The following is a 72089-nucleotide window of genomic DNA, read 5'->3' on the forward strand; positions in this document are numbered from 1 at the left end:
GGTAAGGCGACTTATATGCGGATGATAATTCCTTCAAAGTCCTCTGATAACCGGTTACACCAGAGCCATTAACAAAAATAGCTTACATTATTCTTTCTATAGGTCTTGTCTTTACTTGAGTCTTGAGTCTTGAAGAAGAATCAACTTTGGACTGGGCCTACTAATGAATAATGCGAGTCAATGCCGTTCTAAATTGGGCTTTCTCCACTTCTATATCTCATATAACGTACAATAACAAAATTACCATAAATAACAAAAGTGACAAATTTATTTTGACTAGTGCACTTCATAATTTAATCATGGCAAGGGATCCTCCCACACCACCCTGGATCTTCATACACCATTTTTCGTCCTATACGGCTCGTATAGGGCTATACGGTCGTATAGGACCTGAATCGTGTCAGAGGTTGTCTGCCATCGTTTATTGTGCATCGTATAGGCCTATACGGCCGTATAGACACTTTTTTTTTAAAATAGAAATTATGACCATATATACAACATATGTGATTTATACGGGTCGTATTTGGCTCGTTTATAGACATTTTTTTAAAAAAAATGATGACCATATATACAATATATGTTATTTATACGGGTCGTATTTGGTTCATTTATCTTAACGGGTTTAAATGTTGAGCTCAAGCTTAGCTCGTCCAAAGCTCAAGACTGTCTAGGCATATTTGTTGCTTATATATAATATTTGAGTTTTTTTTAACATCTAGTTAACATACATTAAAATAAAAATGCACCCAAAATTTGAGGTTTTTTTAAATCGTTTTCCGGCAGCGATTAAGGCAGTCTGAATGTTTCTGTAAATGTTTTCTATATGGTCGTATAGCCCTATACGACCGTATAGCTTTTATGGTTTTGTCTGAATGCAATACGAGACATTTAATGCCTATGCGGTCGTATAGGCCTATACGGTCGTATAGGCTTATAGGCTGCAAAAAGCTGTTTTTTTTGTCCCCTTGTCAGGCATGTATACCCTATACGACCGTATGGGCCTATACGAGCCGTATAGGCATGTGGGGTGGTGTGGGAGGATCACATCCCTTTAATCATATTAGCACAAATTCTTTCTCTAATGAGCCAAGAGTATTTGAGAAACAAAAGGTCAAATATATGGAAATTACTTAGTAAGTCATCAAGTTTGGTCGATTTAGAATATATACAGTCCGGTTTACGGTTTGGTTTAGACAGTGTAAACCAAACCAGTTGTTTAACATTTATTATTATATAATGTATGTTCCTCTTTCGTAGCTTAAATGTACATTGTTTGGTTTAAAACTTTCAATACTTGTGAATGTTATTGGAATGCAACAGATATTAAATGATACATTTGAAAATTTAGAGGCGAGTCTTTTGCGGGCCCACCCGAAAAGACCGAAGAACAGGCCCGACCCTGACCAAGACCAGCCGATAGTATTCTGGGCCGTTCGGTCCTCAGGCTTCTAATTTCGAGCCGGTTAGGTCCCAACCTGACAGGCAGAGCTTGATAACTGGCTGACACGTATAACAATTAAAATTAAAAAAAAAAACATAGTTTTTTAGGTTGTGTTATGAACAGTTGGTTGGGTTCACCGTTCATCATCGACATCTTGTGTTCATCATCTTTGATCGTGCATCAACGGCATCTTCGGTTCACCTTAAATATAGACTATATGTTTTTTAAGATGATGTTACTTGTTAGTCCTTAACAGAATGTATGTATTGATAGTTTATTATGATTAAGTTTACTTGGACATAATGATTAACCCGGACCAACCCACATCATGTTTGATTTTTCACTATTTTCGGCTTCGGTTTGGAGTGGTTCGGGTCTGGCCTATGTATGAGAAAAAAATAGTTAGGCGTAAACGAATAAGCCGCACGTCAGCTACTTGAAACCGGCATGCTAAAATCTTGAATCAAGCCGAGTTTATATAAGTCCGAGCCTAAAATAAGTCCGTTTAATAAACGAGACTGAGCCTAAAAGTAAGCTGGGTTTAACAAGTGGGCCTGCATCCGATCTTCAATTATCGACCTTCACTAGGCTAGCGAGCCTATTATTTATATCATTTTTATTTAATACGTTTAATATACACTTACATAATATGATTATATACAAGCTGAACCTAAGGCAAGCTCGAGTTCAAAAACTATTCCGAAAACAAGCTCAAGCTTAGGCAAAGCAACTCGACTCGGCTTATATACACCACTGCTTATTTATAAATCTTTGGTTTGAGTCCCTCTGGTTCAGTTTGTACCACTTAAACATAGACTGTATGATCCCGACTTCCCAAGAACACAAAAGAGGACTTTATGAGTCATGTCTACATACAAATAACAAAAACAGAACAAGTATACATCTTCATAATCTCAATCTCTAACTCAGACATACATAGATATAAATAATTAAATATACACCCAAAATACATATTAATACATACATACTCAAAAAAAAAAAAAAAAGGTTACAAATCAAGAAAATTTTTAAGACTTTGACCACCAACTAATTACCTTTTTTTCCTCTGCTTATGCTTCTGGTTAGCAAACATGGTGCAAATGGCACCACACCCTGAGACCTTTGGTGAAGGTGGGTCAATAGTGGGTGCAACCTCCATGGTTCTATAGCCTTTTGGCTCTAGTTTATGTGGCTCTTTATCACCTTCTTTTGGTTCAAGTTTCCTTGATAACACCTTATCATCCCATACAAGCCCTGATGACCCTGACCTTCTAAATGACACTTCTGACCTTGGTAAACCAGCCATAGAATTTGGAGAGAATATGACCAGCAAAGAATATATTAATGGAAGTTAAAGGGAGTAAAGGTCAGAAGATGGCATCTGCAAAAGTTATCCTTGGGTTCTCACAATGTAACAAGAATATATTAAATAAAGTTTGAATTTTTCTATGATTCTTGCTAACAAATATTACAAAGTCAAACAAGAATGACTAAGAAACCATAACATATGGCATTTGGTTGAGGAAACTGCAAGGGATCCATAAGTTTTCATAGAATTATATATTATTATTATTATTGTTATTATTATTTTTATTATTATTATTATTATTATTATTTTTGTTATTGTTATTATTATTTGTCAATTTCATGTGTTTTTAAAAATAGTTTATAATGAGATATTCATTACTCAAAAAACAGTTGTCAAAACTAATGTTCTAACATGATCAAACAGGTTATTAATCACTCTATAAATCGAATCCGCTTGTTGATGAGATCGATCTCGTGCTATAAAAACATGAAACTCGTTATTAATTTCGATCCAACTACATCCCGCTTCTTTAACCGCCCCGTTACATTCCATCATTTCTCTCACCTTCTTCACCTCACTCCACATACCCTTACTTGCATAAATATTTGAAAGCAAAATATACGACCCACTATCTTTTTCGTCACTCAAAATCGCCATTTTTGCAGCATATTCACCTATTTCAAGATTCCCAACAACCCTACATGCACTTAACAAACTCCTCCAGATAATGCCAGCTGGCGGTATAGGTAGTTTCTCTATGAAATCTTTAGCTTCATGCAACTTCCCGGCTCGGCACAGAAGTGAAACCATACACGCATAATGTTCTATCCCTGGTTCGACTCCAAAATTAGCCATTGACTCAAAGTGGTCAAACCCATCTTTGACCAGACCCATATGGTCACAAGCCGAGAGGACGGCTACAAACGTGACATAATTGGGTCGGATTCCCTCGTTTAACATTTTCTCAAACAATTTCAAAGACTCTTTAGCGTCTCCATGTTGCGCGTGTGTTAATATCATCGTGTTCCAACACACAATGTCTTTATAAATTGTCAAGTCGAATAGATTTTGAGCATCGTTTTTGCTTCCACATTTTGCATACATGTCTAGTAACGCGTTTGTGACAAACGAGTCGAGGTTGAAACCTATTTTCAAGAGCTGTGTATGGAACTGGTGACCGATTTGAAGACTAGCAAGGTTGCTAGCTGCTGTAACTAGTGCTACATACGTGTACTCGTTTGGTTTTTGAGATGATATTTGCAGGTCTTTATAAAGTTTAAGAGCGGTTTCGTTTTCTGATATCTGAGTATACCCGAAAAGCATAGCGTTCCATATGACAATATCTTTTTCAGACATGTCATTAAAAACTTGGCGTGCGTCTGATAACGAAGAACACTTTGAGTATACGTCTATCAGAGCACTGCCTGCGAACAAGTCCAACGAGACATTAAGTTTGATCATAAATCCATGAATTTGTTTGCTTAGATCTAAAGTGAGTAACGAAGCCGAAGCCCCAAGAAGACTGACAAAAGTCAACAGGCTCGGGTCAACGTTTTTAACCCTCATTTCACGGAAAAGATCCAACGCTTCATGAAGATCTCCATGCCTCGAGTAACCTTCAATCATTGCATTGTAACCAATCACATTACGATTCCGGATGCTATCAAAAACTTTTCTTGCATCACCGACGGAATCACATTTCGAATACATGTCGATTAAACCGTTGTTCACAAACTCATCTTTATCGAGATTCATCTTGACAGTATACGCATGCGTTTGTCTACCCGGCTCTAATGCTTCAAGTGAAGCACACGAAGTTAAAACACTAGTACACGCAAAACCATCCGGTTTCCAACCGTTTATCGTCATTTTAACGAACAAATCCATTGCCTCGTCATCAAATGAATTCTGCATGTATCCCGAGATCATGGTCGTCCACGAAATAACATTCTTGATTATCATTTGATCAAAAATCTTCCTTCCGGTTCTCACTTTACCGCTTTTCACATAAAAATCCACAAGCGCATTGCTCACCGACACATCCATCGATGCACCTCTTCTCAACACGAAACCATGAATTTGCTTCCCGCCTTCAAAGAATCCGACACTCGAACACGCGGTCAAAACACTCGAAAGAACATATCGATCAGGGACAACGTTACTTTCTTTCATCTGACTCAACAATTGTAACGAAACTTCACCTTTACCTACTCTTGCATAACCGGATATTATCATAGTCCATGAAACCGCGGTTTTAACCGGCAAACCATCAAAAACTAATCTCGCATCTTCCAATTTACCACTTTTAGAATAAAAATCAACAACCGAAGTACTGACATAAACATCTCGATCAAGACCAGTTTTGAAAACCAAACTATGCAACTGACAACCCCTGATCAAGCACCCTAACCGTGCAGCCGACTGAACAACACTAGCTAACACATACTCATTTAAACTCTCTTTAACCTCTCTTTGAAACACAACAAACATCATCCATGCTTGGTCACTATACCCATGTTGCGAGTAAGCCGAAATCATCGAAGACCACGTACTTACATTTCTCTCAGGCATTTCATCAAACACTTGGCGTGCATAGTCCATATGATCACATTTTTAATAATTGCTAATCAATATGTTTCCAACAAAGGTATCTGATTGAAACCCATATGTTATAATCTGTCCATGAATCAACTTATAATAGCCACTTGGATTATTAACAGCTAACTTTGACTGCAAAAGATTAGCAAGTTTATGCCTTTGGCTTCTAGGGTTGATATTAATATTAATGAAGGTGGAGAATTGGGGATTTGAAGCTTTGTTATAACAAGATTTAGCATTCAAATTAGCTGCATATAATGCTCTTACATGCTTTCTCATTTCATACAGATACAGTTACCAAACCAAAACAAACATAATAACGGGATACCGATTCCGGACCCGACCCGGAAAAAACCCGATTCCGGACCAGACTCAGAACCAGTTTCTATCTGACCAGACTTGGGTTTTGATTCCTCAGAAAAATCGTATCTGGAATAGAACCCGACCGGGTTCGGTTATTAAATTTATTAATTGTGAAGTAATTTTATTAACGTTTAGGACAACAATGTAAATTAGAATAATGTTTAGGTGTGCTGTTATAACAGTTTTATTATTTTTTTTCCTTAAAACTTCAAAATCTCCCGCGTTCTACTATCCTAGGGATGGGTTTGGCATCGAATCATCAGTACTAAAAGTACCAATTCTGATAATCACTATAAATAATACCTCTATCGATTCTGAAAACTAAAAAATTGGTACTGGAAATATCTAGTCCCATTTGTTCATCCCTACCACGTACCATGTGTTGCCGCACAACATACCCTCCCACCACACAACTTGCGTTTGTTGATCTAAGTCCCTTTGTCGTGTCTATATATATATATATATATATTGAAACAAACACTAGAAAATTTAGTGAATGTCACGTAACATTCATTGGTTGGATCACAACCAGAGATGTAACATTTGTTAGTTGTTTTATATAGTTTGTAATCTAGTATTATAATAAAACAAAGTTTTATGGACAGGTTTCCTCTTCACAATAGCCCTTCCCTTTAATTTTCATTTGATGTTAATCAGACACGTGGACAATTAAGAATTTTGCAGTTGCATTTACGGTTTCATCCAACTCCCACGTCTTCCTTCCTAAATCTAGGGCCATCGGCCACATGACTCCAACCAGATTTGTATATATCAATGGTTTGTATATGGAGCGACTTGATGGACGGAGCCACAAGTCTCGCTTTTATCACTAGCTATTGCAGGTGATTTAGGGTTTTTGTTTACAAAGATTTGAAATTGAATAGGTTATGGTTGATTTGGGTATACGTATATTACTATTTTGTTGATTTATCTTTCTGATTCAAGATGATTATTGTTTTGGTGAAGTTACCGGTTGTATAATTATTGTGGCCATGGAAGTTAAAAGTTTCGAGGGGCAATTTAAGTAATTATGAATGATTTTTTGATTTTGATTTTGATTTCTTCCATACATAATTATACCAGTAATGTCACTTTCAGTTTTGATCATACTCTTTTGATGAATTTTTAATTTGTTTTGTGTCCGGATCATTATCAAAAGCCTTTTGTTGAACAATCTTTCGGGTTATAACTAGATGCATATGTGAGTACCATCTAAGTCATCATTAATTTGGATAAAAAAATTGTCCACCTTCATTTCTTTCAGAATTTGAACTGTGTTGTTTAGTTAGCATCTCATCTCACTTCAATTTGTTTGATTAGGTACATTTGGGATGCATCGTCTCCACTTCTGACTTCAATTGTATCATTTTAATTAAGCAGGTGGCTTCTGATTACAACTACATTTTAATAGAATGTATGTTAGAATCATCTTTAATCAGTTAGTTGTTCTTATCCTTTTTTTGCTTCAAATAATGCAGAGTGAAAACGGCCAATCTTTTAGTGATGTATCCCTGAATGCATTATGTTATGATGTGGAAGCCCAACACCTCATATCTGGTGATCAAAGTGGAACATTAAGTATATATACCATGTTACATTTTAATTTTAGTTGGATGATTTAATGTATATAAATATTGTGTTACAAGTTAGAATTTGCAATTTTTAGCTCGAACCATATGCTTTAGAGAGCAATTTTTTTGTCCTTACAAGGTACTAACTTGCATATTGTTTACTAAAAAATCAACTATAGATGATTACATAATATGATATGTATTACTTAATCCTTCGCTTTTCATCGCTTCCACAGTTTGGTACCTTTAATTCGGTTTCAGTGATTTTACCTTTAATTCGTCTTCATTGAGTATGATTCAGTATTATTGTATTTTCTTAATTAGTAAATGTTTTTTTGACAAAACAAGAATTACAATTAAATTGACTATAATAGCTCGAGTCTCATAGACGTGTTGCTATAGCAACTTCTTCTAGGAAGTTATCATCCTGTTCATAGAAAGATGCACACACATATAATAAGTTTGTAAATATATGAGTTAATAATTGATCTATATTTGACCTTTGACTTTGAAAAGTAGTTCGGTTGACTTTTGAATGCACACATAATATGTAAATATGCGAGTTACATTAGACATTAGTAATAGGATATCTATTTTGCATTACTATTCATAACTTAACTAATAGGATATCTATTTTGCAGTTTTTACATTCTGAGAGGGACAAAATTCATGAATTGAATCTTGCTCTTCTTTTAATTTACTTTTAAATTGTGATGTTTTTTTACCAGCTGCTGGTGTGCAGTAATCTACTTTATTTTCTTATAGCTATATATATTTTTTAATTTTCCTTTTACAATTTGCTGATGTTTATTCTCAGTAAACGGGTAATTTTGGAATTTGATTTTGACTATCAAGAAATCAAAGTTGCAGTTTGTTTTGCATCCAGGGTATTTTGTCATTTCAGTAGTGCAACTGATTTGATAAACTGCAGGTTTGTTGTTGCTTTGGTCGGTTATATTGGACAAAATTATGCAGCAAAATTGAAAATCTGAGTTCATATAAGGTTCAAGGTTGTTTTCAGGATTGATGAACCTACGAGTTTGACAATTGCAGCCAAAGATGCAAGGTATCACTCAATTCTCCTTATATATCTTGCAATGGTTGGTTAGAATTGTTGTTAGTGTTTTGCTCTTTAGTTAGGAATAAATTATAACCCAAATGGTGGTCAATGTAATTGCAGCCTTATATGTTGGTGGTGGATGTCGAGGAATTCGCCTCACCCGAACAAGGTATGGCATGTTTTTTTACCGGAAGTTTATAAATTATAATGTAATTTGCTTTTTATCCTTGTGTTATATAAACCTAATTGTTTTTATTTTCTTTGTTGTAATTTAGAAGTTTGGGGTATTCAAGATAAAGATGTGATTTGATGGTAATATGCAAACATAATATCATCATAAGTCATAATTGCAGCAACCCATGGTGTATAGATTGTTACATGTTGGATCAGTTATCTGCTTGTTACACTATTGTAATACGCGGTAGCTGGAATCTTTTCATTTGGAGTGGATCGCAGTCAAGTTTATTCGTTTATACAACTGTGTAGTATAACTCAACACTCCATCATTACTTGTCATGTATATAGTATTTGGTTTTGTAATAGTAAATGTAACGTTGGTACGTAAATTGCAAATGTAAAATATTCAAATATAGTATGTATGTATTTATTTATTATTAAATTTTCTGAACTTTAATTTTTTTTTGTACCCAATACCGTGTAATACACGGGTTTATAACCTAGTTACTATATATACAAAGAACTTTGGTGTCGCAAGTGGCCTATTGGGCCACTTGACGACACCGTATTGGTTGCCAATTTTTTTTTCAATTACCATAATAAATGTAATGGAAACTGAACAACTGTTAATTTTGTTGTTGTTTTAATTCATGTATCATAACTATTCTGAGAGAAACTGGCCGAGTACTGTTAATTTTGTTGTTTTAATTCATGTATCATAACTATTCTGAGAGAAACTGGCCGAGTTCGCGCCGGCTCCCTGCTTTATTTAAAGCTCATGACCGACAACAACGCAGAGTTTTAACAATGCGCAAGTTTTCCGACCCCCCCCCAAACAAAAACAAAACACAAATTGGTTGTTGGTCCACCTCAATTTTTTATATTTTTTTCGTTTTTTAGTTCTGGTACTATAACACATGTAATCAAAACCGACTGAATTCGTGTCAAGTTACCGCCTCAATGTTCGGGACCGACAACGCTTGGGTTTAACCACCGTCTAGGTTTGCCAACCAGATAAACATCGCCTTTAATATTTTGTTTTCCTATATGTTAATTTGACGAATTAATTTTTTGGGTTTTAACGTACAAATTTTACCAATGGTGGCTATATCATGACCAACGCAGCTGATACTGACCGAATTCGTGTCGACTCATTGTCGTAACGCTCGGGTTTTACCACCGCCCGTGTTTCAACGACTGGGTTTTGCCAACTGAGCGCCGGGTAGAAAAACCAATTGTATTATATATATGTCCTTTTATTTGAAATAAATTTTTAAATGTCGTCAGTTCAGTCTAAACTTGTGTTTCATTCGAACAATTCATGTTTGAACCTTTTGAGCAGTTTGCACTTTGCACCTAATTCCAATCACACACACACCCCAAAAACATAAGTATAAAGCTTCACTTGTTTCAACATGTTTTTCATATCTGGGCCTTGATCTTGGGTCAAGACTCAAGAATACCTGAAAAGCGGTCCACTAGTGGGAGTCCTAAAACAAATCTCATATTGTTCTAATATGTTGATACAAGTGACATCTTGCTACAAGAAATATGTTAAGTATCAAATATCACTAACGTGTTTTGAACGCAATGACCGCGGACAAGAGTAGAACTTTAATTCAAAGATGAGTGACCTCTTAGGAACGTTCCACTTTCCACTCATACAACAAAAGACAAACTTGTGAGTTTTTAGTAGCTTTTAATGAGCAAAACAAACGGTATTATTTGGTTGGTGTGAGATCGTTATTATAACCAGAACACTTTACATCATTAACAAGGTGTCATGCGTGAAACCGACTCCAACTTGACACATTAGCAACAAGATTCAAATTCTTATATCATTTTTTACGTGGTTCTCCAAACAAGTATATTTTAAATTTGATGTTTTCGATATTGAAATATTTATCTTGTTATCCTCTAACGTCCACAACAAAGATTTGTCTACAACTTGAGAGAATACCCCTTTTACCCTTTTATAGAAAGAAAGAAAAAACGAATTTGATCATAGTGTCTATAATGGTTTCTAGCATCACTTTTGATCTAATGAAGAATATTAATCTTCGTGTTCGATCATCTATCAAAACCACACCTTTTTCTTGAATTATTAAAGGGACCGGTTTTGAAACCTAGAAAGGTATAACACATCAAGAATCTTTGATAATGACAATACCTCACTCAACTTACCAATCTCGCGTTGTGGGCATGCACCTGTTATCTTATACATCAATGTGTGGGAGAACATACGATTCCTATACTTCAGAAGCACATATACTCACATCATGGTCATCTAAACCTAGAAACGGTTTACATTCTTACCACTTGCTTGGACTCAGGTCACATATGTCAAGTTGGTAGTAAGTAGATATACGAGTTTATTTAAGGAGGCATGGTTTTATACATACGTGTATACGTCAATAAATATATGAAATAATATGCAATATGCATTGTGTCTGAGCATGAGCATGAGCATGAGCATAAGCAAGCACGTGCAAATGAATTTTCAAGTGGGGTTATGAATTATTGCGGGGAAAAGAATATAATAAAGATGCATATTCATATACAAAGAAAGTGATAACATATTCTTTATGCACATAGATGGTCACGAATATGGTCAATGTGTCAATCTTGTGTATGTTCACTCAATGTGGCATATAAGGTATTGCATACACTTAATGAAAAAGAAAAATGAAGGTAACATGTTATAAGGTCTTTGTAAACCATTAAACTCGAGGAAAAATGAAACTTATATATAACTTTGGAGATTTACGTAGTCAAATGAAATTAAATAATGCACCGTTGTAAAACTGGGTATTTGTGACTGTAGTTTCGGTTGAAAATCGTTTTTGCTTTTGAAGATGACTAGTTAATTTTATATGTATTTAAATTTGTTTAATCAAGTAATAGTGTGACGGCTGACTTACAAAAAGAGGAATTTAACAATTTGTTGCATTATGAGGAACTTATTCCTATATGGAAGACACAATAAAATTCTTTATGTTTTGATACCCGCTTAATGGTGCATATATGAATCTAATAAGTTTGCATATAAATAAGGTCTGCTTACGTGGAGTCCATGTCATCCACAAGTGGGGCCATTTCATGTGATCATACAGAAATGGATAGAAGCCTTTTAGTCAAATAATGCATGAAGGAATCATGTACATACGGGCACTAACGAAGCTTGGATGAAGATTTCGAGGAGGCCGGACGAAAATACATGTTAAAAAATCTATAAGCGGAGGGGACGTGATCAAATTTACGATTGGAAACGGGTAAAGTTACATTACGTATAAAAAATATCGGACGAAAACATGTAAACTTACATTACTGCGCGAAAAAACAGAGGGGGCCGGGGGCACCCCTGGCCCCAACTATCCTTCGTCATTGCATAGGGGCTCTTTTGGAAGTTTTACCCTAGAATCATATGAACTTTTTGTAATTGTGCGGGTCTAGAAGATTAAGAAGTATTTCAAAAATCCTATTTTACCTATGAATATCCTAATATTTGCTCAAGGATATACGATATATTAAAAGAAAAAAAAATTGCACTAATTTTGCATTTCTATGCAATGTTGTTAAAACCGGACCGGACCGGCCGGTTCGACTGGGAATCGGTCCACCGACCGGTCCGGTTGTATGCTGCTCGCTCGGTATCCTGAAAACCGGCCGGCCCGAACCGGTTCACCGGTTCGACAGGAAAACCGGACCGGTTGAACCGGTTTTCCTATTAAAAAACTATATTTTTTTGTAAATTTTGTTTTTCTAGCATTTTTAAAGCCGAATTCATTGGACCGGTCTGACCGGTTCGACCAGTTAAACCGGTGAACCAGTTGCCCGACCGGTTCGCTATCCGATCCGGTTATGAAAACATTGTTTCTATGTGAAAGTAAGTATCTCGTGCGTACCGTGGGCCCTCTATCCCACACACCTTACAAATATTCATTAAAAGATAATATAAAAATAAATTTCAAAGTTGTAACACATTTTTCATGAGTAAAGGTTGCATGTTGGGTAGGTATATCTAACATGATATTGAAACCTTTTGGAATCCAATTCCAAGCAATCGATATATATATAATACACATCATGTTGATGATCATGTGTTAATAAGTCTTTAATATAAAATACATATTATAAATTATGTGTACTTGTTACGTTATGAGATCAAATGAAACAAAGAAACATGAAAGATAACAAACTCATAAGACTCAAGAACATTATTACCAGACACTATCGTAAACACACGCACTACAAATTCTATGTTGCATTGCATAACCACCAAACCCCCCCCCCCCAGTTTTCTTTTGAACAACGAATATTTTATAAATCACCGACTTGCAAGAAACTAGCCGGACAAAAGAAAGTTAAATGAATAAAACATAGTTCTTCAACTACTCTAACAAGTTTAACCTATTTTTTAATAGATGCTTTCAGCTTAACCTTACGAAAAGTGGCACCGTTTTGCATATTGGTACCACCAAGCTAGATGTTCTCATGTCTTTCCTACCTACATAAATTTTTATACCATTTCACTTTAACCGAATAATAATGCGAAAACATGACGATAATAATGAATATCATAAAGATAGCTGATCTTCAACTTGAAATTCTTAAAAAAAATTATAAATATTGTTATTATCTATATAAGTAATGTCCTAAACAATATTAATTGAAAAATTATATAATATTACCTTTTTTTACCTATATGTTTTCCATTATTTTTTTTTCTAAATAGTTTTTGGAGAAAGAAGAATATTTAATATTTCTTTTTGGTAGAGGGGGTTACTTTACATGTCTCATAACTTGTTAGAATCTTTTTCAAGTATATAAACCATTGCAGATCATTCATTTATTGATCACATGCAAAAACATACATAACTTCCTAATCCAAGGTTGGTAATTATTAAACTTTCAACATATAGACAGTGCTTGTTTACATAACAAAAAGTACATAAAGATCTATAGCATGTAACACACATATTTTATATCATTTTCTTAACACACAAATTCATATCAATGATATAATTTTTACATATCTATTATGATGTTTTCAGTAAGAAATCAAGCAGGGAAACAATGAGTAGCGGAGATTGGATATGTGGTGCATGCCAACATTCGAACTTCAAGAAACGTGACGTGTGTCAAAGATGTCAGTGCCCTAAATTCGCAACACCAGCCGAGATTTCAACTCATGCAAACAAGACTAGGGTATTGGCGGGCGACTGGTATTGTTGTTGTGAGGCACACAACTTTGCCAACAGAACTGAGTGTTACAAATGTGGTTTACACGTGATGATGGCATTCACGTCGCAGTCTAGTGGTTATCCTTCTTATGATGCTAGCATTCTTCCGGGAGGGAAAGTTGGCGATTGGATGTGTGGCAGGTAATTAATCATTAATCAACTACTCCATCCGTCCCATTATAAGTGTCCAGGTTTGAAAAACACAAAGTTTAAGGTGGATTGAATGATTACTTTTTTTTCTTATCAAATGACAATATATAATGCCCTTGAAAAGCGGGTCCATCAATATTGTTTATTAATGTTAGTTGTGTGTGTTTAAGGGTAAACTTGGAAATTGACTAATAAATTTTTAAAGTTGACACTTGTAATGAGACAAATAAAAAGGAAATGTGGACACTTATAATGAGACGGATGAAGTATATAAGATCAATCGGGATTAATAACCTGTCTATTTTTTATAGTATTTATCTGGATTTTTCAATTTTTATAGTATTTATCTAGATTTTTAATGAGGTAATGATTAATTTCATGGGTTAATTTGCATAGGTGTGGAGGACATAACTTTGCAAGTAAGATTCAATGCTATAGATGCACATCACCAAGGGAGTAGGAGCATAAGAACTTATGTGGACTTTCCTTTGTGCTACAAGAATGCTATGTCTTTACTTGTTTTGTTTTTCTTAATATTTGAAGAAATTAATGCAATATAATTAATTATCTTTAGCAAAAATCAACATGTTTCGGCTTAAAGTGCCAGATGATATTCTTTAATAACTTGGTCACCTTCAAATTATGCTCGTATATGTACAACTAGTTTTTATCCCCCATAATACGCCCCGGGGGGTAGTTTTACATTATTCGTTTATTATATTTATATATTTTTTGGATTTTAATTTTATTTATTGTATAAAAGTTAATAATATACTTAGTATTTGATGATGAAATGATTTCACAATTAAATGAGATGTTATAACTCGATTTAAAAGCTATTTGGATTTGGTGAGACCCATGACCCGCTGATTTTTTTCTACAATTTTTTTAATTATAAATAATATATATCCTTTTGTAAAGAAATTATATATTAATTTTTTAGAATTTCCCTATTTTATAGGATTTTCATATCAAATATTTTGTGAGATTAATTTTTAATTTAATGAGATGTTATAATTCGTTTAAGAAATATCTGGGTTTTGTGAGACCCATACCCGTGAATTCGGGCCAAATGCATGAAAATCCTTCATTTACAAATAATATAATCTGGTGGCTTGAGAGAATGTAGGAAGCAACCAGAGAGCTTTTAAATCTTTCGTTTATATATCATAGATTAGATCGAACATATGACGCTTTAAACAAATTTCATATAGATAATTAACATGAGAGATGGTAGGAATAAAAAATAGATGTCACAAATATCACCAACGTTTTCTGAATGCATTGCTCATGGATGAGAGAAAAACTTCACATTTAAGCATGAGCTCCAACATCAATAATTAACATGTGAGATGGTAGGAATAAAAAATAGATGTCTCAAATATCACCAACGTTTTCTAAATGCATTGCCCTCGGATGGGAGAAAAACTTCTCATTTAAGCATTAGCTCCTGAGGTGACCTTGATGATGTGGGATCGATACTAGAGAACGTTTCTAGTTAACTGATATGAATCTTTTTTAAGAGAGTAAGTTTTAACTAGGCAATATGTAAATTTGATAAAAATTACTTAACTTTTTATACCATTTTGATAAAAGATTAAAAAATAACTCTGATTAATAGGTGTAGTTTTATTGTTTTAAACGCAGTAAAAAAACATGAAAAATATTGATACACAAATTATAACAAGTGAATGAATGAATCAATTTTTATACACACAACACAAGATAAATAAAAAGGAAAAAAAAATCCATCTTAAAAAAACAACGGCTATTTGCCGCATAGCATGAGTTGATATAGATTCCTGAATAATAATAATAATTGAGGGACCATTATTCTTTGGAACTCCTCTACTTCTTCATGTGTTGGAATATTCATCTTGTCCAAAGGATGCTGACTAGGATTCTTCCTTATCCAATCCGAGGTTGACAGCAAGCCATCTATGTTTAATTTCCCGCGTGAAAATAATGTTGACCTTCACATGTCAGCAAAATATTGACCAATTGATATGCCTCAAGTGGGAACCTTTTAGTATGGTCCTCCATATCAGTATATTCTGATTTTCAGAATTTTACAACACTACTCTTGTACCCACAAGGGAGGTATGGAATACGCGTTCGATAGTCATTTATTAATCCTTTGTATCGTCTTATGAAATACGATTTTAATTACGTGTAAAGTTACGCGCATTTCACACGCATAAAATATTTCATAGAGTTAAATAATTACTGATTGTTGAAATCAGTGGCGGAATCACAACTTTTCAACTGGAGAGTCACAATAAAATTTATTATTCCTTTGCTTTGTCCGACCTATCATATGAAATCTCTTAACATGGCAAAAAGATGTTGTGTAGTTATATAAATAACCATATTAATAGTAAAGAAGGTTGATAAATTTTGAAATAAATGAAGTAAATAATATATTGTATTAAAATCAAATTTAAAAAATAAATATATCAAAATCAAAACTACCTAATATAAATACATAAAAACAACAAAACTTATGCAAATTACCTTTCAATATAAGATTTATTATTTAACTTTTTTATTTAACTTTAATACCCTCCTCCATCTAATAATAAAAATAATACTTTCTTTTTACCTATATGACCCACCTACTCCGTGCATTTTATCTTATTCTTCTACAAACCAAAAGCTCAAACGCCTCCATCGTTGCATCAATTTTGCCTTGAATATGGTCTGATCAATTTGTTTTTACCCTTCTTTTTGGTGCAAGTACTCTAACAACATCATTTCAAGGGGTCAAACTATGTCACTACATCTGACCCCTCTATAGTTTCGTCTCTGGTTGAAATGATAAAATATTATTAAAATTGGTTAGTACGGGACCCTAATCAATCAATACACGGGTAAAACTAGTTTTAACTTTTTTTCTAGCCGTTCGATTAATCAATCTCACTTGAAGTCCATAACCGATGATAAATGGAAAAGGTCCAATTTCATAAGATGGTAAAAGGACGTTTAATTGACTATTGAAAGCGTATTCAACACGTCACTTGTGGAATACACATAAAGTTATGAAATTTGTCAATAATTTCAAAAGTCGATAAAATGTCATTTTACCATTTCATGGAATATGTTTTCAATAATCATTTTTAATCCTTTGTATTATTTTTATGAAATATGCTTTCATTAGTCATTTATAATATATAATTATGTATAAAGTTGAATAATCACCACAATAACTATACTTATAGTTGAATACTTTTGTTTTCGAAAAATATGTTGGGACCAATGAGTATGTAGCCGTAATTGTGTTGGCACTTATATATGTATATTTTATTATCCATGACTTCTAATATAACTCTTTCACTGTATTCTAGAGTTTTATTTAAGAAGTGAAAATAAAGGGAGGAGAATTGAAAGAGAAAAGAAAGAAAGAGAAAGAAAAATATGTCACTTCATTTCATATTTCCGAGTTTAATGAAAATGAAAGGAAAGGAAAGAAAATTTATGAGTTAATAGGTAGTTAATGTTATACTTGCACATTTTCTCTCACAATCTTTCCAATTTGAAAGGATGAGTATAGACTAAAATTTTCTAGCCTTTTTCTCTCCCCTTCCCTCACATCTCCTCCTTAAAAAATATCTGGAACATGATTCCTTTCGATTTTCTTATTATTTCCTTCCCCTCCCCTCTTTAAATGAGACTCGGGAATCGTACGACTAATTTACGTGATTGATTCAAATATATAAGTGAAATTCATTATCTAGCTAACTTTCAAAGTATTTGTGATTGTATCAATGATTTTACACGTGAAACTCACTACCATCTCCATAGAGGTTACAATTCACCGAAAATAAGGTATACGTTGGCACTTATGTATGCATATTGTATTATCCACAACTTATGATATAACTATTCGAAGTATCATACGACTAATTCTAGTATCTGATTCAAAGATATATACGTGAAATTCATTATTTAGCTAACGTTCAAAGTATTTATGATTAATTGTGCCTTATCAACGATTTCATATGTGAAACTCACTACCTATCTTCGATAGTGGTTCTATAGTGTTCCAATTCAACTAAAACAATGTGTGGGTGCGCGCGCACACGTATACACATTTATACTAGCGTAAAAAATCCTAGTTTGAAAAAATACAAATTTAATCTAAAGATATTGATGTGAAATAATTTTATCTTGTAAAGTGAGCACTGAATCTTTAAGTGGGGATTTGAATTATTGCCATAAAAATAATCGTAAGCGAAGAAGAATATAATTTTGTATTGGTGCATTGTTCCATATATTAGGAACTTATTCTCATGGCATGGAAACCATGAAACTTATTATAATCAAATAACCAACACCAAAATAGTTGTTATTTTGTATCTTAGTACAATGTATATGAAGATGTGTGTATGTCCATGCCATCTAATGAGTGGGGCCATCATGTGAGAAACCAATGAAGGGATGTATCATGTTATTTCTTTTTGTTAACGAACAAGTGTAACGGGTTGTTTGAGACTTTAAAAGACTTACTGTTTGCATATAACTCGTCTAATCTGAATTTAAATCTCCCTTAAAGTGGCGATGACCATATTTTAAAGTGTGCACATGAGCTAAAAATCGAACTAGGGACCTCCTAGACAGGAACCCCACATTAGTGGGTAAACCTTCCCACCTCTGATCAGTTGGACCAAACATCATTAGCAAATGTATCATGATTTATGTTTACCTTTTTTATTATTGTTAAAAAAAATTAAAAAAAAAACAAATTACAATTTCTAACCATAATCTTAAATTATTTAGTTTTTCTTACAACTACAGGATTTAAATCCTCACCATTTAACAAAACATTATTTAATACATTAATATCATTAGGTCAAAGACCCGTTGATTGTCGCCTTCTTATTTAAGATTAATAGTGCACATAATATATTAACTAAAAGTCGAAATAGTAAGAAAGAATAGCATGAAAGACTTTTATTTAAATAATGCAAGAAAAATCATGTAAAGAGGGGCATATATGGCATTTGAATCTTGTAAAAAATGTTCTTTTGCTACATAACCACCTGTTGTTCACATTTTAGCAGTTTAATGTAGGAATTAAGATAGCATGGATTAGGGATTTATGACCCTTGTACTAATATAATGCCAAATTTCGTCAAGAATTTTTATAAAATTTACACTCGTCTCCCCAAATCAAACAAAGAACTTTAATTTGAAACCCAAACAAACTTTTACTAAAAACTTGAAATCAAACTATGGATTTAGGATTTATTGTTGTTAATAGTTCCAACAATTTGAAGCGGATGTGAAAATTTGAAACCCGAAATCTTTTGGCTCAACTACTCAAATATATTATTAGTTCTAAAACTTTAGGGGTGTTGGACGGTTTGATATTACTCTAATTAATTTACCCGCATTCAATTCGAATATATTAATATATCACGTAATCTTGAAATTTATTACGAATAGTCTATTTTTCTAGAGATTTGAAATTATTAAAAGTGCATAATTATATTGAAATTTATAGTTAAAATCAGGTTTGTAGATGAATTTAAGATCAAGTTTTGGACAGAGCATCAAACTCTATGAATAACGTATAATAATTACCCGACGGTTATGAAATATGGTTTTATGGTTACTAACCTATCCCATATATGATCCGTTTACACGTGTGCAAGATCGACAATCATAGTCCACCCAAAAACCCGTTTACATTCTAAGATGTATTTAAATTCTAAGACATTTGTTAACTTATGAATATAAGTTAAATAGAAACTCAAACATCATAAAATAACTTAATTATAGATACCCTCTCTTAAAAGCTAGATTTTATCATCTTTAACTAATTAATACTCATGTTTAGATTGTGTTTGCATGGATAATTTTTTCTACACAATGGGAAGGTTTATCTGAACCAATGTGACACTTGTTAGAAAGGTTTACCTGAACCAATGCAACTTTTCTACTTTTGGAATCTCATTCCAAGGAGAGACCATATGAAAATACACTACTAAAAATGTCTAAAAAACTTTAAAAGATTACTACTTTCATATTTTACATGGGTCCCATATTTAGAATCTTTTGGCAAGTATATAAACCCTAAGTTTCAATCAAGAAAAATCACCAACTCAAACACAATCATATATCACTCTTTTGTTTGTCCTGTTTTACTTCACTCCACCATTACAAGATCAACATATTCTCAAGGTTAGTACTAATTTCTTAATTAATAGATTGGTATTTTTAGTATTTTTAAAAGGAAATGAAATGTGATTTATTGTTCTTTTGTTAATATTTTTTCAGATTCTAAAACTTATAACAACAAAGAATGAGCAGTGGAGATTGGATGTGTGCTGCATGTCAGCATTTGAACTTTAAGAAACGTGATGCGTGCCAAAGATGTCAGTGTCCCAAATTCGCGACACCTGACGAGGTTTCATCTTATGGGATGAATAGAACAGAAGTCTTGGCCGGTGATTGGTATTGTGCTACATTCAACTGTGGGAGCCACAATTATGCGAGTAGGACCGCTTGTTATAGATGTGGGACGATAAGAGATTATAGCGCTATGATGGCTGCTTCAACCGCAACATGTTATGGCTATGATGCTAGTGTTGTTCCAGGGTGGAAAACCGGAGATTGGATTTGCAATAGGTATAAATAATAATGATTTTCAACTGACACAAGTTATATAGTTAGTTATATGTGTAATGTTACTAAATCTAATTTGTTCATTTTTTTATTTGAAGTAGATTAGGTTGTGGGGTGCACAATTATGCTAGCAGGATGGAATGCTATAAATGCAAAGCATCAAGGAGTAATTGAGGTAATTAAGCTACTTCTCATTTCTCTAAGTTATGCGTGTGTTTGTTTTGGTAGTTTTTTACTTTTTTTCTTTCCTGATTAATGTATAAAGATTTATTTATTTACTTTTTGTTTTTTCTTTTCAGGATGCAGATGAATTTGAGGAAGGCAATCTTGTGCTTCAAAGACCAACTTAATTTCTTTTTTCTCTTTGTTTTTTTTTCATGTCTTCTTAAGTAGTGCTCTTGTTTTTGCTTTAAAGATCGCTAGTTTATGACTTTATGTTCGGTGTAACCTCTTGTTACATGAAGTTTATGGAACCGTTCATATCTTTTGATTGTTCGTATATTCATACATATTTCAACCCCCCCCCCCCTTCTCTGTCTCTCTCTCTAACACACACACACACATTGTTTATTAATCTTTTTTTTTAATCTCGAGAACTTGTTACATAAAAACTTATGATAAACATCAATACTTTACTAACCAACATATCAAGTAAATCGTGGTGTAGTCAAAACTTTTCTTGCAAGAAACTTATAAATCCGGCCTATTAGCTATCTTCTTTTGTTTCAGTTGAAGATTTTTTTGGTTTCTAATATGAAGTATAAACTAAGTAATTATTATTATTATTATTATTATTATTATTATTATTATTATTATTATTATTATTATTCCACATAGAAGTTATGATGCCCCAAAACACTTTTGCATGTTATCACTCCGCTTTCAATCAATTAAGCAATCTTTTTTTAGCTTTATACATGCATGGTGTAAGATCATCTTTACATGAAGCTAATGAAATCCACCCTATAAACTTTTTGTCTTATCTTGAATGCTCATTAAATCATTCTCACACAAACACACCAAGAACACACACACACACGTTTTCGAGCATCAATAATTTTGTGACCTCTTCGGTCCATACTGGAATATGAATCATAACTGACAAGAAAACCATTGATATATGCTCAAGATTGGATAGAACTTCAAAGGGACCGATTATGGACCACCATTTATTTCCTGCCAAGTTTTAATCCATAAAAATACTAAAAATAAAATTTAAATTATCCATTAATAGATCTATTGCATCGAAACATCTTGCAAGTTGCAAGTTACTTGAGATTGAATCAAACTTAAGCTTAAATCATGATGCTCGTTTGATATCAGGCTCAAGCACAAGCCCTAGCTAGCTACAAACATCGAGTTTGATATGGTGTCGAGCCTAAACAAACCTATTATATGTTTCTGTATTAAAATACTCCTATAATTACATAATAAGAGTTACTCCATGTGTGAGATTAAAAAATTTAATAAAAATATATTATGCTATAGTATAATTATAATATAACTATACATAAATAACATAATTATAACTTTAACTTATTATAACTATACATAGTTAGTTATAATGTTATATTAATATTGTTATTTTATATTATAATTAAAACGGTACATTATTTTAACTAATAGATATGTAAATTAGAAACGAATCAAGTTTAAACAATAGACATAGAACCTGAAGATATTAATTGTGCTAAAACTTTCTTAAATACTGTAAACAAGTCGAGTTTAAGCTTAATCCGGTTAATTTCCACTAGCAATAACAATTTATTCCACAAGAATAAAAACAAAATACTTTCAATAATTTTGCATAGATAAGAACCAGATGCTACTTTTAATGAGTGCTTCATACATAACTGACAGTCCATTTCACTTTCCCCCCAAACATGAACCCAAATCACTTTGAAGGCAAAACCTCTATTTATATACAATTAAACATCTTATTTCAATGATTCTTATACATTGTTTTTCACTAGTTCAAAGAACTAAAGATTTTGTATACTATATATTATATTCCACACAATGATGGATCGAAGAAATAGATTCTATGATATTTCGACGTGCTTGATTGTTGTTATCGTATTCGATTTCAATTCGAGTGAAGTGAATTCAATTTGTTCCCTAATATCAATCAAGATGAAATTTTGGTTGAGCTTGCATCACAAATAGAAGATTTAAGAACATCATAACAAAATGATTTTTTTTATAATGGACCAAAAACGTTACAATCATCAAGAAGAATATTGTTTTCCCGAAAGGCAATTTAATAAGAATATGTTATAATCGGCGTTAAATAGCATATTTATGATTTAAGCAAACGTAGTGAGCACAACGAAATACCCTCAATGTGACAATTAAGCCTTCAAAACGCATCAGTTTTTCTACAAAGGAATATAGCCTTTTCTTTCAACAACTTTTTGTTATTTTATTTTTGTCACCCGTGGGATTTGATCATTCGTCACTTGAAAATCCAAAGTTTTATCAAACACCTTGATGCCGATAGGCAAAGATTATGATATAACATCTAACGTATTGTTTTTTGATTTTTGAAAGCGCCAGAATCCCATTTTTCATATATCACTACTTAGACTAGCCCCTAAACTTCATATGTGGATAATTCTTTCTCGATCAGAATAGTGGAATGGAAGGCGCTACAAGAAAGATATACTCCTTTTCAAATCGCCCCGCGAAGACAGACGTTCAGACTGGTTCTCGAGATTCTCAATCGCTCTTTGATCTTTGGTGCATTTTCCTCAGGAATCTTATTGTTTGGGTACGACCGGACAACTACGGATATCTATTAATATCTTTTCTTAGAATGTTGTTAAATATATATCTATCTATATCGTAAACTATCGGAATACTTGGAATAATTCTACCACTTCTACTAGGAGTAGCCTTTTTAGTGCTAGCTGAACGTAAAGTAATGGCTTTTGTGCAACGTCGAAAGGGTCCTGATGTAGTGGGATCGTTTGGATTGTTACAACCTCTAGCAGAAGAAAGAAGAGAACGAAAAGAGAACTTCGTATTTTGGTAACTCTCTAGGAGTCATGTTTAACCTTGAATGCTATTAATAGATTCTACAGCAATAGTCCCTCGGACTCGGAAAGTAATTATGAAAATGGCTAACCCAATAGCCGCAGCTGCCACCGTTGGAACCAATGAAGCAAATGATTGACCCATCATATCATCCGAAGAAACGGAAAATACCAAAAAGTTCGAATTCACAGCTAATAACATTGATTCAATTGGCATTGACATAATAGGAATAGTGCGTCTATTAAGGAGGATTCCCCGAATACCTGAAATAGAGATGATCATAGAAAATGTGAAATATTTGACAAGATTCGTTTCGGGAACGTAGAATGTAAGAGAAATTCAAATGTTAGAACTCCAGAACCTACATTAGAAAACATAGTTGATTAAATCGAGGATATTTACAATCTCCTCCCATAACCAACTAAGAGTTCCTTTGCCTTGTAAGTCATAAACCTGACTAGGGTACTGAAATATTATCCATTTACTGACCGAACAAGGTCCGGCATGGACCATTCGGTAGGTAATTGCCTTTCTTTTGATTCTAGTAAGTGAAATATTTGTGATGCTTTCCAAGATTTCATCAAAAGGTGGAGCGCTTTGGTAGCGAAGCACTACTGAGCAATTCACGTATCACTTGATACGGACGACTTCTGTTTTTCCGGCGGACCATAGTCTTGACCTCCGATCGAGCTACGAACACGAGTAGGTAGGCGGCTAGGGGGGCGGCAGGGCTGCGCCTTTTCAATCAATCTCCGGCCGCTCCACTATTGGTGCGAGCTGTAAGGAGTCTTGATCTCGAGTCAAGCTGGGGCGTCATAGGCTCGTGCACAGATTTACGTTCAATAATCCCAGGGGCTTTCACTTCGACACGTCTTCGCTCGTGATCGCTTAGAGCCCCTCTTCCATCAATAGGTACTCCCAAAGCGTCGACCTCAAAGCTTAGCTTTTCGGTTCCCTCCCCCTATGTGGGAGGCCTTATTACCAGTCTGCCTCCTTTCTCTTGAGGGATTATCTCAATCCCCGAGCTCCTGCTTTCTTTGTGTTCTTCACCGGCGCTCGCCGGATGTATCACTCATCCCGCTCCTAAGGTAAGGAGTCTTCTATCTTTACGGGAAGGATTAGAATCGCTCGGGAATTCCTTGATAATGATAATGACTTTGCCAGGTTCTAGGGGCTTTCTTTTTTCCGGGTCTATTTTGATAGATAGAGATAGACAGGAACTAAGCAATAAGAACAGAATACCAAAGGCTTACTCCCTTTTCTCTCTACTCTATCTATGAAGGCTATGAAGGAATTCGTTCATAGAATGCTTTTTGCTTGCACTTTTTTATTGAATAGGTCTTCTCCCTTCGATCCGAATGTAACGTTGGGCCTTCAAGACCCCATGGATGAAAGCTTATTTGAAGTTACTCCATCTAAATACACTAAAATTCATAAACTTGTCTACAATACATGTATTTATGATATAAAAATAATAAAGAAAAATGTTATTTTATTTTTGTCCAACTTAACAGGTACATATAGTATTGGGCCTAGCTACTAATTACTAACTAGAGTAAATGGGCCGGATCGTTGCTAACTGTAACTAAGCAGGCTTAAGTTAGTTAACTTTGAATTTGGGCAGATTAGCTTTGGTTGCACTTGGACCGTAGACCTTGCTAGTATCATTGGGCTTGTGAATATATATTTACGTTGGGTCGGACCAATTAAGCCCATTCAATTAGTAGAGCCGTATGTACCAGGCATGCCGCATGACTCACATCACAATATCACATGATGTGTTTGGGTGTTGCTTAGCGTACCCATCTCCTAACATTTTTTTACTGGTTGTACTCCCTTTAACTTATAAAATAAAAAAAAATCATCCTTTAAAACTTTTTCTCAATATCCCTATTTCATCATCATTGAAAAAAAAATATTTCAATGAAAATTTTAAAAAATAAAAGTATCCACTTCATGTTTTTCTATAAATCAAAATATCTCATCCTTGTGATCTAACAACAGTACAATATTGTATCCACTTCATAGTTCAAAATCAGGGGTGGGTGTGTGTCAAGTAAGAGAGATGTACGTTTAGCTTAATCATGTGACACATATAAAACTTAAGGAATTTAACATATACATAGCACCATAAAACAACATGTTTAGAGGCATATGTATCTAACCAAAATTAAGTTAAACTATGATTGTATATCAGTATTCAGCAGAATATAAATATTAGTACAAGTGTTGGTCACACAAAGCTGAAACCCCCAATGCCAACATATGTTATGGGAGTTATAGAATAGTTGGTTGCTTCACTTCCATATGCTCTACACAAACCTTTATGTATCTATATGACTATATCTATCTATTCTATATAGGCCACTTTATAACTCCATATTTTGTATCTAAAAATAGCTTTCTCACTTTGATAAGATCAAGTATCTTGATCAATTCAAATAGTAGAAGGAGCAATACTGCCATCATTGTTGCCATTCCCTTCCATGGATGCAGCCGGAGCATAATCATAATCATCATCGTCGTCGTCATCACCATCAATGGCAGCATGATCACCATCATAGTGGTTAGGACCATCATATATATAAGCATGATCATAAATAGGATTATGATGATGACCATCGTATTCAAATTCATCGTGACGTAGATTAATACACATCATGTTTAGACCATGAAGCATTTTCATCTTTGTGTAGAGAAAGATAAGTTTACAACAAAGCTTCTTCACTCTCAAAAGTGAAATGTGTTTGTGGAAGAAAGGTACATAAACTGATAACTAAAGTCTAAATATATAGGCGGCTCGAGAATTATACGAACGTGACATGTGAATAAGTTCAACTAGTCGTGTTCCATAATGTTCGAGTATCTCCTCACTCCATCCACAAATTAAATCATAAAAACGAATATTTTTTTCTTTGTAATCTTTTTGGTTTGCTAACAATACGCAAAATACTCTTTGTGTTGTGATCATGGCAGATTGTGTGGTTCCCGTGGGGAGTTGTGTGATACTGCTCGCTAAGTGTGTCGAGCGCATGGAAAATTGTGCCATGTAGATGCCTTCTTGGCACACTTTTATTCACATTTACACAAACCGAACCGAATTAATTTAGGGTACTTGCACAACCAAAAGGAGATTATGTGATTCTGAAATGACTACATGATGCATCATTTGTCATATCTTAATGTGTTTTGATGATATTAATTTGGTGAGCATATGTCATATATATGTGCATAGATGTGTACCCATCTTAAAAGTTGCTTTGTGTTTATGATCATAAATGTCCAAGATAAAAATAACTGCAAACCTATATTATTGTATGGCTGTACATACTTGCAACACTAGCTTTTTCCTGTATATGCTATATGTACAGTTTTTATGTAGTTATTGATTCCTATAGAATGATTTGAGTATATGCAAATACATACACATAGGCACTTGTCATCTTTGAAATTGAGAAATAGTACTTCATAAACTTGATTTATTGTTATTCTAAGGAGTGTCATGATGCAGTTTACTACGCTCATTATAGTTATATACAGTTTTTATTTAGCACAGTAATCTTAATCCTAATCTACTTTTATTAACCATCTATAGCAGCACATTGCAAGATTTGAACCCTTCACCTCTTGGATAGAAGAAAGGCGCAACACCTTAGCAACATGATGCAATTTAAATTTATTATTTATATTTAGAGTTAATCTAGAACTAATGTCTTACCCGACTGATTGTTGATCAATATATCGTCTTTCATGAGTCCACAAGAAAATTATCATTGCATATTGGTATCTAAGTTAAACTAAAAAACAATGTTGAACACCATATGACATTTTATGAACACAACGGAACGCTATACTCCGAAATCACAAAATAAATTAAGTGGATGTGAAAATGAATGTTAACAAATACGAAAGCAAACTTTTAAAAAGTCGTTTGTAAAACTTTGACGAACACAAATTTAGCCCTTAGTAAAATAGTAAAATAAATTAATAAATAAAATTAGTCACATAAAATGGGTTGGGTCAAAAAGGCCACCTAGAAGTCATATTTAAAATTATGTGTGTAAGAGAAGACTGGACTCCTTGAGAGCACATCTAGCCATGAGTATAAGCGTGAAGTTATAAGTGAAGTGTGTGCCTAACATGTGAAATAAAATTCACTAGACACTTCAGCAATATTGCATGTACAATCGGAATAATTGCAACTTTACAAGTACTATTGGTAAAACATGACCACATAAGAATGTCTACATTACTCCATATGCCTTTAAGTTAACCAAACAATAACACAAACGTATAATCAAACAAATTTTCGTATTAATGTTCGCTCATTAAGAAAATGGCTTGTTCGTGTATGTTGATGTCCGTTTGTATAAAACCTAAATGAACAATTCATGAACGCAAACAAACAAAAACAAGCAAACTTAAACGGACATAATAGAACAGACATAAACGAATGCAAATGAACATGTTATAAGTTTATAACCAAAAAGAACCAATATATAGGTATTATACTCCCACCTAGAAAATAGTTGTCACTGGTTTCACATTTCACACTAATTGTTTTCATTAGATATTTGTCAAAAAAAAGAGAGTTAAAGCCGTTAATTTTTTTCCAAATTTCAACTAACGTTTTAGGGCTTTTGATCGAAATGAGGATACAATTTGGATATATGGTTCGATTGATGTAAAATATACCTCGAAACGGTGCTCCAAACGGTTTGATTTTTGTTAATTGGAAGTTTAAACGCCCGAACTGAAGCATCGTTGCGTCGTTTGGAGCAGCGTTTCGAGATAAGTTTTATATCAGTCGATTCGTAATATCATTCTTATCAAAACCCTATAACATCAGTTTGAAATCTGGGAATAAATTTAACAACGTTAACTTTTTTTTAACGAACGTCCAATGAAAACAATTAGTGAGTATTATCGCACAACTGCAAAAATGTCAGATTTTCAAAATCCAGTTTCTTTTAATTAAATAAATGAACTTTTCGTCAAACAGTTCACGAACATTCCGTCCGTTCGCTCTATCTATGTCTAGTTGTCTACATGGTGCAACATCAGTGGGTCACAAAGCATCAGCTTAATGAGTAAGAACACACAAATACAAGGTTTATGGAGCACAACAGAGCGAACATGTTTACATCTTCTACAACACAAAACCACCACCAAACACCATCTTCTTCAAATCCAAGCTTTCATGCTTCGAAACCATCTACTCAACAATCAAAACCTTGCCGCCAAATTCATTGCCACGTGTTCATCCATTGCCGCCATGTCATCCGACCACGCAACACGTCTAATTCAACATGCCCACCAAGTGTTCGACCAAATGCCTGTGAAAGATGACACCTTTATTTGCAACACCATGATGAAAGCTCATCTGGGTATTAACCAATTTCAAGAATGTGTGTGTTTGTATAAAGATTTAAGAAAAAATATTGGTTTTAATGGTTTTGAATTTAAACCTGATGGTTATACATTTTTGACATTGGCTAAGGTGTGTGGGTTAAAATTGGATGTGTTGGGAGGTCAGCAAGTGCATGATCATGTTGTGAAAGAAGGATTTGAGCTCGATTTGTACGTATCGACATCGTTGGTGGATATGTATGCGAAATTGGGGTTAATGGAGTGTGCACAGAAGGTGTTTGATGAAATGCCTGAGAGAAGTCTGGTTTCGTGGACTGCGTTAGTTTGCGGGTATGCGAAGCGTGGGGAGATGGGGAATGCGAGAATGTGGTTTGACCGGATGGATACGAAGGATACGGCTGCGTTTAATGCGATGATTGATGCGTATGTTAAGGTCGGAGATATGAGTTGTGCGAGTTGTTTGTTTAATGAGATGCCGGAAAAGAATGTTGTGTCGTGGACGAGTATGGTTGATGGTTATTGTAGACATGGTAATGTGTTCATGGCTAGGACCCTTTTCGATTCGATGCCGTATAAGAATTTAGTCTCTTGGAATGCGATGATTAAAGGGTATTACCAGAATAAACAACCGAGCGAGGCATTAAAATTATTTCAAAAATTACAGCTTGAGGCGTCACTTGAGCCTGATAATGTGACCATTGTTAGTGTTCTTCCTGCGATTGCGGATTTAGGAGCTTTGGATTTGGGTAATTGGGTTCATGAATTCATTATAAGAAAGAAGATGAACAAAGCAACGAATGTATGCACTGCATTAGTCGATATGTATGCTAAATGTGGCGAATTTACAAAAGCCCGGAAAGTATTTGATTCAATGTTAACAAAGGAAACAGCCACATGGAATGCTTTGATACATGGTTTAGCAGTTAACGGATATGGAAACGAAGCGATAAATGTGTTTCTAGATATGACAAAAAGCAAAGTCAAGCCCAATGAGATAACCATGACTGTGGTTTTAACAGCTTGTAACCATAGCGGTCTAGTGGAAGAGGGCAAAAGATGGTTCAAATCAATGCAAGATTTTGGTATCGTTCCCAAAATCGAACATTACGGTTGCATGATCGATATTTTGGGGCGAGCAGGGTGTTTGGATGAAGCCGAAAAGATTATGGATGATATGCCTTATGAAGTTAACGATATTATATTAAGTTCGGTATTATCTGCGTGTGGTTACGCTAAGGATGTTAAACGGGCCGAGAGGATTTTGAACAAAAATTATGAAAAGGATGTTTATAATGATGGGAATTATATTACACTGAGGAATTTGTATGCACAAGATAGAAGATGGGTTGATGTTGAAGAAGTGTTGGGAGTTATGAGAAGTAATAATAATAATAAGAATGCTAGAAAAGAAGTTGGTTGTACTGTTGTTGAGGTTGGTGGTCAAGTGTGGGGCTTTGCATCAGGAGATAGGTTTCATCCTCAATGGTCAACTATAAAGTCAATGTTGGAGGTGTTATTGATTCATATGAAGAAAGAAATCATGTTTGATTTACATTAGTCATGAGTTAATGACATATTGACATATGGTTGTAAGTTGTAACTTTTACTCATTTAATTTTTTTTATCAATTTATCATGATTAATGCATTATTCATGACTTATGATTATAAATCAATATTATAATAATAATAATATGAGTCTTTGGATAAAATTATTCAAGAATTCTTTGAAAAAAGTTCTTATGAATAGCCTGATAATTTTACAGTAAGTCTTAAAAAATATTATTATTAAATGTTTTAGCTTTTTTATTATTGTAAATTTGTTACCTTGACAGTTGATTTGAGAAAAATCATTATTCAAAGCTAGGGGTGTAAATGAGCCGAGCCGCTTGTAAGCTACTTGAGCTCGGCTCATTAAAAACTCAAGCTAAGCTTAAATGAGCTCAAGCCCGATCTCGAGCTTTTACAGAGGCTCATTCAATAAACAAGCTCGAGCCGGCTTGCAAGCCTAAACGAGCTTTTTATTTGTATAATTTTTATTTAATATATTTGTATAATAAGTAATATTATGCATGAAATTCTAATAAAAATAATTAAGTGATATATTATACATAAAAGTTACAATAATAGTTATAGATGTAAATAATTTTATAATTATAATAATTAAATAATTAATAAATAATTAACGAGCCTAGCTCGAGCTTTAAAGATAGAGCTCTAAACAAGCCATTCTTGAGCTTGAGCCTCTTAAGCGAAAACGAGTCGGCTCGTTTAGTAAAAAGTTTAGATAATAAAAACAAACACAAACTGAAGGCCCACTAACAAAAGCCCAATCTTTTCTAAATAACTATCATGGATCAGGCCCATTTAACTTATCTGGTTAAAGGATATGCCACTTGTACATCACTTGTCCGCCACAAATACTTTCAAAAGTTAGTTTGTGCCTTTGTGAGTTTGTTCTGTGGCTGTAAACCATAACACAAAGAAATGGCCACCACACATCTTTCAGACACCATTATCCGGCCAGTTTCCGGCAACTACACTCCTCACCGGAACCTAAAACCACCACAGAACACTCTTTTGTTCATCAAACAATCAAGAAGCAGAAGTCTAGTGGATAATATTATTATTAATAATAATAATGTTAATAAAAGTTGTATTAGAGTGAGTTTAGTAGAACAAGTTCCACCAAAATCTTCAAAAGTTGATGTTGAAAGATTAGTGGATTTCTTGTATGATGACCTTCCACACTTGTTTGATGATCAAGGCATTGATCGGACTGCTTACGATGAACGGGTCAAGTTTCGGGATCCGATTACGAGTTATGATAGTATAGGTGGATACTTGTTCAATATTGCATTGTTGAAGTTGATGTTTTCTCCTAAGTTTCAGCTCCATTGGGTCAGACAGGTAGTTATTTCGGTTAATTTTTAAAAGAATATTTTACATGATTTTTTATAACTTTTTGTTTAATAAATTATTATAAATTTTTATACTATTATCAATATCATTTTTCTTATCCTGAAAAAAAATTATTTCATTTTCAATACCTTTTTTATATGAGATGAACAGATGACAAAATCACTTTGATTTGGCTAGACAAGAATTCATGTGTATGTATGGTACTATGTAGGGGTATGCTCGGTTCGGTTTGGGTCGGTTTTAGGCTAAAACCGAACCGAAAACCGAAATTTTGGTTTTTGAATTTTTGAAAACCGTTCACTTTCAGTTTGTGTTTGGTTCGGTTACGGTTATTTTGGTTTAGCCATTTGAGCTTGAATATTTTGGGCTAAAATATTTGAGTTACATATTTTAAAAATTCTTCTAGGTTACAAAAAGTAAAAAATAAAAAATGAAGAGATATAAATTCAGTTCAGTTCGTTTTTTTCGGTTTAATTTATTGCAAAACCAAAACTGAACCGTAAGTTCGGTTTTTACGGAAAAACAAAACCAAAACTATCAGTTTTTGTTCCGGTCGGGATTTTTTGGTTTCTTGTTTTTAGATCAGTTTTTTCGGTTTTTTCATCAAACATCCACTAGGTTCTCATCTTTTATTAATAGACAGGAACATATGATATAACTACAAGGTGGACCATGGAAATGACATTCTCTCTTTTACCATGGAAGCCAGTGCTAGTCTTCACAGGCACTTCAGTTATGGGCATAAACCCCGAAAACGGAAAGTTTTCTAGTCATGTGGTACACGCGCTTGTCACCCTTAACTTCAATCACGTGTAATCTTCGCAACATTTTGTTATTAACTTCTTGTTTATTATCACTTTCATAGGATTATTGGGACTCTATAAAGAACAATGAGTACTTTTCTTCAGAAGCGCTCATGGATTTAATCAAAAAGGTATTTAGTTACAATGTTTGACTGTTTGGTTGATCATATGTTTATAGATTTAATTTTGTGTAACATGTTTTGTTACAGCTGAGGATATACAAGACTCCTGATCTTGAAACACCCAAATATCAGATACTTAAAAGAACCGCAACTTATGAGGTTTGTTAGTACTTTTAAGACCAAGTTTTGCTAGGGATGTGCATGAAACTGAAGAAAATCAATCCAAAACCGAAAAAAAACGAACTTATGGTTTGGTTTTGGGTTTGCATGGATTAAAAACCGAAAAAACCAAACCGAACTAAATTTATAGATTTTAAATTTTTATTTTTTTATTTTAAGTAATTTATAAGATTTTAATAAATATGTAACTCAAATGTTTTTAACCCAAATGAATAATAATCAGTTAGTTATTAATTAGCTAGGCCCAAGTTCATTATTTTGGGCCAAAAAAAAAGTTGGCCTAAAAATTTCAAACTCAAATGACAAAAACGAAAAAAATGTAACCAATCCGTTTTCAAAAATTCAAAAACCGACCCAAACTGCGCACACCCCTAAGTTTTGCTAATTCAAGATAATCTTATGATTAATCACATTTATTAAAAGTACTTATCCAGGTACGAAAATACGACCCCTTCGTAATCGTTGAAACACAAAGTGACAAGCTTGCTGGAAATACAGGATTTAATGATGTAGCTGGGTGAGTTTTAAGTTCATTTAAGACATTAAACTACTGGTCAAACATTGGTTTGACCATGATATACACTTTTTAGGTACATATTTGGTAAGAACTCTAGGGAAGAAAAGATACCAATGACAACACCAGTTTTCACTCAAGCATTCGATCCCGAGATGTCGAAAATGTCCATCCAAATCGTTCTTCCATCCGAAAAAGACATAAATAGGTCAACTTTAGTTACTTTAGTCAAACAAATCTTATCATATGATTCATCATTCATGTTACTGTTAATAACCTGAGGTATATTATAATTATTATTCTCCAGTTTACCAAATCCTAACAAAGAAAATGTTAGTATAAGAAGTGTTCAAGGAGGATTTGCAGCCGTTTTGAAATTCAGCGGTAAACCAACCGAGGATATTGTTTATGAAAAAGAGAAATTATTGAGGTCTAGTGTTCTTTCTGATGGTCTCAAACCGAAAGACGGGTGTTTATTGGCTCGTTACAATGATCCCGGTAGAACAAAAAGTTTCATGATGGTAAGTTTTTTTTACAATGTGTTGCATATAATGATTAACGGTTTCTAACCTTTGTACATATTTGTTGTGAAATGAAGCGGAACGAGGTTCTTATTTGGCTCGAGGAGTTTTCGTTGGACTAGTTTGTATGATTTTTTGCTTGCTTAAAGTTTGAAGATAGTAACAGTGTAAGCAAATACTGAAATACACATCACATGTATTATAAAGTTAATAATCACATTTTACTTGAGAATGAGATGATATATATTATAATCACTCTTTAGAAGTTTTGTTGATGAGTGATTTGTGAATATGAGGAATGACACCACCATGTGTTATTGTCTTATTGACTTATTGTTAGTGATAGTGTATGTGAAAACTGTCAGACAGATGCCACTAGGAAATAGAATATCCGCTATCATTTTCACCAAAGAGGTGTTATGGTCATGGTAAAAGGTTAGCCTTGGCTTTTGCTTGGTTGAGAACTGGCTTTTTGTTATACGCGTATGGGATAGTGTCTCAAAATCTTTGTGTTATACGCGTTATGGAGGTTTTTCGACACCAACCAAATTATCTGACCATTTATGCTCTATGTGCTTGAGAGGATGGTTTGTTGTGTTAATTGCTAACGATATTCACTTGTTTCATTTGGTCCGCAAAGGATGTTTTGGGCTTTCTTAAATGTAACATATTGGTAGTTAGTAGTGTTCAGGGCCGTCTCCGAGAATTTATGTACCTCGGCCGAGTCAAAATAAAAGGCCCATAGGTCTTAACGAAAAATTTTTATTCACTAGCGTATATGGATAAAACTTTTATCGACCGATTTATTATAAACATAAATCATTTTGAGCATGTAATTATCACATAAACCATTGCAAATAACCTTATTTTTAACACCAAAAAACATACATATGTAACATGTATAAAAAAAAGTTTGTGCACCCGAAACTTATATGCCCCCGCCGATGGTGCGGCTCGCACATCCTCCGAGTCTCCCCTGGTAGTGTTTATTGGTCCGGTTCAGTCAATTTTAACAAAAGAATTAAGCTAAACTGTTTCACTGTGATTTCAAAGGTAAAAAAAACCACTAAATTGGCATGGTTGTGTGGGTTGGTCAAATCGGTCAGTATGACGGTTTAACATTTCAGTTTTAACAATTTAGCTAATAGTTTTTACAAAATCGAATCATATGAATCTCCAATCAACTGAATTATATTGTCAAAGCCCGAGCACCAAACCCCACTTAATAGGAGTAAGCAATAACCAAACAAAAAACCAACGAAACCGAATCAAAATTAATCGATAATTGAATTAACCGAAAAGCAGTTATCGGTTATTTTCTACTCTCTGTCAACTGAACCATATATATATATATATATAATGAGTATCATTACAGAACTGTATAATTATTTATGAACTTGAATGAACCCTTTAAAACAAACGTTTTTTTATAAATAATTTTGTATGTTAATGTTCTTTAAGATTAGTTTTATCATTGTTTATATTTATATCTACAATTACAATTTTGAAAATTAGTTTTTATACACATCTATGTTTTGTTTGACCCCTATGTAAATTTGTTAGTAAATAAATTTTACATATATGTAAACTTGTGATTAATATATGTAACAAAATTTTTTTATATAAAATATGATAAAACTACTATTAAATAATGTTAATATATAAAAAAAATTTATAAATTGTTTGGTTGTTAAGGGTTCCTAAGAGTTCTTAAATGATAATAACCACACACACACATATATATATAGGTGATGGTTTAAGAGAGAAGTCGTTTTATTGCGAAAAATATAAGAAATGAATTATAACCATTGATTAGATTTGATCTATGGACTTAATTGATTATGACATTATTGTAAATACTGAGTTCCTAATTTTAATGCTGCATAATAAAAAAGGGCAATGCTGTAATTTGTCCTACTATCAAATGCTATCTAATTAATGATCTGTAATTTGTCCTACTATCAAATGCTATCTAATTAATGATCATCCACCCATTTCACGCTTAGTCATCTAGTGGTTTCCAAATTTAATGCTAGTGAAGTTAATATTCATTTATTCACATAATAATATATTATTTATTTTGTCATTGTATTCTATTTTTCATCATCACTGATTATTTGGTATTCACGAATCATAGCTTTTTGTATTTTATATTTTACATAACTTTTTTACTTCATTTATTATATGACAATTAACAATAATTATAGTTGTTTATATCCTACATTGAATGTTTATATCCTACACAACATATTTACACACGGTATATTTACACAGTATTTAACCCTACACAGCCTACATGATATATTTACATCATACACAACAAATTTCCTCACTATATATCCATACAACATTCAGTCTTACACAACCTACACAATATATTTACATCCTACGCAACATTTGAAAAGTTGTGTAGGATTGAATGGTGTGAGGATATAAAGTTTGTGTATATGTTCCGCATAATGTAAATTTTATTACGTAGGTTGTGTAAGGTATGTGAAGGAAATATGTAATGCGTAAATATATTATATAGGAAATAAGTATATGGTTTCATAATTTTATGACATTTGAAATGTTATTAAAATTTGTATAATAATACAAATACACTGTGTCCTTGACGTTAAATATGTGCATGCCAATTATGTGAAGGGATAATTGTATGTGTAGGAAATAAAAAAAAATGTTGTGCGGTGTAGGGTTTCTACTTGGTCTACAGGAAATAACCATGGATGTGTATTCAAAATAATTATTGTGAATTTAAAATGATTTTATTTTGGTTGTAGAAATCATACAGGGGATGTAAGATAGTCATGTTTTCTTTGTATATTAAAACTATTATTTGTGAAAAATCGGGAAGACTGAGAGTAATGATAAATGATTGATAACAAGAATAAATTCATCGATTCTCAACGCTTAATAAAAGAAATCTAAGTGTAATTAATTAAAACATATATAAAAAGTGAATTAGTGTTTGAACAATATAATATATTGTTTATAACCTCTATTTGATTAAATCCCAGCCTTTAAAACTCATCAACTTTTAATCACAGCCATTAAAACCCTATAAATTCCTTGTAGAAGCAGCATGCAGTTATCTTTATATCAATATCAGAATCATCGCAGATGATAAAGAAGTCAAGAAGCAATAGCCACCTGAGCGGAGTTCCTTGTACGTTCATCGCCGGGAGATCGAGCAACTGTTCAGGTCAATTTCGTAATCTCTCTTTAAGTTACTATCAGCATCATCGTTTATGTCCAGGTGTTGGAGTTTGATTTCAGAGTATGCGATTTGAAACCTTAATTCGATTTTGTTTTTTTCTTCCGGTCTCAATGGTTTAATTTCTTTATTTCAATTTCCTAGGTTCGTTCATCTGATTTCTTATTTTCACCATCACATTATTTTCTTCAACAAAGTCATTCAATTCCAATCTATCGGAGAACAGTTGAGGAAACTATCACTCTTACCGTTCTTTGATGGAGAAGTAAGCAATTTGATGTACTGAGTTAAGCATTTTTTTACTTTTATTTTATCGATTCTTTCTATGATTTGTTAAGGGTCGGGAATGAGTTTGTATAGCAATCGGGCTAAATGCATGGCTTCGACTCCTAATTCTTTGTCAAAGGTAAAATTATCATCATAAAGCGTCACACTGAATCTTTGTTAATATTATAATGAAAATGACCTGCCTTTTATGTTTTAGATTGATCGTATACTTTTTCACAGGTCTGCCCTGAAAGTGTTGGCGAGTTAAACTGATTTGTGCTTGATTCTTAAGCTTTGAGTATTATTTATGAATTTAGATCATATAATGAGAAGGTATATTGACTTAATTAATATTTTATGTTGAGAATGGCATATAAGTCTTATTGTTTTGTTTTGTTTTGTTTTGTTTAAGATAAGTATAATTATCTTGTACCGGAAGTATATGGACCAAGGTTTGTGTTTTGCCTTTCTTGTAACCCTTTGGTTTTGGTATTGTCAAATGGCAAAAAGTCTGAAATATGTTTGTGATTATACATATTTTGAGATTCTTGCATTCCCATGTAACCAAATTGGCATCCAAGAATCTGGATTCATTGAACAAGTTCAGGAGTTTGCTTAGCAGTGTACATGAAACGGGTAAGACCTGACCTAAACCGATCATACCCGCTTAGAAAACAATATGGTCGGTTCCACGTTTCTGTAAATACAAAAAACTGGTTCGGGGTTGGGTCCGGTCATGCCCGAATGGAACTTGAAAATCTCGTATGCAAACAGTAGTTCTCAATGTATGCTTACAACAGGGTCGGTTCACGGGTATGTAATGTACAATTAAACAGATTCAGGTAAGACAGAGTTCGGTTTTCGGAGGAATGATGCTCACGCTTAAGTCAGCAGTGGGGAGGTTGTTGACTGTACTCACCACCAGAGAGCGTGAGGTATACTATGTTTCTTTTTCTTAATATCTTATTGCTTCAAATTCTTGGAAAGTATTTTAACATTTTGTTTTAATTTTGTTAATTGCAAAAGGATATAAGAAGCTGCTTAATGTAGCTTAGATGAATGGTCAAGTGTGCATTCCTTGTATGAATGCCATTTTATAAAAAGAATATGTGACTCAAAGAAGTGACATTGCATTTATTAAATCCAGTTTTGACTAACAAAGTCAAAGATGCCATATTAAGAATTTTTTGAGAGCTAGTGGTATGGGCACAGAGGTTGTTGTGGCATAACACATTCACATTACTTATAAGAAGTTTGCACATATTGATCAATTTTAACTTCTGGTCAACTTGTCCCTGTTTTTAACCAAAACAACTAATGTGGTCAACTGTCTTGCAGGCCTGATTAAACTTTATAACATGTATATGGTGAGCATATGGGAGGAATAAGAGCGAACGGACACATTGTGGGCTTCTAATAAAGGTTGTAACAGCTTCAAGTAGGCCGGATACATGGATAGATACTAAAGATTTGGATATATATTAGCATTTGTTCTTTAATAATAATAGGAAAGTTACAAAGATGTGCTCAGGTGGTTTTTTAGTTTTGGCATGTGATAATTTAGCTTTCAACAATTCTTTATTAAAGAATTTTACTTTATAATGTTATCTTATTAATATGTTGCATTATTGTATATTTACATTTAGTCAATAAATACGTGTCAATATAGGTACGTTCAATAGGTTGTACGTTGATCTCAAACAAATATTATTTTCATTTAGAATGCAAGGGGAAACAAAATACTTTTTATTATGACATTAAACTACCCGGCCACCGGACGGGTATAAAACTAGTTTAAATAGTTACCAAATAAAATAATTTAAAGTTTTACTATTATACCCTTATAATTAACTAAAAGAAGAAATAAAAAGAAAAAATCTGATTGGCTGCATTGATTTCTTTCACTTCTTGCAATACTTGACTTAAACCTATATATATAGAGAGAGAGAGATAGAAAAGAGTTTAAATAAAAAACAAGTGTTTTGTGAGAAGTGTGAGAAGAGCTTTAAGATAAAACAAACCATCTAAATATAACACTATACAATGTAAATATGAAACAATACAATTATTTAGAAACTACCAATCTCAACCACTAGATCATAGATCCAAGGGCCTAAATCTATTCTTATTCTTCTCACAAAAATATTGTTTTTTACATTAACCCTACCCTATATATATATATTTCTAAGATTTTAGCCAAAACTTGATTTTGGCTATTAACCGAACAAAGCAAAAACCAAAAAATTAACCGAACAAACCGAAATAATTAATCAAAAACCGATTGATTAATTTTGTTAAGGTTATTAACCGAACTACCATTAAGACAAAATGGTAGCAACACAACACAAACAAAGACACATTATGACATTACCAAAGTGTAGTAAAACCAAAACCAGGCAGGCCCGTAGTTTAGTTGAAGCAGAGTGAGTGGACTGGACCCGGTTTAGCTTAGCTTAGCTGACTCGATAGGAATAGGAATAGGAATAGAAATAGAAATAGAAATAGAAATAGAAATAGAATTTGATAACATAAGCAAGCAGTAGTACCACGTGCCATGTCCAAAAATCATCATCATCGGTTCGGCCAGTTGACGCGTATTTCAGGTTATCATTTTTCAATCTATTTCTTCATCTCTTATCTCTATTTCTACAATCAAATTTTTATATTATTATTATTATTATTGACGATCGATTATAATTTAAGCTGGTTTTGGTTTATTTGTGGTTATGAATTAGGTTAGAGGAATTTATTTATTAGATGAACGGCGAATTACAGCTGGAAGAAGCTAGGGCTTTGGATAACCCTAGCGATTCCGATCCTCTGCTTCCGAATATTCAGCAGCATCACGCTGAATCTGAATCACCTTCACAACCACCGCCGGCCGTTGTTGTTAATGCGAGTGCTAGTGAGATCAAGGATGATGTAGTTAATGAGGATGATGTTGAAGGCGGTTCCATTGCTACTTGTCGTATTTGCCTCGAATGCGACGGAGAGGAAGGTGTGATCAATCAATTCTAGTAATATTTATTATTACTTTTAGTTATTATATCTGTTGGAATAATTAGTGTCATGTTTTAGCTGTAAACGAACCGAATGCTTGGCCAACTGTTAGTGAACTTTAGTTAAATGAACGAACACAGACAGAGGAGGCTGTATTTGTTTGTTTAGTTGTGTTCGTGAACGTTCGATTATGTGTTTGTGTTCCTGAACTTTCATTAAGGTTTTTGATATTGTTTAATTGTTGATGATTTTGCTGGTCTTATCGTATAGATTTAAGCAAAATTGTTAACTGTAGAACTGTAGAGCATATATGATGACTATATGAGTGTTATGTGATTAGTTTGTATGTAAAATTAGCATATGGTTTTAAACAAAAAACACCAATACAAACCGTTGACACTCACATTCTCGGTTAGCCAAATCAAATAAAACATTGCTTGTGTTCGTTCGTTTGAGTTCTCGAACCGTTCACGAACAAGGAATTTTGTTTAATTAGGTGTTTGTGAACTGTTCACTTGTCCGATAGAAGCTTAATGGACGAGCATGAACAAAACCTTGTTCAGTTTGTGGTTACAGCCCTAATTTCAATTATACTTTTAGTATATTACTTACAGAGTTGAAAATCTCATCAATTATCTGCTGCTTATATTCTGCTCTGCAGATGATGATCTGATATCACCATGTATGTGCAAAGGCACACAGCAGTTTGTGCATCGATCATGCCTTGATCATTGGCGATCTGTCAAGGTGAGGATTTACTTTTTGTATTGTTTTATATAAGGACTGTATAATTTCCTACTTCCCATACCTTTATGTAACACTGTTAATCTTAACAGGAAGGACATGCCTTTTCACATTGCACAACTTGCAAAGCTCAGTTTCATCTTCGAGTTGTTGAGTTAGAAGAAAACTCATGGCGCAAAATAAAATTCAGATTATTTGTTGCCAGAGATGTTTGCCTTGTGTTTTTGGCCGTACAAACAGTTGCGTATTCGACCTTCACTTCTTGTGTTACTTTACCAGCTACTGAGTGATTAAAATATTTTATTGAACAGGTGATTGGAATGATGGGAGGTCTAGCATATCTTGCTGACAAAGACGGGTCTTTTAGAGATTCATTTAATGACAGTTGGGATCGTATATTGTCAAGGCACCCTATACCGTTCTACTATTGTATAGGTAAGTTTACACTGTATAAGTGTATAGTGTATCATACAACAGAAGATAAAAAATTTAGTTTTGATAACTTAATAATTCTTCTATGATTTACTGATCATCACCTGCCACTTAACGTTATGGTGCAGTTTTTGAATAATGACCTTGAAAAAGTGTTTGTTTAATTCAATTTCTACTGTTAAAGCTCTTTTAGAGAATGATTCAAATTTAATCCTATATATATACACAACAGTTTTATACATAGATTCATTGTATATATAAAATACAATTTTGGGTTACAAGATCGCCCAAACAGGACACAAAGCCATATTCAAAAAACAATTTCTAAACCAGGACTAGTGAAAAAGTACATTAGTATGTTCTGTTAACAACCATAAAATACAGGCAAGAACATGTGAATTCTAAGTTCTGGAATGTTTATCCCATATATTTAATGTATGTGTAATGACTTTCTTTTATCGGTTTGATTTGCTTCAAGTATGTTTTTGTTTTGTGTCCTACATTCGATGCATGAACCGTAATCTTTTTTTAATCACATGTATGCTACACATTAAATCTTGGCATACGTCGGTATCAAGCACCCGTATAATCGCAGTATATGTTAATGTGAGTGTGGCCCACTCAAGCTACAAGTATGATATGTTCTCAATGATATAATTTTTTGTTTGACAGGGGTGCTTGTGTTCTTTGTGTTGCTGGGGTTTTTCGGGATAATATTACACTGTTCTTCCTTAAGCAACGATCCACGAATGGCTGGCTGCCACAACTGTTGCTACGGTTGGGGAGTGTTGGACTGTTTCCCAGCATCTATGGAGGCATGTTTTGCTCTGGTTATAGTCTTTGTTGTCATATTTGCAATTCTTGGTATTGCATATGGCTTTCTCGCTGCCACCATGGCCATCCAAAGAATCTGGCAGAGACATTACCACATCCTCACCAAACGAGAACTTACCCAGGTAATGTTCTTAGTTCTTTAACCATGTCACAAGCCTGTAAACAAACCAAGCGTTCATTGAACTGTTCGGTTATGTTCATTTATTTAATAAATGAACGAACGTGAACAAAGAGTACACGTGTAGTTGGTTCATTTGTGTTCGTGAACGTTGGTTTGTAATTTGTTTTAAGTCTGTGTTTATGTTCGTTTAACCCATTTAACTATATAATTTTATAAAGTTTAAAAACAATTAAAACATGTATTAGACTTCGAATGGTGTTCGTTTATGTTAATAAATGCAATGGGTGGCCCCGCCCCCCCTTCGTTATTTTGCGTAGAAGTGTAAATTTACCCGTTTTCGTTCAACATTTTTTATATTTAGTGTAAATTTACCTTTTTCCAACCGAAAATTAGATCCCGCCCCCCTTCGTTTACGGATTTTTTTTAATGTGTATTTTCGTCTGGCCCCCTCAACATCTTTGTCCAAGCTTCGCCACTGCATAAATGTACGTTTATGTTCATGAACTTTTCGTTTAAATTGTTTATAGTTGGGGGGTCTCTTTGGAAGCAACCTCTCTTATCCTTTGGAATATGGATACGGTCTGCCTACATCCCACCCTCCCCAGGCCGTCCATTCATGGGATTTTACTGTGTATGGTTGTTGTCATAGTAACCGTTCCTTTAGTTTCTTAGCGAACGAACACAAACGCACAAGAACATGTTCACTTACTTAATGAGCGGACACGAACAAGAAAGAAAATGCGTCCGTGTTCGGTTTAAAATGAATGAACAAATACAAACATGCCCTCGTTCGTGTTCGTATTTTCAATTTACATAGTGAGAAACAATATTAAAAATGTATGATAATCATTATATTGTAGGAGTATGTAGTGGAGGATCTCCAAGGGAGTTACACTCCTCCAAAACTGGATCCGGAGCATATGGAGCGCCTCAAGATGCTAAAACTCTTGTAACATGATAATAATAATTGGTTTGTTTTGATGTTGTAGATATATGCAGAAGAAAGAATTATAACTAAATTCACATGGGTGACAACTTTCTTGTTTCTAAATTACGTTTTGTACCCATCACATTATTTCTCTTTCTTCATAAAACTTATATATGCAGTCTCTTTGAAGGAAAGTATATTGGAATCAACTTGCTTGTGTGTATATGTGAATTGTGATGGTAAATTGCTTACTAGTTTGTATTATTTGAGTTAATTGGTTGAAGACTAAAGTATTAAAAATTTTGATAATGCTTTTCTCCAATCATACTTATTAGTCGTAAAAGTGTTTCTTGTTTACACATGGGTCAGGCATTTTTTAAATGTAACATATCAATAATTAATAGTATATTAATCTGATTAAGTTTTCCTCACATGTAACCTAAACATCAAAACGTGGTGGTTTTTAAATTTAAAAACAAACTTCCTTTATGAACTTGAATACTTAGGGGGTGTTTGTTTTTTCTTCAAACATCTTCAAGGGAACTAATGTATGCACGCGCGCAGACATTACCCTTGAAGACTGTTTGTTTTTTTTCTTAAAACAGATCTTAAGTTATCTTCTTTCATCTTAAAAGAAAAGCAAAGAAATCTTGCTTAAAACATCTTCGCAAAAAAATCATACTCTTATCCCTTTGAAGCCACCCTCTCATCCACTCCTCCCACCACCGTCCGCCACCACCACCCACCGTACGCCACCACCACCATCCCCCACTGCCACCGTCCACCACCATCCACCGCCACTACCCACCGTCCGCCGCCACTACCAGCATCCACCACCACTACCCATCGTCCGCCACCACCACCACCACCACCATCCATCACAGCCACCACCAATCACCACCGTCCACCACCCACCACCACAACCGTTCATCACCACCACCACCCACTGTCGGACGCCATCACCGTCAACTACCACCATCCACCACCCACCAAAACCGTCCATTACCACCACCCACTGTCCACCACCACCATCCATCGCCACTACCCACCGTCCGCCGCCACAATTTTATTATTATATTTTCTATGTAACTTGAATAAATGACTTCTATCTTGTGAGATAAGTTTGACAGTTATGCAGACAGTATCAGCTTATAAAAACAAACAGTCTTATATTTTCAGCTTGCAGATCTTCAGACCACATCTTCAGTTGCAGACATGAAAACAGATAAAATCAGCTTACAGACAGTTTATGTCTGCAAAAACAAACAGCACCTTAATATCTACTCGTCGACTATTAAGTTTGTCTATGATTGCCTTTAGGTGTAACTTCTATTGTTTTGTCTATTACTATTGTACTTTGTTTCGGTTGTTGACACTTGGTAGGTTACTAGTGCTACATTGTTAATACGTTTCATGCGGTATAACATCCGATCCCTCGTACCGTTAATATTGTCCGATTTGCTCACAAAGATCTCACATATTTGTTTTTTGTGGTGCGAGTGGTTCGATGTTATATATCTCAATGGGTTTTGGCCTCTAGAGTTAGAACTGTTTCGGGTCAAAATATTTTGGTTTAAAAAATGTTTTGTTAATCTACTCTACATACCGACGCAGGGTTATGCAATATATCTAACCCCTATCTATGAGAAACAATTACCCATATGAACCCAAAATTTTTAAAAAATGACTCACATTAACCCATATACAGATGGTGGTTCAAGATTGTCTATGAAATGCTATAACATTTCTTGGTCATCATAATTGCTATATAAAAAGTGTAACATCATTACTATACATAAAGTGCAACCTAATAATCTTGATGTAGACACAATCAATACATCATTAATGTAATCTTCTAGTTAAAACAAAACACACCATCAAATCAAAACAAATATCACTCTTTTTATATGTCAATCTTTGATAATAAATCATAATAACATTTCAGTGGTATACCCTGCATTTCACCAAATGAATAAAACAAATATCAATCAATCTCCGATCTAATAGGGTCCTACCAGAGACACCATCTACGCCCCGTATAGGTCCATACAGGGCCTATACGCCCCATATAGCCGGTTTCCCTTGAAAACCCCATCTAATAACTAACCTAACCGCAACAACATCTACCACCACATTTAGACAAAATAACCAAGAAAATAATCAAAAACACCACAGCCGAAAGCCCGATCGCGACACCAAGCACCACCTTATTCGGCCCATGATCATCACCATTACCACCACCACTTTTCTTCTTCTCACCACCATCACCATCATCATAATCCCCACTACTCATATCATCAGCCGACGAACCAGGCCCATCCGCTGCAGGCGGGGGCAAAATCGGCAACCCGTGCTTATCACATTTCGCAATCCCAAGCTTCAAACTTTTCAACACAGAAGTATAATTATAACACAAATTATCATTCCCATTAACCTTAAACACCTCCAACTTTTTAATAAACGACACATTAAACGGCAAAACCCCATGGAGATTATTATCTCCAAGATTTAAATATTTCAAGCCCTTCATTTCAGATATGGATCTTGGTATTGACCCGTTTAACTGATTAAACTCAGATCAAAATGAACCAGTTTTGTCATACCGGATATGGATCCGGGTATTGACCCGGATAAAGAATTTGAATGTAAAGATAGGTTTTGGAGTGAAATCAAGTCATTTAATGAAGTGGGTATTTCTCCGGTAAGGTGATTTGATGATAAATTAAGGTTTTTTAAGGTATCCAAGAGTGTTAGTGAAGTGGGTATGGTTCCGTTAAGGTTATTATTGGATAAATCCATGTGGGTGAGTTTTGGGTTCCAATGTATTGGGATGGAGCCAGTGAGGTTGGTGTTGGAGAGGGTGATATTGGTTAAAGATTTCATTTTTGAGGTGATGACGTGGACGCCGGAGGATTTGATGTAGTCGCCGGAGATGGTGAGTGTGGTGAGGTTGGTGAAGCGGCTGAGGAAGACTCCGGTGAGGTGTTGGAGGTGAAGGTGGTGAGGTGGGTGGTGAGGGTGGATGGGAAGTGGACTATGGTGACGTGGCAGTTGGTGAAGGTGAGGGTGGAGAGAGTGATGGTGGAGAGGGTGAGGTCGGTGGGGCAGTTGGTGAGGTGGAGGGTGGTGAGGTGGCGGAATGGGGTGGTGGAGTCACATGTGGTGGTGGTGGGGTGGGTGCATGGGTCTTGGGTGATGGGGATGTAGAGGGAGTGGAGGGCTGCTAGTTGTTTTGGGTCTAGGGTGGTGGTGGTGGTGGTGATGGTGGTGAGGTGGAGGAGTAGGAGGATGAGAGTGGTGGTGATGGTGAGGTTCATGGTGTTGAAGTGTGTGAGAGAGTGTGTAGATTGGAAATGGAAAGTGGTGCTAAAAGATGTGTGGTGTGTAATGTGTATAGTTAGTTACCAAGTATACCCTTGTGTCATCATTATTATCAACTTCCAACTTCATTTGAACACTAGCAACTTCCAACTTCATTTACTTGTGAACGAACTACACATTGAAGCTTTGGGTTATATTTGTATAATATCAAAATTATTACAATCATACCTAGAGAAATTGCGAAGTATGGCTACTGGTAGGGTCTATAAAGAGTGAAATGTTAGGTAGACCGTACATCTAGAAAGACAGCTTTTAGGGATATCCCGGTTTGAATAATGATATGTGGACATTAAATGTATATTTGAAACATATAGTGCATGTATATAGCATTATAGTGTGAATCTAAGCAGCCACGACGATATCCACATGTAACTCGTATAAATATTGTTTGTTTTGCCTACGAAGAGCAGGTTGCCTAAGTGGAGACATCATATGATGTCACTCATCCTAATGCTACTCCAACATGGGTGTTTGCAACATCCTAGGTAAATCATATTATATCGATCTGGACATGAGAGATTCTTGGTTTCATAAATAAATGTCTGTCTCTTAAATCAACAACGCGTTTTGAGCTTAATACTAGTGGACGGGAGAAAAGCTTCACAATTAAGTGTGCTCATGTAAAAATAGTACTAATGGGTGACCTTCTGGGAAGTCCCTATCGGGACAACAAAAAAACAAATCCGTGAGTTCCTGGATGGGCCATCGAGCAGGTGCGAGAGACCAAATGTTACATATGTTGACCCTTTTCGACCCGAACCAAAACAAACATTTTTTTGAATCATCCCGTTTCAACCACAACCCATTTTGACCTGTGACCCGGCCTGTTTGCTAGTCCTAATGTGTAGTATTAAAAAGTTAAAAGTAAGAAAAAAGAGTCAAAATGTAGTATAACAAGTTTGCATTTTAAAACGAGGATTATGACAAAATGACCATGGTCCTGGGTACTATATGTTTGGAAGCCTTGAAAAGAATACACTGGCTATATGCCATGATAATATGTAGAGATTTACATCAACATAAATTAACATATAATGATTTGTAATAGGTGGTGAGAACTTGGTTTAAAATCAACTTCAATACAAGATGAGATACTCTTATATTGGACAACCATAACTAACATGTTAGGCCCAACCCAAATAACCGAACTTTCTTAAGCCCAATTCACGCCTAGACCGTCAGGAATAAAGCCCAAACAAGTTCATACAAATTACAAATATATCGACTCCAACACCATGTTATACTCCTGTTTCTTTCTCTATATAGTCATACATATGACCCGACTGACTTGATCGTCAGAGTGTCTATAGGGTCAGGGTTCAAGTCCGTGGACCCTCTTAACATGTTTCTAGTGGTTGCCGTTTGCATTGGAAAACGACCTGATTCTTAACTCACTCCCTTGCACCGCTACCCGAGTCTATTGGCTTTAGCCAAGTAATTTTTTTGTCATAGTCTTAAAGATTTGTAAGAGTAAAAACTATAAAGTCACAATAAGGTGACCATTTTAGGCCTTTTCTTTTATATTTTTCCATATGGTGAATAGATTTGATATATATATATATATATATATATATATATATATATATATATATATTTATACTTGCATTGTATTTGTTAAATAATTAGCAAATAAAACAAAGTTGATCAACAAACAAAGTGTTATCTTGGATTCTGACCATCTACTTGTTGATCATTTGGGACATCATCACCATCAAAAACCAAGTGATCACCGTCTCGAATCAACTCAATCTCATCAATCTCAGCACCCTCCATGTTCATAACCTTCGACGCCAAGAAACCAAACTTTTTAACACCGATATCCAACAACTCTTGGAAGCTTTGCGGTAAAAGAACAAGCTTCCCGACAACATCCCCTTTCTTAGGACAGCTAACAACCACACGACAGTTCTTGTCTTTCCCATATTGAGCCATCCTCGGAGAGACCAAGTCGACGTTCTTCTCACTGTTTGACATTATCCCAAACAAAGAGTTATGAAAGTTATTAACCCTTCGTCTTTGACGAGGCTGACTCACATGACTCTCATCCCCATTTGCATGTCCACGTCCATGTCCGGGTCGTATCAATGTGGGGTCGCTTTTAAACCTCCCAAGGAACTGAACGTGTCATGACTCAGCTCGTTGAAATGGCATGAGTGACGCAGTTTTGGTGTGTGTAGTCATGGTGTCCTTGTTGGTCAGCTAAGTCTCTAGGTGTCCAACCATGGTCATCTGGCTTATCGATATCCGCTCCTTGGGCTAACAGAAACTTAACCATCTCAATGTTGCCTTCACAAACCGCCACGTGGAGGGCTGTTGAGCCATTGGTTTTCGGGACCGTTACATTGCCACCATGGTTAATAATTTGTTTAAGTATGTCTAACTTGTTTTGCTCGGCTGCAATGCACAAAAACTGCCCCACGTCACCGGATAATAATGTTGCGCCGTTGTCTTTTAATATCGTTATAACTTGTTCATGGTTTCCTAGTATGGCCTCCCACAGTGGAACACTACCTTCTGAATCTGTATACATCAAAAGATAGATAAAACTATAATTAAATAAAAAAATTAAATGTTTGTGTAGTTTTAATGACAAGATGATTGATGATAGTAACGTGGAAACTATAATAGTTGACTTTAAAAAGTTCATAACTGTTATTGAGTAATCATAAAAACATGTATGATGATGCACACATAATAAGACTTTAAAAATTAAAATAAAAAAAGGCCCATGAGGTGTCAATAATTCATATTGTTTGACTAACAAGTGGATGTAAAAATAGAAATAATATGACTTAAAAATAATAATTTGTCACGTTAAGAGTGGCAAGAGGCGTGCAATGATTTGAGGGAAATCATAAACTATGTTATTCTGGTCGGTTAGTTTATCAAATATTAAAGTCACAAATCTATTGACTATTTGACCGTTGGAAAATAAAATATATTGTCTGCTTAAAGTAAATTAATTACCTCTACTATTTGGATCAGCACACAGTTTATAGTTCCTTGTGATGCTGCTATGTGCTGCAAATTACCAAAAAAAATTAAAAAATGTGAACTGTATAGAATATTAAAAAAAATTAATTCAGTTTAATAAACAAACCAGGGCTGTTCTTCCATTGCTATCAGATTCATTAGCATCGAGACCGCGTTCCAGCAATTTCTGAAGTAAAAGATCGTCTCCCCGAAGAGTAGCAAAGCATAAACTCAAGGGCAAATCCATCCTACCACGAGCCAACATATGCTCGGTTTCTAGCAAAACTCCCTCCATAACTGGATCATTAATTTCCTTCAAATGCTGTTTACATTAACCAGTAATAAATCATGGTTATATTTACTAATCTTGATTTTTTAATTTTGATAGATGTATACAATACAAATTACAAACCTTGAGGAGGTTGTTCATGATAATGGTCCCATCACCAACATTGGCTTGAATTATGCTCAAAAAGGTAGTTCGGTTCAACCGAAGTAACTGACTTAACCGTTTGGTTCGAACTGTGAAGAGTTGCGGTCTATAACAAAGAACTCCAATCTCACCACAAAGTTCACCGAAATTAGCTTCTCCGATGGTCTATATGTAGGCATTAGACATCATTTTGTTCAGTAACACTACAATCTTAATTTTGAAAAATAAAATCAATATATTTGACTAAAATCTTGCCTGTTCAACTCCATTGTTGATGCGCAAAAGTTCCTGATAAAAAAATTTAACCATCAAACATCATATAATAAATGCAATACCTCTTTTAGGCTAGTAGAAATAAATTAAAGAAATTCAAGACTCACCACTGCTCCTGTAACGAGAACATAGAAATCGGTCGGTGCTTCGTTCTGCAAAATGACATCTTCCTTTGGAGGAAAGTATTCGGCCTTCATTTCTGAAACCTTTAGACACGATACATGTTAGTTATATAATTTTTCATATTTACAAAGTTATACAAGTTTAATATGATTATGTAGTGAACCATACCAGCTGAAAAAGAAAGTCATTTGACACGCCACGAAACAAGTAGGCCTTATCTAAAAGTGAATAAAACAGAAAATGAGAAATGCTTGACCGAATGGCTTTCGGTAGGGAATCAAGACTTTCTTGTTGCTGAAGTCCCTCTGAATCAGTTCTGAATTTCAAGCACAAATGTGCAAGCATCTGATCTTGCAAACGAGCAGGCAACTGGTTTCTCTGTGCAAAACTCGAAGCAGCTTGAATCGTGTCCCTCTATTTTCAAAATAAAATAAGATAAGTTCTCAATTCTCGTAATCATGTGTCAAAGCAACATAACAAATACACTTACAAATTGTCTAGTTTTGCTGGTTCCATGAACAACCAAGTTGGTCATGTTACCTATCAAATATGATGTCATTCCAAGGTTAAAAAGCATATAGCATATGACAAATATCATCTCCCTTCTATTTTGAGCATGTAAGTCGCCATATCCGACAGTAGTCAAAGTTGTAATTGACCAATACATCGATGTCACATAGCGAATCCACAAACTTTCTTTCTCAAAGTTCTCGTTACCCTACCCTATCCAAGTCTTGCCTGGATTAGGATAATGAGCAGCAAGATAATAATAAAAGCACCCAGCACAATGCACTGCAAAAAGGGTAACCTACATGTATAAAGTTATAACATCTTCTTGTTAGTTTTATACAAAGTGACTAAATAATATCGTCATTATTGAAACAAAAAGATACTTACAGCAATGAGTTTGGCACATCGGACCCAAAAGTAGTTGAAGTTCCTATCTTTCTCCAATCTGTTTTAAGGACATAAATCATAAAACAAAGATATTAATTATACATTTATACCAAACAAGATTATGTATGTTAAAGGAATGTACCTTGCAAATAAGGAACTAACTCTGCGCAACCGCCAGAGTCGACACATGTTAAATAAGCCATAGGTTTGAAAGCCACCATGGGATAATTTCCTAACTAACTCAGAAGGAATTGTCGAAATGACATCAAATACCAACCAAGTGCTTGTATATCTCCAAGCAATCTTCTTTCGGTCATCCACGAGAAGGTAGCTACTTTTGTCAAGGTATGCTAAGAAGAATGTAAGGACACTATCAATTGCAAAGAACCCATTCACAATATTATCAATGATTGATAGTGGTTGTCGTGGTTTTCTAAGAAATCCAAATTCAAATGGTGACACCCAAGCGGTATACAGGACTAAAACTACAAGATATGTCTCCCGTGCCCTGAAAAAATGAGTTTATTTTTTGTAAAACTGGACATAACTACAGAAGTAAATATAAATATGTTTGGTGCATTGTTTATGTGGCTTATAATATGCCATAAACTATAATCTAAGTTATGGATGGAAGTAACATGCCATCAGCCTAAAGTTAACTCTTGTAATGCTTATTGAAGATACAATAAGTCAAAACAACAGCACAAAGCAAAAAAAACGATGGTTATGAACGAAATGGAGAAACATGCGAAATCGAATATCAATCAAGTAGAATTCAAATGTATAAATCTATGACAATTACGCTACTGAGATTGCTCTTGACAACGAAAGTGAAAGTAAGTACGAATTATTAAAATCCAATTTTCCTTGTTTATGTGATCTATAATCCTGCAGATTAGGCTAATGTTAAATCAGTATTATCATTATTATTATTAATTACTTGCTCCATAGGAATCAACTACCAAGGAGATATAAACAAGGAATTATTGATTAGTAAAGTCAAACTGTTGTAAACAGTTGTAGATACAATAAGTCAAAAAGAAGCAGAAAGCATGAAAATGAAGATCCATAAAAAGTTACCATTGCTATTGATCAAATTCCTGAGATATTGTACTGCTGTATATTACTGATCAACTATCTACAGAACTATAATAACTATAATTACAAAACGAAACCTAATCAGCATACAATTAGGATAATTACAAAGGAAACCTAATCTAATCATATCTCATATCTTCTAATCATGATCAAGGTTGCAAAAGTTGCTAGGCAATGTCAGGTCAGTCGATCGGGGAGCTGTGAGTCATCGACATAGGCGAGGAATACTCAGCGGGTACCCGAAGAGGTAAGTTAAAAGGAAATAAATTTTTAGAAATACCCGAAGTTTACTAATATTTATAACAAAATACATGAACATCAATATAAATCAAAAGGATACATCTTCAGTTACAAAGATATTTCAAGATTCGATACTCGTTTTAGTAATAATGTAATTCTCGTCAGTTAAAAACAACGGAAATCGCTAAAAAAATATGTAAAAAAACAGTAAAAATCCGAGTTGTCCAAGTACGACCGACTAGTTTGAAAGATTCCGAGTAATATTGGCTGCGTAGATTGAATTTTACAAATAGACTACAACTAACATCTCCCAACACTACAGAAGAAAATCACAACCACAATGATGATGCAAATCAAAATGAGATATGTCCATTGACTATGAACAGAATGACATAGCATATTTAAATAATAAAAGGTGTACTACTCGAGGATTAAAATAACCACTAACATGTGCAGCATAATGAACGAGTCATCAATCATTAAACGAATCACGACGTTACACCGATAATATGAACAATAACTTCTAATAGCAGTAAGTCAGTAATAACTAATTATCGCTGAGAATAACTAATCCGGTATAATAATATACATATACCTGTAACGGCAATCATACGGAGATATAATTACCGGTGAGAATAATTAGTATAAATATATATATACACCTGTAACGGCGATCTTACGGAGATATAATAAACAGTAAGCCAGTCACTAATTATCAACTAAGCATCGGTGAGAATATTCCGGTATATATACTAGCATACGAACTAATTATCAGTGAGAATAATTAATTCGGTATAATATATATATATATATATATACCTGTAACGGCGATCGTACGGAGATATAATAAACAGTAAGTGAGTCACTAATTATTAATTAATAATCGGTGATAGAGAATATTCCGGTATATACTAGCATACGAACTAATTATCGGTGAGAATAATTAATCCGGTGTGTATATATACATATATAATAATATATATACCTGTAACGGCGATCGTAAGGAGAAATAATGAAACTACGAAGCTTAACAGGGCGGTTACTGCGAGCGCCGAGAGACGGTAGGATAGCGGTGGTGAGGCTGTAATGGCTGCCGTCTCTAGACATCTGTTCGAGTTCTTCAGCACCGCCGCACATTGAAACCCTAAATACGCCGACATTTTTATTGTTATTGTTATTGTTCTTCTTTGATTGAGTATCGAATATTTCCGCCATTACTAGGAACGAAGGAGGTCAATTAGCTTCGCATATTCTCAATGCCTAACGACTTCTATATATATACACTGGATGGATATATATGCATGACTGTGTGTGGGTGGGGCCTATCTAATGTTTTTTTATTTTATTTTATTTCCCTCCTCTCTCTCTCTCTATATATTATTAGTTTTTTTAAAGTAGAAGTCGAATTGTTTATTAGCTTTTAAACCCGTGTATTATGCGAGATTTGTTAAATTACCAAAATTTAGGTGTTTAATCATACATAACTTATGGATTTTTTTTGAATTTATAGATTAATTTTAATATTATCACACACACTTTAAATGCTATATATTTAAATTTTATATTGTCCTAAAATTAAAATAATGTTTGTGGCATAAAAATCAAATATTTATGTTTTATATGATCAATTCGAATGTAAGTTAAATAGTATTTATAAATTGTAAGATTTTAAATATTGAATAATTCAACAGAATTTGAAGTACACATATAATTAAATATATAGTATAAACATAGGTCACTAATTATTATACGATAATAGTTCGTAATCGTTACTTAACTAATTTAATAATTCAATGTTTTATTTTATACTTATTATAGATATTCAATGGTTTATATGTTTTTATTTTTAAACCACGTCAAATTTTTTGTATTTAATAGTAAAATTAGATGTAATTGGATAGAAAAGGTAAGTGTGATTTAAATAACATTAGATACTTTTTTTACAACCATCGGTCATACCAATTGGACCCATGATCCATGGATAGCATAGATTAAGAAGAGTAAATATTAGAAAATATGCAGAAAATTAAAGTTACGATTGAATGTGATTATGACACATCATCATCAGTATTTTTGTTTATTCAAAGGTATCTCTAAAACTGAAAAGTAGTGATTGTATCGGAATAAAAGATAAACAGGCAGTAAGTTGCATTATTTCTTTTTGGATTATAAAGCTCGTATTTTAAAAAATATATTGGTTGATCTTGGAGACATGACATTGTTATGCATAACTGGTTAAACTCGATTATGTGGCTCCACAACTTCAATAGCGAGGAGCAAAAAATGACAAAATCAAAAGATATAAATAATATTATGTATGGGTTGGGTGTGTGGACCCTACCTAATATAATTTTATTTTATTTATCTTTTTTTTTGCTAAATTGTTAGTTTTTTTTAAAGTAAAAGTCTACTTGTTTATTTAAAAATGAAAAGTAGTGTGTAAATAGAAATTAAAAAAAAAAGATAAACGGGCAATAAGTTTCGTTGCTTATTATTTTTTGAATTACAAAACCCAACTTTTTAAAACTACATTGGATGATCATGAGACATTGCATTACTATGCATGACTCGTTAAACTCAAATAAGTAGTTCCACTTGAACCCTTGTATAGGTATGCAATTGAAGAAAGCACGACATTTGAAATAGGCAGTCCGTATTGGTATCAGAGCTATTTCCATGTTTCGATCTTTCCATTTTTTTTACCCATTTATTGGGTAAAGTCTCCCAACTATACACAACAAATAAAAAAGTGTCAAAATCCAAAAAAATAAATAATATTATGTGTGGATAGGTGGCCCTACCTAATGTTATTCTATTTTATTTATCTTTTTACTAAATTGTTGAATGCTGATAGTTGGTTATTTAGTAGCATCAATCACGTTGGAGATTTGAAGTCATGTATTTCAAAATTTTCTACTGTTTTTATTTTCTATGTGAAGTGGTTAATATGTTTTAGCGAATGGTTAGATAAAACTTGATTGAGAGAAATTTTGTTACGATAACAATAGTTGTTATAAACATTACAGATATAAGTTTTTTATCGTATAACTAGAGCCTACACGCTAAACTCAGTAAAAAGTTATGACAGAAGCATTAGTTTCGGTCAGTATTGTAGACTTTAGTTTGACTAAGAATAAAATTATTCAAATTAAAACTATGGTATTAAATAAAATAAATTTTATGTTAATTATTTGTTTATTTATTTATTTTTAGCTCATTTTTTTTCGCCATTTTCAACATTTTCTTTGGTCCAAATGCAAGTTTATAATTTGATTAATCTGCCCAGCATTACTATCCAAATTTCATCTCAATCTCTAATTAAATATAAAGATTTTGATATATCGAATCTCCATATACATCTCCAAAATTCAAAAATTGTCCCCAATTATTTCGGTTTATACCTTAAGCATTTAAGTATAAACTTTAAGTATGGTAAAAAGAGAAAACAATAATAATAAAAATAAAAATTAAATTAAAGATGAGACGTGAAGATTAACAAAATTTAGAGTAAACTTAACTAAAAATGGTTTTTCAATAGACGAAGAGTCGAAGTCAGATATTGCAATAGCTTGTTATTAGTTTTGCTGGTTACACATCATCTTTAAATATTAAAGAAAGATTTAAGGAAATAAGCTAAGTTATAATTACTTCAACAAGATTCCTAAACTAAAATCAATCTTTATGATCTTCAATACGATTCTGAGAGTATTTGGGTTTTATCACCATTGGACGTTCGGGCGGAGAGGTTTTTCTTAGACTGGATATAACTAGAATGCGCTTAAAGGCTCCGTACGGCTGGCTTGAGCCAGCTGACGATGACAATTCTCTGTTTATTAGCTGTTAAAATTGGGAAAAAAAAACAACATTTATTGATTAATAAAAACATACATGCATTGGGTTTGAGAATAAATAATTGGACTACAGAAAACAATTAAATTCATTTGACTTTCTAGAGTCTAGACACATAATTTAAAGAAAGAGTTGGCTGTTGAAACACTAATGTTTGGCATGTGACACACCGATAGGTGCTTCAACGTGTAGAATATGGTAGATATATTTTATATCAAATTGACCAATAGATAACAGTGTTACGATAAAAAAAATAATAACAAAGAATAGCTAGTGTCAATTTTCTTTAATAAACTGACCAATAATAACACTATTATTATGAAAATAATTACAACACAATTATTGAGGTCAATCTTGAGAGTGAGCGTGATAGCATTAGTAAGCACTAAAGTCGTTTTTGAACAGGTTTTAGTTTGTCAAAGCATGGCTTCCTTTCCATTCTACTAATAATGCAATGTCTATTGATTGTGTCTTTGATAGAATAGTCGACAATAAACGAATTTGCTACAAGTCCCTATTAATGCGTGATTTGATCGGTTGGAGGATTAGCTTAACCACAGCTTGAAGTTCCACCAACATGGTCGGGACCCATGGTGAGCCCATATGGTCAAGTAGTCAACTGCTCTCCGTGAAAAAAAAAAGAATTAGTGTTATATACTCGCTAAAATCCTGATCACTCGCATAAAATGCATAACAAATAAAATTCCGACTCCATGAAAAAAAAAATAAGTCCACTATTGTCCACCAATGATCCAAATGGTTTAGTAATATGTTTTCCATGTTAAATTATAATCAACATTTTATTTAAATTGGCTAGACTATAGACATCAAAATATTAAATGCTTAGTTAAATAACCAAACCCTCGAAAAGTTGTGGTAGATGCAACTAAAGTTTGACTGTTCCAACTCGTTGGTGTATAAATCTATCGACATAAGTTGTGCCTCCTTTTTAACACATAAAGTAGCGAACGGTACTAAAATAATTAGAAACACATAAAAAGACAGTTAGCGTATACTTTTTTTAGCAATAAATCTACACACTCCTACTTTACTCCAGCCTAATATATCACATGCCCATATTTAAACCCAAGGCGTCCCGTCTAAGAAGCAAGAGTCTCAACCAAGTGGGCTGCTCTCAAGTTGGCATGGTCAAGTGTCAATATACTCAACGCATTGATCCATTTGATGCTCTAAAATAACAGTTTCAATAAAAACCGAAAATAAAAATAATAACAATAATAATAATAATACTCAAATGAAAGTTTTCTCACTTTGGTTGGAACTCCTTTGATGACTCTATTTAGGAGTTAACTTGTTTAAAATTATCTTTTTATGTCACATCAAGTCACATAATTGAGAAAATGTTTACACCAAGTGGTCCATGTCATGAGTGATCATAGATTATTTTGTATTCATTCATGTATTCCATTTCAACTAACTAAACAGAAGTGAAAAGTATTTTAAATATTACAACGTATATAGTAAAAAACTAAAAAAACATACACTAATTTAAATGTAGTATATAACATTGTATTTAAATTATTATTATAACTAGGGTATATACCCGCGTGACACGCGGGTGGAATAAATTGTCACTAAACATAATCAACTTAAACATCAATGTAAACAAACATAATGTTTATTTAACTATTAAAACTTAATAGATTTACATTGTCACTAAACACATCACCATACCAACCAAAAAGTAATAGATTTACATTGTCTTAATATTAAAACTTTCAAATTACAGGAAGTTAATTTGAACATAACAAACATAATAAATTTAAACAACAAATTCAAGCAACACAATACTTCTTCAAACTTTCGGACCAAAACATTAACCATTTACATTGTCTAGATCTTAAAAGTTAAAAGTTACAATAAGTTAATGTACATCAAATAACCAAAAAACATCAATAAAAGACATAAACATGTACTTTCATATTAAACCACCATCAACTTCTTTAAACATTATACCAAAACAAACTCATTTTGTTTCACCACCTGAAAATATAATAAAACATTAGCATCAATATTAAATATATTTAATAATGAGTAACATTTGAACATTAATAAAGTTGTTTTTATTAAAACAAAATAACATACAACAACAAACAAAGTAAAGCGACAACATAGAACATCTTTCAAACTTAAATCATTAAACCAAAAGGATATATCAATAAAAATCTTTTTTGGCCGTAATTTTACACATAACAAATTTGATACTCATTTTAAACAACCCGTTTTAAATTATTTTCAAAATAGTTACAAAATATAAAAAAAATTGGAATTAGACAACTTTAAAAAATTATGATTTTTTTTTTGAGTTTTGACCAATCTTGCAACAAACTTTTAAATCAATGACATTAATATTTTGTTAAACTTGCAAAACATAAAAACGATTTACAATAAATGAATTTTCAAATAACTTTGGAAAGATTAAAAAAAATTATGTTGACTTTGAAAATATTTAAAGGTGAAAAAATATGATACAAAAATATATATACCATATATACATGTATTTTAATAAAAAAATATTAAAAACGCGGAAATTAATTGTTATATTTAAATGAGAATATTATTAAAGACATTACTAACGAACGTATATGAATATCCCGTACAAACAGAAAATGTAATAAACACGTAGTTAAGATATTGACATTTTATGTTCAGTATATATTAGGAAAATGAATTAAATTAGAATGTATTAAATGGTCGGTCAACAATATTAAAGAAAGTTATTAACTTTAAAAATTTTAGAAAACACCGACCCACATTATAGTCAATTCAAAAAATAAATAAATAAATTATACTCAACTTATTTATTTGAAATTCGAATTATTAATTTGAATACATATAAAAAGTAATAATTATAAATAATGACTTTAAACTTTATTATATGATTTGATTAAATTAGAATATAATAAACTGTTATTTAAGTTATAAATCTGTTTAACAAAATTGCTAAACGAAATTGTTATAGTCAAAGATCCTAAATACAAAAAATATTACAAAAATCATGGCATAATGTAATCTTGAAATTATTACTTTTTTAGTCGATCCACAATTAATATTATTTTATTACAGTCAAAGAAATATGCATTCAATTTTGTTAAAAACCCATTATCATTAATTGTGATATTTATGTCTAATTATAAATTGGTCAAACATATAAGATAGGAACATTGTGGAGATTAGAAACTAATAAACAATAAATATTGACAATGAAAACAAAAATTTTCCATAACCAACTGTAATATATTTTTTTAGAATTCAAATTCAAATAATATTTCGAATTTTTATAGTGCATTAATTGTTACATTTTCCATAACCAAATGATGACGCCCATTAGCATTAATTGTGACATTTATGCCTCATATACATTGGTCAAACAAAAATGATGGAAATGTGTAAATGTTAGAAAATATAATGTTTGTTATAATATAATAAAATAATAATGTTTTAAGTCAAATATATTGAAATATAATAATGGTAAGGAGTAAATGTTATTATTTCTGTCAAAATAAGATGTAACAACTAATTAGAAAAGGTAATAAATTAATAATAACAAAATTACTAAAATTATAATAATTATTATAAATTATAGAGATTATCATTAAGAAATAGATAAATATAAGATACAAAAATATATTTTTTTAATACATCGGTTGTTATTAAAATATATTAAATGGACAAAACAAACAACTATATACGATTGATTATATAAAAATCAAATAAATTACATGAATTGTGAAAAAATACATAAATACAGCAACAATATTAAACAAAATATAAGATATCTTATTAACAAATCTTCAACCTATGAAATTAGCTATATTAAGTTGGAAACATAATCTGAAATGAGAAAATTAAATATTAATATTCGTTTTACAAATAATAAATTTTAATTGTGGTAATGTTACATGTTATAAAATATTTACCCAGTAATTCATAAAATTCAACTTTAATTTAAATTTGGAAATTTATAATTTTTAAATTACATCGTTTTAGAAATAATAAATTTTAGTGATGGTAATTTTAGACATTATGAATGTGTGTTTAATCAGCCATTTAAAAAGTTCAACTTAAAGTTAAATTGAACTTTAATGTTTGACCAGACAATTTAAAAATGTTTGACCAACTTAAACGTTTGACCAGCAATTAAAAAAAAATCAACTTTAATTTAAATTTGGAAATTTAAACTTTTTAATCAAATCATTTAACTTACCAACTTAAACGTTTGACCAGCAATTAAATAAAAAAAACAAATTTAATTTAAATTTGGAAATTTAAACTTTTTAAATCAAATCGTTTGGAAATTTAAACTTTTTAAATCAAATCGTTTAACTTACCAACTTAAACGTTTGACCAGCAATTAAATAAAAAAATCAACTTTAATTTAAATTTGGAAATTTAAACTTTTTAAATCAAATCGTTTGGAAATTTAAAATCTTTAAATCAAATCGTTTAACTTACCAACTTAAACGTTTGACCAGCAATTAAATAAAAAAAATCAACTTTAATTTAAATTTGAAAATTTAAACTTTTTAAATCAAATCGTTTTAGAAGATAATAAATTGTAATGATGGTAAGTTTAGACGTTTTGGAATATTGACTTACCATTTACATATTTCAAATTTAACTTAAATTTGGAATTTAAAATTCGAAATTGTAATCGTTTTAGAAGTAAAAAAAAGTAATCGCGGTAATGCTACATGTTATGGAATGTTAAACCACTGATATACAATTTATTATTGTCCTTACCGGAAAAAGAATAATGATAATATCCATGGATGAAACTTTTTATTTAGGACCTAGAAGAATAACATGTAAAAGAATAATATAGGAAAAATATAAAACTTCAAATAAATATAAAACAACCATTGTTATAGGTATAACAAATGAACCGAAAAACTTACCGGATGAACGTAAAAACGTAGAAATATTAGGTTAATCGCCGTTTTTGATTTAGAACCTAAACTGATTTAAAAAAATCAGTTAACAATGAAAATAAAGATAAAAAGGTTAGATCTACAATAACCGGAAGTAAATATGATGTTGCCGGAAAAAGATATAACCTTGCCGGAAAATCATATAACATTGTTGGGCATTAAAGTATAATATATAACCTTACCGGAAAACGATTAATCTCGATCTACATTACCGGAATATAGAAGATGGAGTTAGAGAGAGAGAGAGAGTGAGAGAGAGAGAGATTAAATATAAACAAAAACAGAAAACAAAAATCTTACCGGAAAACCGTAATAACTTCAAAATATCCATTCAATCTTGGATTTTGATATACAACCTAAAGAGATTTATTACAAAATCATATAACAATTAAAAAAAATATAAAACCATATCGGAAAACCTTACCGGAAAATGATATTACCTTGCCGAAAAATCAAATAACATTGTTGGCCATTACCGGAAAACGATTAATCTCGATCTACATTACCGGAATATAGAAGATGGTGGAGTTAGTAATTAAGCCGAGAAAGAGAGAGAGAGAGAGAGAGAGATTAAAATGATTAAAATGATGATGAAAAATTTTAAGGTTTAAATAGTGTGTGAGATGACACATGACAACATATTAGAGAGTCTTTGAATGGACATGAGATGACATGGAGGCTTAGGTGGACACCCTAATAAAAAAACACGTGACAAAATTGTATTGATTTAATAGATTAGTAAGATAATATTCTTATTATAAGAAACTCATAAAGTCACAACTACTACCAAATTTATTTCATTTTCATTTCCTTTTTTGGATATTGTTTGACTTTGTATTTTATATTTGAGGAATTAATTGAAGAGATAAAACCGAGCCATTGCACACGACGAGGGACCATACACAAAGGTCAACGGTTTCGCTACTAACGAAGCTCACGACGACCAAAGTTTACTTAAAAGATAATATACATTTGAAATCTTATATATAATATGACTATTTTAACAGCTTTAAGTATTTTAACATATATATAATGATTTATTCAATAATAATAATAATAATAATAATAATAATAATACATCACTTTATCCATTATCTAAGTAACTAGTTGACTTACTAAATTATGGACGTGTAAGCTAAAAATTATTTTAAAAATAAAAAAATATTATAATGTGCATATAATTTAATTAATATGTTTGTTGAGCGACATCATATTGTTTTGTAGGCGGTGGCTTCATGGATGTATTAATTGAAAATTTAAAATACATGTATTATATCAAGTTTACAACTATTTTATGTTTTCATATGCAAGAAAGCATGTATATCTTGTATCTTATGATTAATTTATAACATTAATTAATCATACATTTATTCTTCCTCAAAACCATAACTTGTAAGTTGTGATCTAGTAAAAGAAAGCTAACTTTAAAGTCTAAGGTGATTAAAAATGAAAATAGCAACGTGAAGTAATTGAACTACAGGTTGGTTGTAAGATCATCTGTAATGAGGCATTATAGAGACGGACATAATTTTTACACCATCTCCGGAGTACTATGGGCCGTTTTAGGAACATGGATGTTTCTACATTAAAGCCTAGTGGTTTAAAATGGTAATGAATAAAGGGACATAAATCATTACATATGTTTTTATCTAAAAAGAGTGCTGGTGATGTAGTGGAAAATTTCCTTTATGAAGCACTAACCCAGGTCCAGCTCCAAGAAGTGAAAATTTTTTTTGGACCAAAGGCTAAAATATTTTGGGTCTTAAGTAAAAATAATGTTTTGTTGGGCTTAAACATATTAATTTTAAAATGGTTTAATTGTTTAATGATTTGGGTTGTGTTAAAACTTTTGTATACAAATTAGCTTATAAAACATGTCTCAAATGAGACTAGAACTCACAACTTTTTCGTTGGGAGTTAGGATAAAGTTAACGTACAAATGAAATTAACGTTATGAGAATCAACTAGAGTAATTATATATACAAGTAAAGTAATTATGTAATCACATCAAGAGTAATTATGTAATTACTCTAAATTATATATACAAGTAAAGTAATTATGTAATCACATCAAGAGTAATTATGTAATTACTCTATGATGTAATTACTTATTTACCTTACTTGTATATATAAATATTTTACTTGATTCTAACAATTAACACGTTATTTTTATTTGTATTTGATCAAGTTAATTGTTATGTAGAGTTTAAACATTAAATATACATATTGTTTTTTCATAAAAAAACATATATTTAAAAGAAAAAAATCGGGCCTAGCCGGGTTAAGGGACGTCGACCACCCAACCTTAACCATTACGTATAAGATGATGTATAACACTTTGACAATTCTAAATCTTATGTAAGTCCTAATGCTCGTGGAGTCGTGGCTACACTTCCATTTATTAACCCTTATAAATACAACATTTATAAGAGGTGTTAATGGTTTGATTTTTGAGATTTTAGTTTTTCTTTCAAAATGTGTTTTGACTAGGGAAGATTAATGTCTTATCAACACGTTGGGGGTATACAAGAAGAATTCATATTTTTGTAGAAAAAAAAACATGAAATGTTGTTTATTGTTTGTATTTATTTATCTTGCATATTCATAAAACAAGATTAATATAGAGCACTTCAACGAATGTGTTTTCAGCGTTTTGAAATTTAGTTGGCATTTAGGTAAAGTCGTGAATGAGAGAAGGAGGTGAGATGATAAAGCGTATTAAACAAGCAATTAATGTTATCATTAATATAATAGAAAGTATTCATGTATAATATTATTCTTTTTATTAGTAAAATGACTTATAAAAATTAGAATAATGTATAGAACAAATAAATATATTGCACAAAATTATATATATAAACTAATACTTTTAAGTAAAAGACATTAAAGTTAACTAAAAACGAAAGACAAAAGATTGGAAGAGAGAAAAATGGGACTTAATCTGATTCAATTATGACACCGTCCATTTACAAGGACATTTTCTTGCTCGTCTTTCAGCTCCATTGGAGCCCTGTGTGACAGTACCGTTGCCACATACTCCACGAGCAGATACAAATAACACCAACATGGATAATTTAACCAGTATTAAACCGATCTTAGGGATTAGCAACCAGAAACAACATCTTCTTACGATTAGACATTTATCTTTCTCTTAAAATTGTATTGATTAACTAGAAAAAGAAAAAAATAATAAAAAACTTATTCTAAAAAGCTTTATATTCAACAACTAAACAACAATAGCAATGTGTCAATGCTGTCACCCGACTTAAAATGTTTTGACAAGGACACCACGTGTAAAAGAGAGTTAGAGACAAAAACCAAGCCTAACATTAGGCTTTGGATTGTGGATTTGCATGTTCAAGCTAGAATGACCACCAAATCTGCTAACTCTAATTTCGTTTACACTAATATAATTTAATTTTATACAAGACTTTAATTTCATAAAGGTATTTCATATTTATGAAATTTAAAGCTAAATAATAAAAGACAATGAGATAAAATAAAACTTGGGGTTTAAGAATTAAACATTTGTTCGACTCTTGACATCTCCAAAAGATAGATATCTCTATTACATGTGCAATTACAAGAGTGGCTAGACAATCTTAGGGTCAAATATTAGAAAATTGAATATTGAATATTGAGGGTTTAGAGAAATGATAACATATAATATAAGATATGATATAAGAAAAAGTGTAATTTGCTTTTAAAGAATAATCTTTAGAATATAATACTTGATTTTGTTAGTGAGTTTGAAACACTCTTATTACATCCATCTATTCAATAAACTCATTTTATAATGCTTGATGAATAATAAAGAAAACTTGATGAATTATGATAAAATGTAGGGATGTGATTAAGTTGTGCATGAGGTGTTGCACAAGCATTGTAATTTATTGTTTGTCATATGGTACCAGTGTTATGATGCTTTTATATCATTTTCCAGCTTGATTTTGAACATTTTCCAAGTGTTTTCACTTTACTTTGGTGACATAAAACCTATGCATTTTTATTTAGCAGTGTTAATATGTGTGTATGTTGTATACTTTCACGTGATATATCCTTGCTAACCATGCCGCTATGTCTCTATCGGGTCACTTGTCGGCATTGTATTGATCTGTGTCATTTAATGTATTCTTTTTGTTTTAATTCTGGTATCGTGTCGAACATATCAGAAACCGACCGAATTCGCGTAGACTCACAGTCTCGACGCCCGGGGTCCAACAACGCTCGAGGATTTACCAACGCCCGAGTTTACCAACTGACGCCACCCCAATCCCCATTGGTCCACCTTAATTTTTATATTTTTTCCGTTGACTTAGCTCCAGTGAACTCGTGTCGAGTCATCGGCTCAATGCCCGGGACTGACAAGCGTTAGAAAGTTAATTGTTTAAATGCTAATCTTTTTATATGTTACTTTGACGAATTTAATTTTTGGGTTATATGTTCAGGTTTTACCAACTGTGTCTATACAATAATGAGCATAATATATAGTGTTCAAATTCGTGTCGACTCGCTGCTCTGGACCAACAACACCTGGGTTTATCACCGTCTGTGTTTTACCGACCTGCCACCCTTTCAGTTTTCACTAAATGTTTTTTCTAAAAATCAGTTATATATCCACTAGCAAGACTCAAGCTTATACTTTCATACAGAACTAAAAACGTGATGTTTAAATATGTCTTTAAAAGTTGAATAGCTTAGATTAGATTTGATTTTTATACGTTGATTTTGGTTGAATATAACTTGTTATACAATATAATACGTATTATTTAGTTACTTTTTCAAAATATTTAATAGATTAATTAATACTTATTGAATGTACGTAAATATATATTATAAAACGTATATTAATGACATGCTTGTTTAGGTTTGCAAGCCAACTCCAGCTTGATAAGTGAAACTCAGGTTCAAGCTCATTAATAAACGAACTTACTTTTAGGCTTAAGATTGATAGAGCTTTTTCACGAGTCGATCTTGAATAGCTCGAGCAACTCGATTCGTTTGCATCCTACCGACTACCTCAGTGTACTTAAGTTAAATAGTCGCAATATATGTATGACCAGGGCCGGCCCATTTAGAGACCAACGTGAACAACATATCTTACGTTAAATCAGAACCAAGAGTACTAAACATTTGTTTTGTGAGCCATGTCTATCATCATGACATAAAAACTATCCCGTGTGAAACTACTATAATGTTATGTGACTTTCCGAGTTGCTATCTTAGGATTTATATGCCCTCACGCGTTTTGGCCATCAAGCTCGTTTGCTTGATCTAATACCATTAGAGACCCTAAGACGAGTTGAGCATATTAATTATGTAACAGAAAATGGCATTGCAAATGGCATGCTTGAGTTTTATTATTGCTTTTGTGTTGCATAATAGGAATACATGAGTTATATATGATTCTAATGTGCCATAACGTGTTGTTTGGTTTTAGTTACAAACTGTATGCTAGGTTCCCACCATTATGTGATATACTTTCATGCGTATAAAGGAACCGGTGGGTCTTTGTGTAGTTGGTTATGTTGGTTTGGTATCCAAATGTGTTTCGTGTCTGAGTGTCATAGTGGTGTTTTGTGTCGGTTTAGTCGGGCAATGAGGTGCATTGGCTCATAGTCCGTGTGTAGCTTCCACCGCCGGCCCTGGGCTAGAAGTAATGTTTATTGGACATGGGTCGATCTAGGTGGATTGTCCTAAGTATGTTAACATTTTAAAGACAGTGTTTTGGTCAAATCCAATATTTGGTTTGAGGTTTAGTTCTATATGACTCTATAGTTATGATAAGTAACTAAATACTAGTAGTATGCTTGTTAATGTTTGTGCAAATGTGATGTGTGTTTTAGACATTTTATTTTGTTTTGCTTTTGTCCTATATCTTTTAAAATTTATTATACTTTTGGAAAAAATTCCAAACATACGTTTTATGTGGATTAGTAGTGAAATAAGTGTTGACAATCAGCTATCACTTTCACAAATCTTACCCGGTGGGGCGTGTTGACTTTTGAAATTGATGTGAAGAAAGATGTTGGAGATTTGAAACTTTGAGCAAATGTTTACATTTAATAATCCTTTGTAGGTGAATTTCACTTTGTGTTGTATCATTTTATCAAGAATCAAAGATCAAATGCTTATGGTTCTCAAGTTCAAGAAACTCATGAACCGTTTTAGTTTACTAACATGTTACAAGTTGAGTCAAGGTGTAAACGACACATGTTTTGTGTCTATGTGAACATGCTTTTATAGTTTTGTGTTAGGCTATGTGTAGTGGAGGGGCTACATATTGGGGCGTTTTGCGCCATGTGGCGCCCAGTTAGCAAATGGTGAGTTTTTGTTTTTGGGTGTAATGATGTATGGGCTACAAATAGTAATATATATATATATATATATATATCTTACACAAACATATATATAATAATAATATAAACAAACAAAACACACAAAATTGCCCTAGACACAAAACAAGGCGAGAACAACCCATCGCCCCCGCCCCATTTCGCCTGAATATCGCCCGGGGGGGGGGGGGGTGTTCCACCCCAAAATCGCCCCCATCGTCTGGATTTGCCGTCCCATTATGCATAGCCTTAAAGCTCGAATTAAGTCTCGCTCAACTTGTGAGTAAACCTAAAATGTGACTATGTGTCAAGTGTCAACTAATCATATCTTCTATGTACGTTTTTTTTACATAAAATAATAATCTAAGGGTAATAATTTGAATGGCGAAATAGGAGATAGTTATACTACTACATTTAACGTATACTCGAACGACCAATGGTACCATTAGGTTTGGTATATATAACACCTACAACTGCTTAAATTCCATTTCAGAATGCTTAAGTTAAATTATCGCAATATATGTAGAGGTGGCCGGTGGGTATAAATCCCAGTTTCCCGAGCCGATTGGCGGGTACGAACCTGATTTCCCGAGAGTTAGATAGCCAGTAGTAGTAGAAGCTCTAAGACCGCTATTCCACTCGCGTGTCACGCGGGTATATACTTCCACATCAAGAAGGTGGTTACTTGTCTAAGAAAGCTTCAAAGCTCAAGATCTATCTACTTTAGCTTCATCCTAGCCATAATCCTGTCATGGTAAGCTTAATCTCACCTAGATCTATCATTTATCTACTTTTATCCAAGAGTGTATATTATAATATGTTCAAATCGAGTAAAAATAGCAAGAAACAAACTAATAATGTGATAATGAAGCTACTAGACACATTTAACATACACACTTTACATGATATACCGAATATTTTGGACCGAAACAAATGTATGTGTACAAATTTTGGACTAATGGACCTATAATGACCTAATGACATATTAATCATACTAAATGTAAGTTGATTGTGAAGTAGATTTATGAAAATAAACAGATCTGTAAATCTGTAAATGTTTTACTTTACTTGTTAAAAATTGGATTTTAAATATATATATATATATATATATGTATATATATATATGTAAGCACATATATAATGAAAGTATGTAAACTTTGAGGCTATTTGGTTTCAGATCTAATGTGATTCAGATCTGAATGAATATCTGTCTCATTCAGCAGCAACAACAGTAAGTCTGAATGATTCAGACCTAATTTTAACCATTCAGATTTTATTCTGTTTGGAACCAAACAGCCGTCTGAATGAATCCGATGTTTACATTTTAATGATTTCATTCATATGTAAACAAACAGCCCCTTTGTCATAAAAGATTACAACGAAAGTAGTGTTTTTATTTCATATAACCTTGTAATTAAGTTGTTTTTTATTTGCAAAGAAAAGACAAAAGTACGAAAGTAGGGTATTGTTGTCTTTTTAGCTCTCAAAGAACTATTTATTTGTGTAAACATGACAAAAAAAAATGTAAAGTTAATTAAAAAAATAATAGGGTGTATTGTGTAAATATATGAACAGTTGACAAAACAATAAATAAATGAGATTCACATCTCTCTACAACCTACAAACGACCCAAAAATATGTGAACCATCACCAGTGATTCAAATCTGAGACTGCGGTCACCGTCTCTTAATCGCCGATGCCCAGATCTGTGAATCTCCAGCGTCTTTTTTTGTTTGATTTCATGAAACCACCCTGAAAAGTAAATGCAAGTGTTGGGTAAGGGGAGATGGTAAGTATTGAGTAGTACTGGATATGTGTGTGTGTATAACTAGTGGGCCTCAAATTTGAATTTTAGTAATTACCATAAATAGCCCATAAAGTTTAGTTAATTACATATATAGAACTTTTCAAGTAAAATTACCAAAACGCCATCATGAGAAAGTGGATGATTGTTAGTGTAAAGGACAAAAATCGAGCGAAACATACAAATAAAGGATTAATAATGGGACTCAGTTTCAAAAAGGATCCATTCCATAATTTAGCAAATTCAAAAGGACAAAAATTTTAATTTTCTCAAACAAAGAAAGTATATTTTAAACATATTCGTTAAAAATAACATATGAATATATATTTATTTAGTTAAACGGCTTATGAAAATATACATACATGTATATATTTAAACATTCTCCGGTACACAGATCCTAAATTAGCATGTACTTGTCTTATACATTTAAACACTTATTAAGTCTTAACGTTTTTCAAAATACTGGTTTAACCGTGTCATTTAAAACATATGAACTCAATAACATTATGTTGACTTTTCAAGTATGTTTTTCAGGGTATTAAAACCAAGGAGAATTTTGTAAGCATTTACAAGCATCGTATGGCATGTATGACCACTACTTTAATCAATAGTGCGTTTCTGCCTTGGCGGGGTATGACATGTTCACGAAGTGTCAGATATGAAAATTAAGCAACATGTAAGACTGGTCTCAATGATTGGTGCCGCAATTTGAGTGCTTAACTTGATGTACCCATCAACTGATCTCAACAAATAAAGTCCAACAAAAATGAGTGTTTCCTGTGTTATCGACTCAAGTGGCACACTTGACGTGCATGAACATATGACCCTTTTGCCCATCCATATCTACAGTCCAACTGTCAATATTTTAAAGGTATCTGTTATTGCTTATGAATTATGTGCTTTAGTATAAAGTCAATATTGGAAGGTATGAGTGAAAATTGATGCAAATGGACCTCCACATAAACGATGCCTAGCTCCTCAAACATATGAACAATACGTCTTTCCTAATTGGATACTAGCATGACCCCGGCTGCCTCTAACGGTCTTCCAACATACAAAAGGCTACTCATTTGTTGATCACTTAACTGATTTGTCTCCCTAGACAAACTGTTGAAAGGGAAAAGGTAGCGGTTTGAGGAATAGGATGTGAAGACATTTACCCGAGTGCCCGGTTGTAAATGATTTGCCTCTTCATAGACGTACAAGATATAATGCAACGGGTCTTCTCAATCCACAACTATTTGTGTTCCCCTTAAAAAAATGCATAAAGAGCCAATGTTGAAAGTTGACCACTCTTGAGGTCATGTTTCAAAGATTACATATCAGAAAACCTGCCCTTACATACCAAAAAACCAACAAACTCCTAAAGCCTACAACTAACTCAATGTAGTCTTCTCCATCATCCAAGTCAACACCAAAGTCACTAAGAAGATAAGTAACTCTTTGATGGTCTTCTACCCTATGGCCTATAATGCGGTAGTGATAAGGGACTTGCGGGCTGCGGAAATGTGTGAAAGTCCAAAGGGAGCCTCTCCGCTCCTGGTTATATGTATTCATGAAGATTTCTTCGGTCAACAATGTTGTGAACCGATTATTGTTTCTTCTTAGTGTGATGAGCTCTAGAATATCAAATCGTTGAAACATTCCCCAAAGAAAGTCGTCATTCAACCCGTTCAAGATCGTGAAAAATTCATGTATATTTGAAAAGTTTTTATAGCACTCTATAGTTTTTTAAATATTATATTGAAATGGTTGTGAGTGAGAGAGAGAAAAACTATATTGAAATGGTTGTGCTCAATTTTAAGACGAATATTGGTATCTGTAATTTTTATGCTTTTGAATTGATGGTGTGACAAAAGATGTTGGAGGTGTGGATGTGGCTAAAGATGCCAATGTTAAAGAAGTTTGAGGCTTTGAGTAAGTGTTTACATTTAACAATCTTTTGTTGGTGAATTTTATTTTATGTTATATCTATCTTATCAGTAATCAAACATCAAACGCTTATGCTCTCATTTTTAACATAATCTTGAACTTTTCTTAGTTAACTAACCTGCTACGATGAAGCTGACTCAGGTTAAACGACCCTACTTTTTGAGTCAAGCTCAAATTACGTATGGCTCAACTTGTGAACAAACCTGTGACTATGTGGGGAAAATGATCAAATTGTCCATTTTGGCCAATCTTATT

The 72089-nt window shown here is 33.0% G+C and overlaps 3 protein-coding genes, 1 long non-coding RNA gene and 4 pseudogenes across 6 annotated transcripts; 5 read left to right on the plus strand and 3 right to left on the minus strand.

Annotated features, from left to right (window-relative positions):
• Positions 1–3119: 3119 nt before the first annotated feature.
• On the minus strand, positions 3120–5627 carry LOC143567651 (pentatricopeptide repeat-containing protein At4g39530 pseudogene; annotated as a pseudogene).
• A 7968-nt stretch (positions 5628–13595) lies between these two features.
• LOC143566498 (uncharacterized) lies at positions 13596–14372 on the plus strand. The gene is made up of 2 exons (XM_077053187.1): positions 13596–13903; positions 14309–14372. The coding sequence occupies exons 1-2, from the start codon at positions 13596–13598 to the stop codon at positions 14370–14372; spliced, it is 372 nt and encodes a 123-aa protein (XP_076909302.1).
• Positions 14373–20001: 5629 nt separating this feature from the next.
• Positions 20002–21010, plus strand: LOC143569068 (uncharacterized). Its single transcript, XR_013141668.1, has 4 exons — positions 20002–20095; positions 20192–20542; positions 20641–20714; positions 20839–21010. It is a non-coding gene; the product is annotated as an uncharacterized LOC143569068 (long non-coding RNA).
• A 7615-nt stretch (positions 21011–28625) lies between these two features.
• On the plus strand, positions 28626–30516 carry LOC143567659 (pentatricopeptide repeat-containing protein At2g44880 pseudogene; annotated as a pseudogene).
• Positions 30517–31335: 819 nt separating this feature from the next.
• LOC143567668 (uncharacterized) lies at positions 31336–34240 on the plus strand. The gene is made up of 8 exons (XM_077054037.1): positions 31336–31853; positions 32505–32642; positions 32731–32799; positions 32878–32949; positions 33405–33487; positions 33561–33692; positions 33792–34005; positions 34083–34240. The coding sequence occupies exons 1-8, from the start codon at positions 31431–31433 to the stop codon at positions 34125–34127; spliced, it is 1176 nt and encodes a 391-aa protein (XP_076910152.1). The 5' UTR covers positions 31336–31430; the 3' UTR covers positions 34128–34240.
• A 5787-nt stretch (positions 34241–40027) lies between these two features.
• On the plus strand, positions 40028–43746 carry LOC143569030 (uncharacterized). 2 transcript variants are annotated; one of them, XM_077055039.1, is made up of 7 exons: positions 40028–40089; positions 40222–40484; positions 41148–41233; positions 41323–41469; positions 41542–41665; positions 42335–42618; positions 43478–43745. In XM_077055039.1, exons 2-7 carry the CDS (start codon positions 40244–40246, stop codon positions 43568–43570), a joined length of 975 nt encoding a protein of 324 aa, XP_076911154.1. In that variant the 5' UTR covers positions 40028–40089; positions 40222–40243; the 3' UTR covers positions 43571–43745. The 2 variants fall into 2 exon arrangements, with proteins under 2 accessions (XP_076911154.1, XP_076911159.1); XM_077055044.1 differs by lacking the exon at positions 40028–40089 and having other exon boundaries at positions 40149–40484; positions 43478–43746.
• A 1672-nt stretch (positions 43747–45418) lies between these two features.
• Positions 45419–46905, minus strand: LOC143567678 (receptor-like protein 51 pseudogene; annotated as a pseudogene).
• Positions 46906–48514: 1609 nt separating this feature from the next.
• On the minus strand, positions 48515–54229 carry LOC143569047 (potassium channel AKT1-like; annotated as a pseudogene). The gene is made up of 11 exons (XR_013141665.1): positions 53949–54229; positions 51768–52133; positions 51626–51683; positions 51219–51536; positions 50897–51142; positions 50713–50811; positions 50588–50620; positions 50312–50497; positions 50027–50221; positions 49894–49947; positions 48515–49446 (listed from the first exon to the last, which is right to left on the minus strand). The product of XR_013141665.1 is annotated as a potassium channel AKT1-like (transcript).
• Between the last annotated feature and the right edge of the window lie 17860 nt (positions 54230–72089).

The sequence above is a fragment of the Bidens hawaiensis genome, unplaced genomic scaffold, assembly GCF_021521415.1.
Source record: "Bidens hawaiensis isolate Kalapana, Puna unplaced genomic scaffold, B.hawaiensis_p1.1 tig00001236_1, whole genome shotgun sequence".
Taxonomy (NCBI): Eukaryota; Viridiplantae; Streptophyta; class Magnoliopsida; order Asterales; family Asteraceae; genus Bidens; species Bidens hawaiensis.

Excerpts from the sequence above, each read along its gene's own strand:
- LOC143567668 (XM_077054037.1), top strand. The coding sequence starts at position 31,431 with ATGGCCACCACACATCTTTCAGACACCATTATCCGGCCAGTTTCCGGC. Across the intron at positions 33,488-33,560 it reads GGATTTAATGATGTAGCTGG|GTACATATTTGGTAAGAACT; the intron begins GTGAGTTTTAAG and ends TACACTTTTTAG. Across the intron at positions 33,693-33,791 it reads TCCGAAAAAGACATAAATAG|TTTACCAAATCCTAACAAAG; the intron begins GTCAACTTTAGT and ends ATTATTCTCCAG.
- LOC143569030 (XM_077055039.1), top strand. The coding sequence starts at position 40,244 with ATGAACGGCGAATTACAGCTGGAAGAAGCTAGGGCTTTGGATAACCCT. Across the intron at positions 41,666-42,334 it reads ACCGTTCTACTATTGTATAG|GGGTGCTTGTGTTCTTTGTG; the intron begins GTAAGTTTACAC and ends TTTGTTTGACAG. Across the intron at positions 42,619-43,477 it reads CCAAACGAGAACTTACCCAG|GAGTATGTAGTGGAGGATCT; the intron begins GTAATGTTCTTA and ends ATTATATTGTAG.
- LOC143566498 (XM_077053187.1), top strand. The coding sequence starts at position 13,596 with ATGAGTAGCGGAGATTGGATATGTGGTGCATGCCAACATTCGAACTTC. Across the intron at positions 13,904-14,308 it reads GGCGATTGGATGTGTGGCAG|GTGTGGAGGACATAACTTTG; the intron begins GTAATTAATCAT and ends TAATTTGCATAG.